The sequence below is a fragment of the Salmo trutta genome, chromosome 3, assembly GCF_901001165.1.
Source record: "Salmo trutta chromosome 3, fSalTru1.1, whole genome shotgun sequence".
Classification (NCBI taxonomy): Eukaryota; Metazoa; Chordata; class Actinopteri; order Salmoniformes; family Salmonidae; genus Salmo; species Salmo trutta.
The window spans coordinates 45,606,573-45,678,661 of NC_042959.1; the positions used below are offsets into that span (position 1 = coordinate 45,606,573).

General features: G+C 41.2%; 1 protein-coding gene across 1 annotated transcript; it reads right to left on the bottom strand.

The window, feature by feature from the left end:
- Nucleotides 1-22,167: 22,167 nt before the first annotated feature.
- LOC115176135 (sal-like protein 3) lies at nucleotides 22,168-39,829 on the bottom strand. Its single transcript, XM_029735971.1, has 4 exons — nucleotides 38,117-39,829; nucleotides 24,494-27,622; nucleotides 23,985-24,328; nucleotides 22,168-23,824 (listed from the first exon to the last, which is right to left on the bottom strand). The coding sequence occupies exons 1-4, from the start codon at nucleotides 38,196-38,198 to the stop codon at nucleotides 23,384-23,386; spliced, it is 3,996 nt and encodes a 1,331-aa protein (XP_029591831.1). The 5' UTR covers nucleotides 38,199-39,829; the 3' UTR covers nucleotides 22,168-23,383.
- Nucleotides 39,830-72,089: the final 32,260 nt, after the last annotated feature.

The following is a 72,089-nucleotide window of genomic DNA, read 5'->3' on the forward strand; positions in this document are numbered from 1 at the left end:
GCAAGAATCAAAACATCAAAGCGTATGAGAACCCCAAAAAGTTATTTTGTTTAGAGAAGTAATAAAAATGTAAGTCTACATTGAATGGGTGCAGTAGGTGATGGCTTTCTTACTGCAGCCAAGAGTCACACGCATCTGTACGTGACGTCAGTGTGTCCTGTACTGGAAAGGGCTCTGTAGCCATTACACATTTTGTGTCTAAGAATATAACTTCTATAACCATAATACCAAATGTTTCATCCAGGGCCAGCTCTAGCCTTTTAAGGGCTCTAAGCGAGATTTGGTTGGGGAGCCCCCCACCCCACCCTCTTGACAATTCTACACTTTTTGCAATGGGGTGTGGAGAAAATGTTGCAGTTTTAAAGGAAGTTTTCTGCAATTCTACCCATTTTACCATGGGGCGGAGAGAAAACGTAGCAATTGTATAACAAATGTCATGAAATTCCAATTATTTTTCCATGGGGCAGAGAAATGTTTTGCCGTTTCATTTCTATACATTTTGTAATGACTTATGCCATGTTAATGTGATATCTGAGTGAGAATGACTACTGCCTGGTCAGGATTCGGCCAAGATTACTACAAGTTTAAATTGGTAGTTAGTCTAGCCATCTATCTAAAAATTGTTAGCTGACATGGCTAATTTAGTGACTGTCAGTGACTGACATAACTAGAGAGAAACTGCTGATTTTGAAATTGCACCTGTACTAGCTATGTGGTTTGAGGAGTTAGAGGGTCAACTCTGAGTTCAACTCGGGAAGACCAGCAACGCGAAAGTGGTTCACATTTTATTCAGTTACATTTATATGGTAAATAATCCTTCAGAACTAACCTGCATCCGGGCAGGCTAACTCAGGACTAACTCCATTTATCCTAAATGAAGTGTCTGAGCCGTGAGTTGAGGACCAATTATATCAGATATCCTCCCTCTCGCAAAGATTGCGTTATCATCCCCTTCATTTGAAGAAGACAAAAAGTTTTTTTGGTGTAAAAAAAAAAGTCATGTTAAAATACCTATCACATTACACATTTAGACAGAATGCGTTTGAAACGTCACTCACAGTAAAACTTGTGTATGACTAAAAACAATTATTTTATAGTAGTGGGATAAAAGTTCCTTGTGCACACCACAGACGGCATTAACGATAAGTAATGAAATAAAGATGTCCTATTTCACACCATAGAAATGCTGAATTTTCTAAATAACCTTCCTTTCATTTTGATTTCGGCACAAATTAAAATGTGGCACTTTCTCGCACATGGATTGATGTTTCAGCATTGTCTCAATGAAGACTTCAACGTTCCTCTAGCCACGTGCGACATGAACGCGCAGTTACAAGCCTGCTAAAGTCAGCGGCAGGTGGATGAGAAATATCCACCATAGTAGTACTGATGAAGATGTAATGAGATGTAATGTGAAGCTAACAGAAGCTGGCTAGACTCAGAAAACCCTGAGTAGATCCATCTTAAATTGTAGTATACCACTCTCAATAGTAAGTTGAGACCCCGTCTAAGTTCTTAAAAAAAAACGTCTGGGAGCCCTAAGCGACCGCTTATGTTGCTAAAACCTGGAACCGGCCCTGGTTTCATCAGATCCTTTCAAGTATTCTTTTTCAATTGAAGTCCATATGTTCCTTGTAGATTACAGTAACAGAGAAACTCACTTGATGGAAAAAGGCAGAGAGAAAAGTGCTGCATAATGTGAAACTGATTTTTGTTTATTGCAGATTACCAAACCACAGTAAATTAACACATGTTAAGACCCATCTCTGTTACCCATCAAGCTGCTGTATAGCCGCTATGTTATATGTAGGTGGTAAGCTCATATATCTAATTATACAATAGCCAAAGATTTTTTGTTAATGGAATGGAAGGAGTATAATTGAAAATGCCAACATAATTATTGCGGCAGGTAGCCTAGATGTTAGTGTTGGGCCAGTAATCGAAAGGTTGCTAGATCGAATCCCTGAGCCCTGAGCTGACAAGGTAAAAATCTGTCGTTCTGCCCCTGAACAAGGGAGTTAACCCACTGTTCCTAGGCCGTCATTGTAAATAAGAATTTGTTCTTAACTGACTTGCCTAGTTAAATAAAATAAAATACATCTCAAAAAAAAAATTGCTTGGCTGGCGCTTGCTTCGGAAAATTGCACTTGTAGGAAGGGTTCCCAGCAGGGTACCAATGCATTTTTTAAATGTTAAACTACACACGCACACCAGAGTAGAGACAGAAAAGCACATGAGAGAGTAAAGCCTGCTTTGTTTATGATAGACCCCATAGGTAAAATATATTCCAGTAGGCTACAATGTCAAGTTTATGGGTGGTAATTCTTAAAATAAACTAAATTAAAATGTAATCTTAATGTGCTTTTACAACACAATTGATGTAACTTAATACAATGTTACATCAGTTATTACTGTGTAGTTACATAGGTTTAATGTCAATTTAAACAAAAGTGATAGCCTATTAAGTTTTATTTAGCCTCAAGAAAAATATCAAACACACGTGGAAAAGGGTTAAGAAATAGCGAGGACATGAAATACAACCTGGGCCATCCTTGAGTCCCTTTTACAAAGTAAGTAGAGCAGCATAGACATAGTAAGCCAGGTCAAGTAGTTACATGGCAGCACGGCTAACAATGTTTGTCACAACTTCGCTGTTTCCAGCCCGAGCCCAAATGAGAGAAGTCAGAGAAATATGGAATTACCATGAGTTATTTATGACACTGAAACCTAAGAGCTTTCTTTATGAAATCATCTCGGATTGATGGGGTATTATTTTTCATTGCGGTGCGTCTGATATCATTTCAAATGGGTTAACATCAAAGTCAATTGTGTAATGTATGAGTAGTTTTGCACACATTCAATCAAAATACAGATTTGTATCTTGCGTCACACTGATTGACTTGAGCGGATTGTTGTGTAACAGATACAGAGGCTGTCATGGTCATTATGGATTTCTCTATTTAAGCAACAAGATCTGAAAAAAGTTAAAACTGACGTCACTGCCAGAGGAAATGTGATGGACTATGAACGTTGGCTCAAATTTTAAATGGAAAAATTGTACTTGAAGGAGAATACTTTCACATTACGCTTGAATATTGTACTTTCTCAAAGCACAATGCATGGACATATCAATATTGTCAAAATACCATATTTGTTAGAGCTTTCATTTCTAAGGTGGGACGAGAGAGACTCCATGAGAGGGAACACTGTTTATTATTAGACTTTTTGTCAAGAAAAAAATCTTATGAAAAAATAAGACTTGTACTTTATTTTTTTTTAAAGGCAATAAGCACACTTCTCCCCTCCATCCCTTTCCCATTATAATGCTAGTCTTGCTATTGCAGCAGGTATACACCCTATAATCAGTGTGGAAAGCCTACACCAAGCACAGAGACATACAGGGGGATGCAATCAATGGCACTCCATAGTTAATGAACTTTCTGACCTTTAGGAAAATGTACACTGCTTAACCAGATTCGGTGTATTTAATAATTCAGTTGGAGGGAGAGAAGCAACACTGCACTCAATACAGTGAAGAATGTTCGTCTTGCTAAAGACGTACATGGTTGACATTTTATTGCTTTAACCAGACCTTTTTTTTTTTATCATTACGGACCCATCCGCTTTAGTGCATTTTAATAAAAGAAGACAAAGTGGACCTCAAGCATTTGCTTAGCATTAGACTAATGGGAAAATCTATGTAGAAAATTAAAACCCCAATGAGGGTCCAGCACATAAGAGAGCATTTCGGATTTTTAGTATGCGAGCCGTGACAAGCTCCCAGAATCTCCATGTATGAGATTTACATTTACATTTACATTTAAGTCATTTAGCAGACGCTCTTATCCAGAGCGACTTACAAATTGGTGCATTCACCTATAATATCCAGTAGAACAACCACTTTACAATAGTGCATCTAAATCTTTACTACCATTACTACACTTAAACAACAGTCAGAAACATGCGGTGGTGCACCGCGCTTGATCTGCCATTGAGATCTTCTGAATGAGAGATCATCGAATGCATTATTGATGAGCTTCAGTTTTGAGTTTCATCTCTAGAGGAAATTATAAGGTGTAATGAAATGGCCTGCTGTGATCACGGGGCAGCAGGTAGCCTAGTGGTTAGATCGTTTGGCCAGTAACCGAAAGGTTGCTAGATTGAATCCCTGAGCTGACAAGGTAAAAATATGTCGTCCTGCTCCTGAACAAGGCAGTTAACCCACTGTTCCTAGGCCGTCATTGTAAATAAGAATTTGTTCTTAACGGACTTGCCTTGTTAAATAAAATAAAAATAATGGATGGCTGTGTGCTGGCTCACACACAGGCTGCTATTGTGGCAAACTGTTGCTGCTCGTACGTTCACTGTATAACGGAATGTCTTTAGTTAGACGGTTGTGGTAAGATCAGTACTCAATTTGCAGGCCTCCACCACTAGCCCTGCTCTGGCCAAATTCTTCTGTCATTTCAGAAACCTCCACCTGTTGCATGTGGGTAGCAGGTAAACCTACTCTTCAGTTTGTGGTTTCCACTGAAGCAGAAGACGGTTAAAAGGAGCCGTGCTGTTTTCCCCTGGTGGCGCCAATGTCATGTTACCCTAAGATTATGATGGAGAAAATGAAAACGGAAAAGATCATTATCAGCAAGGTAGTCAGTTGTATTACTAAAGCAACTGGGCAAATAGATCTAAAGTGTTTTGCTATGTCAGACACAGTGTATTTGACTGTACCCTAACAAATTGAATCTTTTGTTTTTCTTTACCACACAGTACACCCCATACATACATTATGAAGCAAATGAATGAATTTCCTCAAATTGCCAAGAAAATATTTCAGAATTGAAATAGCACATTATGCCATTGGTTTGTTATTGCTCAGAGCTTACATGTTTCTTGGCTTGCACATGTGATCAATATCTGGAGGCAATTTTAAGCGTGATCAGTTTGGATAGATTATTGCCTGAAAGGGGGCTTCTGCATTGATTCCCTCATGTCAATCACTGACAGTGACTCTCAAATTTCTAGACATCAGCAAGTAATGCGCAATCATTCTGCCAGTGCATTTAGAGCACTGTGGATTTAAACATAACAGATAAACAATAGGAAAATACAAAGCCATGTCAGGTTGGGGCAACACAATGGTGGTACATGTGGTGTTATCCCAATACATTGTAAAATGCTTTAAGACCCAGTGAAAAACACTATATAAATGCAATTCCTTCTTAATTCAGTCATCTGAAGAACTCAGTCTTATATTATGTCTTTATAACCTCAGCACAGGTCAATAACACCCTTCCTCTTAAAAATAAATACAAAAAAGAGAAAAAAGAAAAAAAGAGGGGGAAAAAAGGGAAACATGAAGTGGTGTTTGTATTGGCCTCCCTACCCACTCCCCTGCCATGTGCCAAAAGTTGGCTACTTCCTGAGTCACGGGAGAGATTATTTGCACAAATGAAAATATGTTTAAATAATGGAAATTGGGATCAACGAGTCATTCTGCTTGAATGATTCCTGTTTTTAATCCCTAAAAACTAAGCACATGGAAAGTACTGGAAAGCATTACAATGGTTGGCTGTGAGAAATCCAATTTGTTCATTAGAGGTGAAATCAATGTGGCGTTTCATGTGGAGATACTACTGTGATAGTCAAATTGTGGTGAGGCTATATGCCAATATCATAGTCTAAAGCATTCATTATCAAACCAGTGCATAGGAATAACAAAGACAAGTTAAAAAGGATTTGGATACAAAATATGGAATACATAGCTGGAATTTGATATTACAAAGAACCAGTAGATTTCCCACACATACTGTAAGGACTCATAGATCAACAACAAAAAATGTGCTTATAGCCATCAAGACATGCAATTACTGGGAACTCTATAGTCCAATACAAACAACATGGCTAAACTGGCCGATTAAAAACTGAGATGAATCGATATGTATCATTCTCTAACTCGATTGTAAAACTCAATTTTCCCATAATGGCCCCTGCTAATGAGGAAGCTCCAGCAGGTCATGTGACTAGAGTGGGCCCTAATCATTGGAGTGTTACAGTAAGTCATGACAGTTTATTGGCGTAAAATTCCATAATGGCACCAATCAATAGCCACGAGGAGGCTTTCACGCCAACTCCCCGATTTGACATATTTGAATAACTACCACAGAGGGAGAATGAGGGGCGGTATTGAGGCTCATCGTCGGTGAGAAAAGAGACGATAGCATCTGATGTGATTTTCATGCTATACCTGCCTGTAGATAGGGCAAAAACAGCTTGAAGTTGACAAATTATGGACCGACATGGGTCATGTATAGGTGAAAGACCTGGACTGTAATCATGAAAAAAAATAAGAACAGTGCCTCCTTTTAGTGTCAAATCCAGGTGACCTCTTGAGCCACTTGTACTTATACACCAAGGAGTTGTCAGTTTCATCATCACGAGATGAAAAAACAATGATGGAATGGAGATTTAATTTCTTCATGTACAGTACATATTTTGCATAGTACCGTTTTTCTAAAGTTTGGGAAGCCCATATCACCTTGATGCCCAATGGAGGTGGACCATAGACAGAAAGGTTGGGGGAATAACTGATTCAATTAAGGTCCTCAACCCCCTCTGATGCCCCCTAACCCCCTCCCTGAGAACCATGAGATCTGTGCGTAGGGAATAATGTAGGGCTGGAGGGAGCCGGGGTGGGAGATAAAAGGCCACATCAGAATGATGATCTCTATTGATCGGCAACCTTGGCCCCACAGAGGAGGTCCAGCATTCGTCACGTCGAAGCTGAACCCAATAGCTAATCCACGCTGCCTCTGATGGATGAAGCCTGCTCTCCAAGTTTGTTTAATTGATGACATGTTCCTTTTGAGGTGGACCACCGCTATGTTCTACTCATTCATTGATTTTCCAAAACACTTTTTCCCCCTCTTTTCTGTCCTTTTTTTCATGACTGAACTGCACAAGATAAACTCCCCACTTTGACAAGCCCCCACACCAAGTGGTGTATCCTTCAAGAGGCTCACGACCAGCCAGTTAGATCATTGAGCACCACTGATGAATGTACCTCTTTGTTAGTGTGGAGGCCTGCTTGGTGTTTCGACTTAAGTATTATAAGAACTGATTAAAAGGAAAACGTTTTTTTTCCTCTTCTCATATCGCTATCCCCGAAACACGAATAACTGAGTCACTGACGGTGGGGCACAAGGCTGAGTTGAGATTAATCTGAAGAGTAAACTCGCACGCATGCACATGTCACATGTTGCCCTCCCTTATATTTTTCCTTTGGCTTGCAGTGATCTTTAAGTTATTTAGTGCCTTATTTTATACTTTTACATGATTGTCTATGTTGCTGTGTTTCTCCCTCTTGTATTTCCTAATTGATTTATTGTAGACTTATCTCCTTTGGCTGGTCTCCTTGGCCATCTTAACTACCCTCCAGCAGCATGGATTATCTCTGGGACTGAACGTATGGCTAGTGTTAGCCAGACAGTGTTGGGGAGTAGTGAACTAAATGTAGTTCAACTAGTAATTTAACTACATTTTGCAGTAGCTTAGTGGTAGTTGAACTAAATTAATATCTTGATAGTGTTTTCAGTAGTTAATACAGTAAGTCAACTATATTTTCTTAAGGGTAGCTTTAGTGTAGCTTAACTTCTTCCAGTGTGAAGTAATTGGTAGCTTGGAAAACTATATTTTCACAGTAGCTTCCCCAACACTGTAACCAGAATTGCTTACAGCTGCACTGTGGTGGGACAGGCTTCCTGTTTAGATTAAGACACCGTGGAACCGGGCACGAGATATGGCTCGTAAAATGTCCCTCTATCCAGGGATGAGAAATGCGTTTCCCCCCCCAAATTATCCCAACTGTTACACCGAGAAGATTAAATGACTGCACGTTTTTTAGTAAACTGTCGTTTTTTCGTCCTTATGCTAGCTAGCAGTACCCACAGCAGCCATTATGGAATGACACGTCGCGTTGAACATCAAAGGAGCTGAATGGCTGATACCTCCATTCCAAAAGGGCTGCTGTGGCTTATGCTATCTAGCACAAGGACAAAAAAAGGTACAATCCCGAGCCATATCTCGCACCGGCTCCACTGTGTCTTAATCTAAACAGGAAGTCTGTCCGACCCCAGTGCAGCTGTAAGCCAGCATAGGGTCGGAATCTAGTATGTCTAGGTTGGTGTGAATGTGTGTGTGAATGGTGTGAACCAAAGATTGTTTAATTAAAAACCCTTGAAACCTGTATAACCTTTACTATGTGATGGCCTGGGATCGCAGAATCAGTTTTTGACACACACACGTATGTACGTACGTACACACACACATACACAGTCCATGTGGAGTATCAGTTTCAGATGGGGAATACCTCACCACAGTGATTGGCAATAACATGAACTGTTTTATTTACGTAAAAATTCCATAAGTAATTTGTTCCATTTTAATTCCAAGTATATTTCCCTTTTGAAATTAGGTCATTTACAAACGCATGTTTGAAAAGTGTTTTTCACCAATTATTTGCTGATACATTTTCAAGTTCTCAAGCCTTTGAGGCCTCTTGTACTCTAGCTGCAGTTGAATACTGTTGATTTGTCCACCACAAACTCATCTTATGAAGGTAAAGTAAATGAGAAAACTTTGTGAAAAAACACCATCACATTATGCTACATACAGTAAATGTGCACACTCTGTGGAGAGAATCTAACACTTGTGTGATGAAGTAATCCTTACCTGAACACATCCTTAACCACTGTGTAAGTAGACAATGGTATATGTTCAAATACCTAAACATTCAAGTGGGAGCAGGTATCAAACAAAACAGTGAATTGTGTTGTGAAACTCCAGCGCAGTTGTCCATCAACTGTTTGGACAGAGAACCCAATATGAGCAGCTAATGTATTGGACCTGTTCAAGAGGCTAAAGTGTAACCATGCCTAAGAGGTTCTTAACAATCCACACAGGAAAGAATTTGAATTGGTAAATCACACAATCCTATACCAGGGGATCTGGAGTGCGTAACTTTGTCATCTCGAGGGCCGCTGTGAAAACTAACATTTACTGAAGCAGCCAAGCGACCAATCAAGCGGAAGCCTTTGGCCTTCTGAGGGAAATTCCAGCCTGAGGGGGAGATTCAGAGTTTCCAGAATATTATTCAATGGTATTGTCAGAGAAGGCTAACTATCTGGGCAACAATGCCAACCAGAGAGAGGGGGTAGTCTCTGTTTCTGTTAAAACAGGTGATGCAGGCTGATTCAGGCAAAACTCAAACTAAAGCAGGAAGTACCAGTCACTCGCTCAATACAGAAGTGGTCAGATGAAGCGGATGCTATGCTATAGGACTGTTTTGCTGGCACAGAAAAGGAATATGTTCTGGGATTCATCCAATGGCATTAGTAGTGTACCAACTCAGTTATCGGCTTCATTAAGTGCATCGACGACGTCGTCCCCACAGTGACATATCGTACATATCCCAACCAGAAGCCATGGATTACAAGCAACATCCGTACCGAGCTAAAGGCTAGAGCTGCCGCTTTCAAGGAGCGGGACACTAATCCTGACTCTTATAAGAAATCCTGCTATGCCGTCAGACGAACTATCAAACAGGCAAAGTGTCAATACAGGATTAAGATTGAATCCTATTACACCGACTCTGATGTTTGTCGAATGTGGCAGGGCTTTCAAACCAGGCCGCGAGCTGCCCATTGACACGAGCTTACCAGACAGGTAATTGTCTTTTTATGCTCGCTTTGAGGCAAGTAACACTGAAGCATGCATGAGAGCACCAGCTGTTCAGGATGACTGTGTGATCACGCTCTCCATAACCGATGTGAGAAAGACCTTTAAATATGTCGACATTCACAAGGCTGTGTTGCCAGATGGATTACAAGGACGTGTACTCAGAAGGCACAGACCAACTGTCAAGTGTCTTCACTGATATTGTCAAACTCTCCCTGACCGAGTCCGTAATACCTACATGTTTCAAGCAGACCACAATAGTCATGTTCCCAAGAAAGCAAAGGTAACCTGCCTAAATGACTACCGCCCCATAGAACTCACGTCGGTAATCATGAAGTGCTTTAAAAGGCTGGTCATGGCTCACATCAACACCATCATCCCGGAAACCCTAGACCCACTCCAATTTGCATACCACCCTAACAGATCCACACAGATGACGCAATCTCAATCACACTCCACACTAACCTTTCCCACCTGGACAAAAGGAAAACCGTTCATTGACTACAGCTCAGCATTCAACACCATAGTGCCCACAAAGCTCATCACGAAGCTATGGACCCTAGGATTAAACACCTCCCTCTGCAACTGGATTCTGGACTTCCTGACTTGCCGCCCCTAGGTGGTAAGGGTTGGCAACAACACATCTGCAATGCAGATCCTCAACACGGGGGTCCCTCAGGGGTGCGTGCTTAGTCCCTTCCTGTACTCCCAGTTCACCTACCACCGCATGGCCAATTACGACTCCAACAAGTTTGCTGACGACACAACAGTGGTAGGCCAATTCACCGACAATGATGAGACAGCCTATAGGGAGGAGGTATGAGGCCTGACAGTGTGGTGCCAGGAAATCAACCTCTCCCTCAACGTGAGCAAGACAAAGGAGCTGATTGTGGAGTACAGGAAAAGGAGGGCTGAACACGCCCCCATTCACATCGACTGGGCTGTAGTGGAGCGGGTCGAGAATTTCAAGTTCCTTGGTGCCCACATCACCAAAAAACTATCATGGTCTAAACTAGAGGTCGACCGATTATGATTTTTCCGCCCCGGTACCGATTATTGGAGGCCCAAAAATAGCCGCTACCGATTAATCGGCCGATTTATTATTTTAAAAAATTAATACTGACAATTATAACAGTACTGAATGAACAATTATTTTAACTTAATATAATACATCAATAAAATCAATTTAGCCTCAAATAAATAATGAAACATGTTCAATTTGGTTTAAATAATGCAAAAACAAAGTGTTGGAGAAGAAAGTAAAAGTGCAATATGTGCCATGTAAAAAAGCTAACGTTTAAGTTCCTTGCTCAGAACATGAGAACATATGAAAGCTGGTGGTTCCTTTTAACATGAGTCTTCAATATTCCCAGGTAAGAAGTTTTAGGTTGTAGTTATTATAGGACTATTTCTCTCTATACGATCTGTATTTCATATACCTTTGACTATTGGATGTTCTTATAGGCACTTTAGTATTGCCAGTGTAACAGTATAGCTTCTGTCCCTCTCCTCGCTCCTACCTGGCCTCGAACCAGGAACACATCGACAACAGCCACCCTCGAAGCAGCGTTACCCATGTAGAGCAAGGGGAAAAACTACTTCAAGTCTCAGAGCGAGTGACGTTTGAAACGCTATTAGCGCGCACCCGGCTAACTAGCTAGCCATTTCACATCGGTTACACCAGCCTAATCTTCGGAGTTGACAGCCTTGAAGTCATAAACAGTGCAATGCATTGTGAAGGGCTGCTGGCAAACACACGAAAGTGCTGTTTGAATGAACGCTTACGAGCCTGCTGCTGCCTACCACCGCTCAGTCAGACTGCTCTATCAAATCATAGACTTAATTATAACATAACACACAGAAATACGAGTCTTAGGTCATTAATATGATCGAATCTGGAAATGATCATCTCGAAAACAAAACGTTTTTCCTGTCAGTGAAATACGGAACCGCCTTCAATGTTATGTCATAATTACGTAAAATTCAGGCAAATTAGTTCACAACGAGCCAGGCGGCCCAAACTGTTGCATATACCCTGACTGCGTGCAATGAATGCAAAATGACACAATTTCACCTGGTTAATATTGCCTGCTAACCTGGATTTAATTTAGCTAAATATGCAGGTTTAAAAATATATACTTCTGTGTATTGATTTTAAGAAAGGCATTGATGTTTATGGTTAGGTACAGTCGTGCAACGATTGTGCTTTTTTCGCAAATGCGCTTTTGTTAAATCATCCCCCGTTTGGCGAAGTCGGCTGTCTTTGTTAGGAAGAAATAGTCTTCACAGTTCGCAACGAGCCAGGCGGCCCAAACTGCTGCATATACCCTGACTCTGTTTGCAAGAGAAGTGACACATTTTCCCTAGTTAAAAGAAATTCATGCTAGCAGGCAATATTAACTAAATATGCAGGTTTAAAAACATATACTTGTGTATTGATTTTAAGAAAGGCATTGATGTTTATTGTTGGAGCAACGTGTACCTAAGCGATTATATGCAACGCAGGACAGGCTAGATAAACTAGTAATATCATCAACCATGTGTAGTTAACTAGTGATTATGATTGATTGATTGTTTTTTATAGGATAAGTTTAATGCTAGCTAGCAACTTACCTTGGCTTCTTACTGCATTCGCGTAACAGGCAGGCTCCTCGTGGAGTGCAATGTAAAGCAGGTGGTTAGAGCGTTGGACTAGTTAACCCGAAGGTTGCAAGATTGAATCCCCAAGCTGACAAGGTAAAAATCTGTCGTTCTGCCCCTGAACAAGGCAGTTAACCCACCGTTCCTAGGCCGTCATTGAAAATAAGAACGTGTTCTTAACTGACTTGCCTAGTTAAATAAAGGTCGGTGTCCAAAAATACAGATTTCCGATTGTTATGAAAACTTGAAATCGGCCCTAATTAATCGGCCATTCCGATTAATCGGTCGACCTCTAGTCCAAACACACCAAGAATGTCGTGAAGAGGGCACGACAACACCTTTTCCACCTCAGGAGACTGAAAAGATTTGGCATGGGTCCTTAGATCCTCAAAGTTCTACAGCTGCACCATCGAGAGCATCCTGACCAGTTGCATCACCACCTAGTATGGCAACTGCTCGGCATTTGACCGTAAGGTGCTACAGAGGGTAGTGTGTATGGCGCAGAATATCACTGGGGCCAAGCTTCCTGCCATCCCAAAAATTGTCAAACACACCAGTCACCAAAGTCATAGAATGTTCTTTTTGCTACCGCACGGCAAGCGGTGCCAGAGCGACAAGTCTATGTCCAAAAGGTTCCTTAACAACTTTTACCCCCAAGCCATAAGACTGCTGAACAATTAATCAAATGGCCACCCGGCTAATTTAAATTGACTTTTCAAAAAAAGTATTACACTGATGCTACTTGCTGTTTATTATCTATGCATCGTCACTTTACCCCTACCTGCAAGTACAAATTACCTAGACTAACCTGTTCCCCCGCACATTGACTAAGTACTGGTACCCCCTGTATATATCCCCGTTATTGTTACTTATTGTTACTTTTTTATTTTTTACTTTAGTTTATTTAGTAAATATTTTCTTAAAACGGAATTGTTGGTTAATAAGGGCTTGTAAGTAAGCATTTCACGGTAAGGTCAACACCTGTTGTATTCGGCGTAACATTTACATTTATTTGATGATCGAGGTCTGACTGCAGGTCACATAAAAATGGTGTATTGTTCTAGCTCTAGAGGCATACTCTGAGGTTTTCCATAGGGACTGTCATATGATTTAGGATTACCCTATGGACCATTCCATGTCTTTGCAGTTGTTAAAGCTGTGTAACATGTTTAGTGTTACGAAACCAACTTTAACTAGCCTACTAATATTGTTCCACTCGTTAAGTCTAGGGGTCCTAGGCCTAGTTAACTGGTCTGTAACCTGATTTAAGACGTGCATCTATGTGAGAAATCAACGTATGCACCTACAGTGAGGAAAAAAAGAATTTGATCCCCTGCTGATTTTGTACGTTTGCCCACTGACAAAGAAATGATCAGTCTATAATTTTAATGGTAGGTTTATTTGAACAGTGAGAGACAGAATAACAACAAAAAAATCCAGAAAAACGCATGTCAAAAATGTTATAAATTGATTTGCATTTTAATGAGGGAAATAAGTATTTGACCCCTCTGCAATACATGACTTAGTATTTGGTGGCAAAACCCTTGTTGGCAATCACAGAGGTCAGACGTTTCTTGTAGTTGGCCACCAGGTTTGCACACATCTCAGGAGGGATTTTGTTCCTCTCTTCTTTGCAGATCTTCTCCAACTCATTAAGGTTTCGAGGCTGACGTTTGGCAACTCGAACCTTCAGCTCCCTCCACAGATTTTCTATGGGATTAAGGTCTGGAGACTGGCTAGGCCACTCCAGGACCTTAATGTGCTTCTTCTTGAGACACTCCTTTGTTGCCTTGGCCGTGTGCTTTGGGTCATTGTCATGCTGGAATACCCATCCACGACCCATTTTCAATGCCCTGGCTGAGGGAAGGAGGTTCTCACCCAAGATTTGACGGTATATGGCCCCGTCCATTGTCCCTTTGATGCGGTGAAGTTGTCCTGTCCCCTTAGCAGAAAAACACCCCCAATGCATAATGTTTCCACCTCCATGTTTGACAGTGGGGATGGTGTTCTTTGGGTCATAGGCAGCATTCCTCCTCCTCCAAACATGGCAAGATGAGTTGATGCCAAAGAGCTCCATTTTGCTCTCATCTGACCACAACACTTTCACCCAGTTGTCCTCTGAATCATTCAGATGTTCATTGGCAAACTTCAGACAGGCATGTATATTTGCTTTCTTGAGCAGGGGGACCTTGCGGGCACTGCAGGATTTCGGTCCTGCTCCGGTCCCGGTGTTACCAATTGTTTTCTTGGTGACTATGATCCCAGCTGCCATGAGATCATTGACAAGATCCTCCCGTGTCGTTCTGGGCTGATTCCTCACCATTCTCATGATCATTGCAACTCCACGATGTGAGATCTTGCATGGAGCCCCAGGCTGAGGGAGATTGACAGTTTACATTTACATTTACATTTTAGTCATTTAGCAGACGCTCTTATCCAGAGCAACTTACAGTAGTGATTGCATACATTTCATAAAATTTTTCCCTGTACTGGTCCCCCGTGGGAATCGAACCCACAACCCTGGCGTTGCAAACACCATGCTCTACCAACTGAGCCACACGGGACACAGTTCTTTTGTGTTTCTTCCATTTTGCGAATAATCGCACCAACTGTTGTCAGCTTCTCACCAAGCTGCTTGGCGATGGTCTTGTAGCCCATTCCAGCCTTGTGTAGGTCTACAATCTTGTCCCTGACATCCTTGGAGAGCTCTTTGGTCTTGGCCATGGTGGAGAGTTTGGAATCTTATTGATTGATTGATTGCTTCTGTGGACAGGTGTCTTTTATACAGGTAACAAGGTGAGATTAGGAGCACTCCCTTTAAGAGTGTGCTCCTAATCTCAGCTCGTTAACTGTTTAAAAGACACCTGGGAGACAGAAATCTTTCTGATTGAGAGGAGGTCAAATACTTATTTCCCTCATTAAAATGCTAATCAATTTATAACATTTTTGACATGCGTTTTTCTGGATTTTTTTGTTGTTATTCTGTCTCTCACTTTTCAAATAAACCTACCATTAAAATTATAGACTGATCATTTCTTTGTCAGTGGGCAAACGTACAAAATCAGCAGGGGATCAAATACTTTTTTCCCACACTGTAGGTGTTGAATGTACCCAGGGAGACGGCAACCTTACTTTGGTCCAGGGCCAGCTCTGTCTCTCCTTTTGTACATAAGTGTACAAAAGGTACAAAAGGAAAAAATACCGAAGGCATGCCCAAACTAAAGACTCAAAAACAAAACGAAATGGCTCTTGGCCACCAAACAAAACCAGCTGCCTCACGGCTTGCATGCTGACGATCACCTTACCCCTAAGAGTCTAAGCCCTGTCTAAGTCAGGGGAGGCGGGGGTGGGGGGTGGGGTTCAACTAAACTATATTGAATTTTTTAAGAAGGTCATACCAAGGATAATTTTTCTATTTGATTTAGAATTTTAAGACCTCTTGCAGTATCAAAAAAATGTATTAAATAAATGTGTGTGTGTGTGTGTGTGTGTGTGTGTGTGTGTGTGTGTGTGTGTGTGTGTGTGTGTGTGTGTGTGTGTGTGTGTGTGTGTGTGTGTGTGTGTGTAAAAAAAATCTGCTATTAACCCATCCAAACACATTGAATAACAGATTCACTAAATGGAACAGATCCCCCCCCCCCGCCAAAAAAAATAATCTAAAGGAAGTTTGTTTTGAAGTGTCTGTCCTATATCAGAGAGATATAACAAAGATCAGGAAACATTTGTTTGTTTTATTTGACGTGCATTTATCTCCTTATTTGTGTCACTTAACAGTCTCCATAGATACTTCCATACATTTTTTTGACTGGTACCGGGAGACCTTCAGATGAGTCTTGTGAGGCCTGTGGGCATTCTAGAGAAAAACCGATATGTACGTGTTCGTGAGAGTCTCACCTTTACACAGAGGGGTCATATTAGTGTGTAGCCGAAATTGTTCAGACGTGACAGACAGAAGTTGGCAGAATGGCTGTACCGAGTCCCAAGACGCTTATCTCATCGTGTTCATGAGAGTCATCTTTCCATAAAGGGCCATAATAGTTTGTAGGCCAAACCGTTCAGAAGCTACAGATGATTTTGTGACAAGACCGATTTTCGGGCTGTCTCATGTTCAGACCTTAGGGGGTTAATTGGCAGCACCTGATGTGCTTATCAACCAAGCTCAACATCTGGACCAGGTTGCTGCTGCCCCCTGGGGGAATGGAGTGTGGAAGTGTATCCTAGATAATGTGTTTGTTTATGCTCTAAAACTAACTTTGCCCCCATATCATAACAGCAGTAAAATCAATAAAAAAACAGGCATACTATGAGGGCAAATGTGTTCCTGACTAGGATTTGGCATCAACAGAGTGCACCAACCACAAAAGGAAGGGAAATTGTGCAACAAAAAAAACATACTTTTTTTCGATTTAAAGCACCTATCGAAGATCCAAGGGCCCTGAGAATAGGATTGGATTACTGTCGGGCAGATTTACTCGCTATGCTCTCGACCACTGCATCATCGTAGGGCCCCCTGCCTCTGGATCAATGGGGATATTTACTGCGCCTGTTTCAGGGAGACTTTCACAGTAGGCAGGGCATTAAACAAACACAAGACAGGCCCCGTCCCAATGACAGGACGCTCTGTCTGTCTAATTGTCTGTCTGTCTGACTGTCTGCCTGCCTACACTGTGTCACGCCCAAAATGCCACGCACATTCACTTAAACGGGTATTAGACTAGCAGGCCGGAGATGGGAGGGCACTAAGCTATTATTTCAACAAGAGACAAAAGACAGTCTGAAAGAATTAGAGAGCGTTTCACTAATAATGTAGGCGCATTTCACTCATAGCCGCGGACTGATATAGCCGTGTGTAGCGCTGGGCGGCTACGGTTTCACTCCAGTTTGTTCAGGTTTTGGTAAAACTGCAGATTGTTTGAGGAGACCTTGTCCTAAAGTGTGATGAACGGAGTGACAATAGTGCCATTCTGACACGTTTGCCTAAACGGTTATACAAACAGTTATACAGTAACAATTCTCTTATGTTTGTTATCATCCATAGTAGCTGGTAAACATTTGGCACAACCAAGTGAAAATTCCCTCACCCATAATGTCAAGTTTATTAAACACTCACTGGTAATATATCTCAGTCTATGTCATTGCAAAGTAAATCATGTTATGATATTGGGTTTATGGAAGTATCAAATGTATACTGAATTGCTAGTCGTGTGTTTTCAACCTCTGCCCTGAATCCCCACATAACCTCCTGCTCTTCAGGCTGGTGCACCATAATTGAAATCACTTGAGGTAAAATGGCCGTCCTTCACAAAGTGCTTTTATGAAGGTTAAAGCGGCAATCAGCAGTTCAAACAATAACTGCGCCATTACCCCACCACTGTTTTGGTCAAAAGCTGAGGGATGGGGCTGGAGAAATGTAACCACTCTCAAATTCCTTGACCTCTCTCTGGCTGGATGCAAGGGCTGACCATCCATGATATCAAAATGATAGTTTAACTATATTTTGAGGCTATACAGTGTTTGTTTACATTTACGTTGTTTACAGACACTGGACTAAAACAAGCTTATATGTTGGGTTCTGATCTCATCAGACATGTCTAAGTTATATTCTTGAAGAATCAATGGGTGTACATATAATTAATTAGTAAAACAAATGCATGTACCAATCGCAGATTGCCCGTTTAAGCTACAGCCTATTGAATTATATTATAAAATGCCATACAAATGCTACTACCCAAGATTTGTGCAAAAGTCTATATATTTTTATGTCCTGTCAGGAAAATTAAGAATTTTCACTTGGTAATTGCCAGCACATGAGCTCAAGAACGTGTGGAATGCTGTACTGAAAAATTTGCCAAAAAATTATCTGACAGTGGTGACACAAAATGCAGTTGAGAAATACTTTGCGGCATACATTTCCACATCAGCACCAAAGTGCACCTCAGGGAAAACTCAACTGACAGTCACAAACAGTTATGTAATACCCCTGTACAACAAATAAATAGACCATGTGTCGATCAAAGTTGAGAAGAAATCCTATTACGTGTAATAATTATTGTCATGTTGAATGTGGTTAAACTCCTTGTTAACGGGGGGGCTCTGGGTAAGCATGCTTTCAGCTCCTATACTGTCACTCATCGCTAGAGAAAATGATTACATCCAGTCGCCAAAGGCTGATGTGCTGATTTGTGAACTTGTTTTACAATAGGTGTTCTATTGTGCCCTGTCCTCACATATTACTTGTCGTATGATTATATGATTAATTTTTCTGCCCTGAGGCCCTCTGATTGGATCAAGTCATTATCAAGTCTGCAGCCCCGTAGTCATAGCCATCAGCTGCTTACAGAGAGGACGCTTGTAAGAGGGAGGGAACAATTACGGCCAAGACATTAACTTCATTTTCATGGACACTGTGGTGTATACATGAGGGACAATAAAAAAAGCTGAAATCAGATCATCGTATTTGTCGTTTGGAGCTAGTTCAGCGGTTTTATTTTGGTCAAATGCATCATTTATTTTCATGTAACTGAAAGATGTTCTTTTATAAACCGCAATGGAAAATGTGTTTAAAATAGTGTTAACAATTCACCTAATATTGTATTAAGGAATTAAAATCAAAGGCTGCATTAGCGTTCGTCATATCTGCATGTCCTATTGGCAGAGAAACATTTGTTCCTCTTGAAATAAGTGCAAATGAAATTTGCTGTTTACAGGTTTAATTAAATATTTTTTATCTAAATGCTCTGTCTGCAAGTGCATGATAATGTTGGGTTTAATTGTATCTCAAATTAGAAAAACATGATGATAAAGTGTTCATGACTGCGCATGAAGAAAATAACATCCAACCTTGCCTACAACACAGACATAACTGGATAGGAGGGCTATTTAAAATGAGTTGACGACAAAAGTATCTCAACAAAGGAGATTCAATCTCACACCAGCACAGGCAATGTTCATTCTCACCAGATGGCCTTTCTGTGTGAACATCAGCAGTGTGTGTGTGTGCGTGTGTTTGTGTGCGTTCGTGTGTCTGTGCCTGCATGCGGCCCATGTGTGAGGTTTTGTGTGACACTCCAGGGGGCGATGCTGGGCGGCCGATCACCAGGGCTCGCTTTCTCTGTCACACACACACACACACACACACACACACACACACACACACACACACACACACACACACACACACACACACACACACACACACACACACACACACACACACACAATGTGAAGACCCTACCTACTCCAATCACATACCACACAGACATCATTCTCACACATACACACCACAGCAATATGAAGGAATGCATCTTGAATGTGATCAAGTAGAGAACTTGTCTCTACACTGCTGGTAATAGAGGAACATCAGCTTCACATGCAGAATCTTTCCCTCTGGTACAGAGGTTTTTCATATCTGCCGTCGATCATGTGACCTGTCATTGCTGTCATGTCACACTAACAAAGGTATATTCTCTGTGACGCAGTGTAATATGTCTGACAAATACTCGTTTGGGGCCATGTCATCGCGAAAGGGGCGTGTATCAGTGTCCCACTCCAGCTACATCTGCTAAGGAAGCAGACAATATGCTGATTGCCAACAGAACTTACTCAAACAAATCGAATAATTTCCAATGGAAATTATTCAACAACAAAAAATCCTTTATTTAAAACAAGTGTAATATGGAAAAATTGTATATTATTATGACCATATATGCGTACCAGAAATCATTTACTATTACACACTGCAGTACTTTGAAACTTAAAAGTACCTTTATTTGCAAAGAACACTATCATGTCTTGTTTCAATAGTACAGCAAGAACAAGGCAACCCCATAATCTAAAGCTATACTAAGTGGGTCATAAACCAATATAATTTAAAAAATGTGTTTGTACACACAACTGGCTGCACTAAAAGCTCTGAAGGATATTTTCCAACAGTGTTAGAAATAAAGTGGATCGGATTTGTAAATATTAACCTTTCTGTTACATATCATCGGCATGGAACACTGTAGATGTAAAACTCCATTGTACTCACACAACCAAAATTCATTTTTCCATTTCCATGCAGTGAGCAGTAGGACAAGCAGTACTTACTGTTCCTCAGGTCTGAATAACTTCTCTCTTCTAACTGTTCCGATAGTCACACACACAGGCACGCACACACACATTTTATAATAATCTAGTCACTAATCAGTGTGTGTTTTATGCATACACACATTCACATGTGCACACACACACTCTGTGATTTGTGACTAAATAATCATACATATGTTGCCAATGTTATCAAGTGATATAAACAAACTTTTACGTCACCAATCTATTATGTTAAGATGAGATCATATCTGTGCAGTGTAAGTGTCCTTTTTTCAGATACAAGACATCCTAGTCAAGGGAAGCTGGGGGACAGATGCTTGCTAATTATATTCTTTCATTAGATTTTTATTTTTTTTACTCTTCAAGGGAAAAAGAAATGTTCGCAAATTGAACATGTTCCCTCTCAGCCTCTATCAGGATTTATATATGTTTTATTCACCATCAATGTCTGGGAATCCAGCTCTTAACTGCTCTTCATCCCCAGAAGGACACAACTATTTATTTTATGTTACCAAAATAAAGGGGCCATTTCAAAGGGACCATCAGGAAAATGCTTTTACATAAAACAGAAGTCTTTTTTTTAACATCACCTCAAAGCAGAAGTTCTGTATTTTTACTGGGCCTACTGATTTCACAACCGACACCTTGGGGATGACAGCCTACATTAAGGGAAGAACACCTTTGATACTTGTAATGATGTTGGAAAAGCTACATTAACTACACACTACCCTTACATACATATTTTGCCTATGTTATTACAATTCAATAATGTGTCTTTTTGTTTCTCAAAAGTCAATGTCAGCAGTATAAAGGAAAGAAATCATAGCTGCTGAGGAACATTTTTTAAACACAAAAAAATTATTACAGGAACTAAACTTGGAAGCATTTACTATGATGGCTACTGTGGTTGTTTTGATATGTTAATGATCATGCTGTGATCAAATAGAGATGAAATATATGCCTGTTTTGTAGATAGGGTTCTGTTGGATACACTCTTATAAAAAAAGGTGTTATCTTTAACCTAAGGGTTATTTGACTGTCCCGTTAGGGGAACCCTTTGAATAATCCTTTTTGGTTCCAGGTACCAAATAACCCCCTAAATTTTATTATTAACCATAGCTCAACATTTAAAATAGGGAAATATTTAGAATGAGGATTAGTGAAATTGACTATGCAAAAAACTAATCACAGGAACTTAACTTACTGCCAACATCAGGCAGTGAATAGTTGTGCCTGCTTTAATGAGAGTAAAGGATCCCAAATGGGACATTTCAACATGTGTTGTGCAAAGGAGTGGTGTGATTTGTCCATCTATAAATTTGATGGACAAATGCTACACGTGTATTACTTTTAACATTTTAGGAACTTTTTCTACATCTTTTGAGTTTTCTAAAAACATTCAGCACCAAACTGTAAATATCAATTGTTGAACTTGAGGTCTTGGGTTTCTCTCGAACCCCATGTGGCATTAAATGTCCAAACAGCAATTAGTACATTACTAATTGCTTATTTTTAATGTTATTTCAAATATGTCTTTCTAAGTAAATATACAGTAGAATGAGAAAGAGGTATATAAAAAAGGATAGTCTATTTGACACTTTTTTTCTTTTTTTTTTTACTTCATCTAATCTCATCACAACCTTCTAACCCCTTTTGAAAGAAACCAGGAATCCAGCCTGAAAATAAATAAATAATAACAACAGCAAATGTAGAGAAGGAGACCAGTCAAACACGTGACCTGTTCTCTCTTTTTTTTATTGGAGAAGGATTTGATTGAGTGGATGAGGTTGTACTCAGATGAGTAGCATAAGAGGCCGTACCAGAGGGCCAATTCTGCAAATAGTAGGAGTGGTACGCTGAAAACAATTAAAACCATTTGTGATAGACAACTCAGTCAAAGGTTAACGATAAGTCACAGACAAAACGTCTCGTTTAAAAAGTGCATTCACAAACATGACAAATACTCTCAAAGGATGTCTATTTTCATGTGATACAAAATATGCATACCTGTTATAGAGTTGTCTGTATTTCCATACACGTATTTCTTTCAAATGACTTTTTTTTTTAAAAAGGTTAAAAGCAGGTTTGTGATAATAGCAGCTTCAGATATCTCAGCTTCTTCCCAGTGCACCAAACATGTTACACATAGTCTTGGCTGGATATCCAAATAAAACTTCACAATGTGTCTCTGTTGTACAACTGAAATGACATGTTGTCTTTATTAAAAGAGATATTTATAAATGAAGTCTGCAGTTTAGAAAAAAAAGGATCAATAAAATGCTGGGGCCATTAAATATATTTTCTTATACCCGCTTTTTTTGTCAATATCATAAATACTAAAGACACAGGACAATATTATAAGACAATGCTGGGAGACTAAATGTAAAGATTAAAATAGTTGAAACATTTTTTCAAGTTTTCTACTTCATGAGAAAAAATTGTAGGCGAGCACAGTAACACCATAAATCCAATTTACTTCAGTCCCTTGCTCTTTGTGAGCAAACATAAACATTAGCCAAACAGCAGCTAGTCAGTCTATGCACATATAAGAGCTCGCTCAGCTTCATTTTAGTCCTTGCCCATCACAATTGAGTCAAGATATTACTTTTCAAAAATAATCCTTAAAAGCAGTCAAACATACTGATAGAAACCAATAAGTACCATGCAAATCTTGCAAGACGACATATTCTCAAACAAGAGACAAAGTATTCTTCGTACGAGCGAAATATCAATGAGGGGTGAATGGGCGAAAGGCAAAGACCTCTAACCAATACTAAATATTATATTTCAAAAACCAAACCAAGAAAAACGTAATCTGTACATAATATAGTACATAAGAGTTCAAACTGGATTAGCAGTTTCTTTCCTTTTCGTAAGACTCTTGTCTTTCCTTAAAGTCTTTTCCTTAATAATAATAAAGTCCTTAATTGATCCCAATCTCTTTATTTTCCTCCATAAATCGAGCGAAGGGGCGTCTAGCCCCAACCTCCAGAACTGTCTTATCCAGCCCAGTCATGGGAGGGCTGCTACTGGCATTCACCCGGTCCATACGGTCCATACCTCCTGACATGGCCCCTAGCGAGGTCATACCTCCTCCACCCAGGCTGACAGGCAACTGGGGGATGCCTCCGTTCTGGATGACGGAGATCTCGTTGTTCTTCATGGCCAGGCCGTTGGTGATGGCGGCAGCATACTGGTTCCAGAAGCCAGGGTCTACGTTCATGGCCCTCGCCGCCAGGTCCTTCTGAAACATCTCGCTAAACTTCATGGCGTCCCCGCCCAGCAAGGCCATGGGGTTCTCCACGGAGAGACGGCGTCCACGACGGGCTGGCGCATTGTTCCACATGTGGGTGCCCATGTGCACCTGCATTCAGTCAACAGGAAACACAGGAACAGACATTATTATTCAAGAGCCTCTGGTCTTTTTTCATATTCTTTATATAACTTTCTTTTTGTAGCAGACAAATGTACCCTTTTTCTTATACTTTAAATGCATATTATTATTATTATATTCTCTCTCATACCTTCAGGTTGCCTTTAGTGGTGAAGGCCCTTCCACAGATCGAGCAGCCAAATGGTTTTTCTCCTGTGTGTGTGCGCTCATGGATCTGCAGGGCACTAGCTGAGGAGAAGTTCTTCCCACAGTTGTGGCAGTTGTGCTGCTTGGGGGTGCGACGGGGAGTTGGCGGGGCCAGCATGGGGGTGATACTGGGGCTCATGTTGGTCTGGGGTGCAGAAGCGGGCACTTGGATGCCCACAGGCATGTAAGGACCATCATTCAGGGACATGGGCTTGCTGTGCCTGTGCCCATTCATCTCCATTTTGATCATGTTGGATGCTGTGTTTAGCAAGCTAGAGTTGCTCAGACCTAGAGAGAGAAAACAAAAAGAGGATATGTTTAGTTGGGAGAACAGAGACATGTGTTATTCAAATGACACATGTGGAACACCATGTTTTTAGACATTTCAGGTATCATTCAATTAAATTGCGATTTGTAAATGAACTATATCAAAGTCAGGATCATTGAATATACCTCTATCTCTGCTCAGGAACATCATGTTGAAGTGGTTCTCCTCCTTGATGAAGTGCCTGCTAGGCTGGGTTATGCTAGCAGTCAGGTCCAATGCCCCATTACCTTCAGACACAGGTGCCGGGGAATCTGACTTCTCAGATTTCACTGTAGCCATCCCGTTGTTCTCCTGCCCCTCTGCTGCAGTGCTGCTGTTATGGTTGAGTGTGGCTGGGGACTTGGATCGATGACTCTCAGGGTGACTATGAGCAGGGGAGATGGGCTGCATGGACCCTGAGGACTCAGATAGTGCTGGGCTTCCCACACTCTGGCCTTCCAGGTCCCCCGAGGCATACAGCGAGTCATTGTTGAAGAAGTCGTTCTCCCCTCCAAACCCACCACCGTTCTGCATGGGCTTCAGCCCGAACGAGCGGCTCATATTGACAGAGGAGTCGATCATCTTCATCTGGTTTTCCAGAGCAGCGATGCTGGAGATGACAGAGGTAGGTGGGGAGCGACCAGGGGACATTCCTGAATATGGATGGAGAGGTTTGGATGGGTCCATCATCTCTTCTCCTTCTTTCAGCTCTGCTTCGTCCTCCATAGCTGCCTCCATCTCATCTAGTAGCTCATCATCATAGTTGCTCATGGCGTCTAAGCTCTTCTCGTCAAAGGAGAGGTCGGTGTCCATCTCCTGGAGAGACTCAGGCAGCGGGGTGTTGGGGATCTGGCCTCCCATGTGCATGCGGATGTGCTGCTGCAGGACCACAGCGTTCGTGAACTTCTTCTGGCAGATGGGGCAGGAGTGTTGGACCCGGAGAGGGGGCTTGGAACGATGGACCCCAAAGTGCGTTTTCAGATTGCCCTTGGTGGTGAACGCTCGGCCGCAGACCTTACATTTGAAAGGCCTTTCTCCCGTGTGAATGCGGTAGTGCATCTTAAGGGCACTCTGGCAGCTGAGCACACGGTGACAGATGACACACTGGTTGGGGTCGGTCATCTTCTTGTCGATGTTCTCCACCAGCTGCTGCAGCTTTGAGGTCTCGGACGTTTGCATAGAGTCCAGAAGGCCGCCGAACGGAAACTTGGCCTTGAACTGATCAGAGATCATGGGGAGGATTGGATGGGAGACAGAGGGGGCAATGATGGGTTCAGTACAGCTGCTAGTGGATGTGGTCGCGGTGACTGTGGTGGCGAGGACCACTTGAGTAACGGTGGGGGTCTTGTTCTCACCAGGCCTGGAAGTGGGGAGGTTTGGGGGTAGGTGGATGCCCTCTGGTTTCAGAATGGGAGGCATGTCGCCCCCTAAGTTGGGCTGCGGAGACCGTGAGGTGGTGATCATGCCTGCTTCTGTGAAGAGGTTAGGTGACAGTGAGGCACATTCGCTGGAGGGTGGGGAGGGCCTCTGGGGTGATCTGCTAAGGGGAGTGATGCTCGGGGAATCACCGTAGCCTCCCATCATGCTGGGGAGAGTTGGGGGGAACTGGAGCCCGGCTGAGGTGGGGACTGTGGGGAGAACAGGTTTGCTGTCCAGCCAGGTGGTCACCGGCTTCTCTGGGGGGAAGGACATACCATACGGAATGCCTGAGCTGGTCGGCACGTTATCCAGGTATTCTGGCACGGGATAAGGGTTCATCTGGACATGCGGGTACTTCTCCTTGTGCCTCTGGAAGTGGACCTTCAGATTGCCCTTGGTGGAGAACCGGTTTCCGCAGATGTTGCACTTGAAGGGCCGTTCGCCGGTGTGAGAGCGCAGGTGGATCTGCAGGGCACTGTCACTGCCAAACACCTTGGCACAGAACCTACACTTATGCTTGAAAAAGGGGTCCTCGGAGCTGGGCTTGGTGTCGAAGACGGACACGTTGGGGGGCTTTCCCTTGCGGTGCCTCATCATTGCGGAGAGTGGGTCAAGTGCATTGGCAGTGGCAGCTATACTGGCTAGCGGGTTTGGGAAGATGACACTGCTAGATGAACTGTGAGGTATCAGTGGTAGATTGGAGGGACTGGTGCTCAGGAGGCTGTTGTGGCCTAGTGAAGGGGGGCTGCTGGAATTCCTTGGCAGAGCTGTAATGCTGCTGCTCATGCCTCCTCCAGCAGCGGATCCAGCTCCGCTGCTGCTGTGTGTGATTGAAGTCATGCAGGAAGGCAGTAGAGATGACAGCACATTACCACTGGATGGAGGGAAAGAGGAGTTTGCTGAGGTGGTGTTGGGCATCGAAAAATTTGACTGCTGATTACTACTTTGCTGGGCATGGGAGAAGAGGGGCCCATCTATAGCAGAGGTGAGGGAGGAGGAGGAGGAGCTCAGGCTGTTTAGCGGTGAGGGCAACCTGATGGGCAACTGGTGGACAGGGGGAGTGATGAAGTTGTGTAACTGCTGGAGTTGGTTGGAGGATGACGGCCCCTGGGAGCCAGCAACTGTGTTGTGGTGGTGGTGGTGGTGGTTCTGGGCCAGCTGGGCGACGGAGGGCTGCCTTTGCATCAACGCCACCTGACTGCGGATCTGTTCGATCAGTTGGAGTTGGTGGATCTGTTGCTGTTGCAGCGCCATCAGCTGGTCCAGGATCATGGGGATGGCCAAGGGGGAGACCCCGCTGCCGGCCACCGCGGCACAAACACTCTGGGAGAACTGAGCCACTGCCACGCTGGTGCTGTGTAGTGTCTCCAGAGTGACGTTGGTGCTCGGCATGCTGTAGCTCTTCACAGAGGATGGGGCAGGATCGCTAAGCTGAGGTAGAGCACCATCTGGCTCTGGGGAGGCGTCACTCACTTCGAGGTCCACCAGTTTCTCAAGAGACAGCTCCATGGGCTCGTCCTCCTTGTCCAGGACACTGCCCCCCTCCAGGGCTAACTCTGCGCCCTCATCGTCCTCACCGGGGCTGTGGCTGCTGCCCTCTCCAGCGTCCTCACTGTCTGCCTGGTCACTATGGCAGCTTGGTGAGGGCGATGGCTCTGCAGGATACTCCTGGGAGGGTTCTGTTTCGTTTTCATTTACTATGAGCACCAGGGGGTTCTTGATGCAGCTCGTCAAGTGTTCGCAGAAATCGGACCACTTGAAGAACTCGGCGCAACACTTCTCACACACGTGGGTCTCCTCGCTCCCACTACGGCTCTCATTCCCACTGTCTGAGTCATCCAGCACTTCTCCTGTGGCTGAGGATAGAAGGGGGAGGGAGAAAGTCAGAGTGATGGGAGGGAGACAAAAAAGGAGAATTAATGAATAAATAATCAATAGAATTTCAACACATATTCTGCAGAGCAGTTCTGCAAAGATTTAACCTTTAATACATTTTTTTTATTTCTTTAACGTGACCAAAATCAATATTATTTTCTTTTCTTTTACTCTGAACAAATTGCCCTAGTTCACCAATTCTCAAGACCCAGTTTTGCACATTCGAGCCCTCTCAATAGAGCCCAGCTAATAATTTTCTTTGTGCAATCCATCAAATTATGAGGGCCTATCAATTGTGGATACTGCCGCTTAATGAAATTCCATAGAAGCTATTGATTTCCAATATTTCATACAATTCACAGCTGCCTCGTCTGTTGGGTACAAATCAGGTCTTTGATGGGCCCATTAGGATTCTCCTATGCTATCAAGCCTCGTCATTTCCACCTGAATTTCAAATGCCTGAGCCTCTTAATTTAGCATTGCTAAGGTCATGCATAAGCCCTGCATCTAAAGTGAATAAATAAATGCAACCTTCAGCAACTGCTTGTGACTAGCTGCAATGCAATGTGGAGGCCTAGTGTATTCTACTTTGAGAGACATTTATAGAATATGTTTCAAATTAAAATGGTTGAGAATTGTTGTTGCTATTGTTGTTTATTTCTCACAGAATGTACTGGGAAATTTTACCCATAATGTAAATGAGGATGCGAGCCCAAAATATTTTAATTACCGAAAATTGTGCCCTTATGACATCTTTTGAAATGAGAAACATTCTCTTTTGAAAGAAGAAACATGCAGCTTTTGTTACTCAGTTAGGTTTGTTCATCTTTCTTCCACTCTCTCCCTTTTTGAAATGAGACTCAACAAATTACATGCTAGTGCCATGGCAGCAGTCTCTGATTAGTTACACATGTTTAATCACAGTTGTAAGGAGCCACTTCCTCTTCCGCATACTGCTGCCAAGTGCCAAGAAAGCAAGTATGTTCACCCGATCATGGTCCTAATTCACACCTGATCAAACCATGAATACATGCCGCCTTATCTGTTTATTTTATCTCATGTTCAAGTGGATGCATGGCTGTGTGTGTGTGTGTGTGGGGGGGGGGGGGGGGGGGGGGCAGTGTCTTAATTATTCCCATAGTGGGAGCTTGCTACTCTCCTACATGGAAAACTGCCATGACTGCTTTACTTCAGAGACCCCAGCCACTATGACTTGACACCCATAGACACGTAATTAGAACAGCAAGGAAATGTACAGAGGTTTTCTTGCTCCTTCTACTCGGAAACATAATTTGCTTGTTTTGAAGTGCTTAACATGTGTATAAAAAAAAATCACAAGGAGAGAAATAGTGGGTGTGGATGTGAGTGAAACCTTTGAAAACATAAAATGGTCAAATGTAATGACATGGACCACCTTTTAGGTTGCTATGGTTCAGTGGTTTCTTTCAACCTGAAAATGCATTTCAAGACTATTTATTTTCAATTAGTATATTATCACAATCAGTGAATTATGTAATTTAATGTGTGTGTGTGTATATATGTATATGTAAGTGAAAATAATAATACAACTTTAAATATTAGCATCAAATTTAACTAAGATAGTTAATTGTATGATAATTTGCTAAAGAAAATAAATCAAACAGATCCACTTCAAATACTTTTTCACCCAGTAACAGGGAGTGAAGATATTAAAGTAATATTCCCACACTAACCCTAACCTTAGTTAAAGAGTGTTTTAAAACATAATTCAAAATGCCATCCCAGGGAGTCATGTTAATATTGTGTGTGTGTGTGTGTGTGTGTGTGCGTGAGAGAGAGATAATAGGTTATTTTAGGTGCTTATGTATGAGCATGTTTGCTTGTGAGGGCAAAGGAACAAACACAGGTGAAATGAAAATCAAAGCAAAACCATACATGGCACTTCTCCAGGGAATCACTCAGCCACAAGTCAACAAATGGGAGGACATACTAGGACACATGCGGTGTTGATGCTTGCAGTTAAGGGTTACATTTGGACTAGTATGGGGTCTGGTTCAGGTGGCATTTTTTTTTTTTCAATTTTTTTTCCCAAATGTCAGAACATACATATGACTGTCTTCCACCCCCCCCAAAAAATGTGTCCTCCTTTTTACTATTTAGACAAAAGTTGTGGCCATGGCCAAAATAGGCTGTTGATGAGGGTGTACTATACAGGTGTTACTGGGTCACACACACCAACAACATGAATATAAACTACGTACCTTTTCATTTCCATAAATTATCCCTCTTTTCTCTCCAAATCAATCCAAACGTTTTACATTTTACAGTCTACAGTGGTACGTTCAACATGCAGAAAACATAGGTTCTCTCAATGTTGCTCTATGCTTCAGTTCATTTCGAAGGGCACAACATCGCCGACCTGTATCACGGCCTTCGTGACGCCTACGTGTCAGTTTAATGAGTCATTAGTGAAATAATTCAGCACTCTTCCTGTAATTTCTGGCCAACGGGATGACTACACTACACCATCAGGGTCCGGTGTCTTTAACTTAATTAATAATCAACAGAAAGGCTTTTGGAAAGGCTATTAGCTCGTCCCCAGGAACACGCTGGGGGCAGAGTGACGCCAGTGGCAGGCATTATTTGATTTCTTCCTGTATGGTGTGACACAATGGCATAAATTAAGATATAGAAAATTAAGTTAACGATATGACAACAAACATAACGTGCAGTGGAAGCCAGGCATGAAAGAATTGCGCAAAGTTCATACAGTATTTTTCTGAAATTGTGCCTTTAGTGGTCTACATACATTATTTTTAGTAGTATAGGCTACACAGCTTCCATTTGCACAAATGTACCTACGTATACATTATGTGAAATAGTTATTAACTTCACACGACACCAATACAAAACTATGAAAAGAGCAAGTTATTGGAAATAGCAATGCCACGTGATTGAAGGCCGAAATCCCCTTAGCCGATCAACGGACACACAGGCTCATTTCCATAATTTAGGGTGAAAGGTCAGTGTTCTCAATGAGTAGCCATTGTTATAAACCGATTTTAGTTATTAGTATTTATTATAGCAGTTATTAATGTCAGTCTCTCATTTCATTCATACAATTTGCTTTGTAAGCGAGTGCCTTTGTTGGCCTATGCCCAAACACACAACATAAACGTTGATGAATAGTGATTTGAGTATTTTAATATCTGTTATCTAGATCTAAGAATTTCGGTGATTTTTTTTTGCATGTTCAAGATGAATACAAACTAATCTATTGAGAATTATCCTTATAGTGAGATTACTGTAAGTGATTGAATTTGAAGGGAAATTATTTGAGGATGTGGATATCACATACTGTACATTTCATTGCATTCCAACAGCGTTAAGTTGTAGCCCCAATTCTGGCCATGTCCTTCTGTTCAGAACAATTATATGAACAAGAATTAGAAATTGAGGTGTCACTACTTTTCAACAATCCCTTTCTTTGCCACAATGTGTTGGTCTACATAGATTTGTCATAGAAACATATCACCACATTCATTTATTTATTTATTTTACTTTGTGAACTGATTGAAATCATATGTGTATCATCCATATCCCTATTGCTAAAATAAAAGCAAATGACAGTAGTATAATGCCAATATTCAATATATATATTTATTTTGGTTTAGTAGGCCTACAGTCTGGAATGTACAGTTTGTTACATAGGAATATCATTTCATGACTAACATTGTGAAGGGTATCGCTGTCTTACTGAGGTAACTAGAGACTTCTTTCTGGGAAGATAAGCATTTGATTTTGGGGTTGATTTTCTCATTCCGTTACAAATATGTGGTAAATGAAACATTATTTTTAGAGATACAAATGAACTGTACTTTTCTAGAGGAAGTATAATACACAAGACGTAGGTTGTTCTTTAGGCTCTATGCGGCTGAGGCTAGATCTTGTTTAGTGTGTGTGTGTGTGTGTGTGGGGGGGTGTATTGATTTTCTTATAGCATGAGAAAGGAAGGCATTAGAAAATCCAATGCGGTTTTCATTTCTTTAAGAGTTCCTTTACTCAAATGCAAATATGAAGCTCAACACAATCAATAGGGGGATTGTGAGACTTTGAATCATTGTATCCACTATCTTGCTCAGCAATCTTCGGCATGCTAACTGAAACTGCTAATCTGATCGCTAATATCAAACGAGGTATTCATGCTCTCTACTGATTCTGTGAAAGCCACTGAGCAATGTATTCAGCAAATTATTGAGCAATTACAAACTCTCCGTTCTTAAAGGTCCAATGCAGCCGTTTTTATCTTAATATCAAATCTTTTCTGGGTAACAATTAAGTACCTTACTGTGATTGTTTTCAATTAAAATTGTCAAAAATAAACTAAAATAGATTAATAGCAAAGAGCAATTTTCCAAGCAAGAATTGTTCTAGGACTCTGTGAGTGGCCTGAGTGGGGAGGGGAAAACTGAAAACGAACTGTTATTGGCAGAGAGGTTAGGAACTCTCTTTCTTATTGGTCTTAATCTCCAAATCTCCATCCCACCAAAACAGCCTGAAAGTTCAGGTGGTCTTTTCAAAACAGCTCTTACACTAAAATAGCATTATCATAATTTTCAAAATGTCACAGTATTATTCCAACCTGATAGTGTGGAAATATAAATAAAATCATGGTTTTGACTGCACTGGGCCTTTAACAATTTCCAGATTCACGAACAGCGGGGAAAACGCACATGCCACCCCTTCACCTCAAACACACACCCACCCACACAGATGTGTGAGGTACAGTCATACATGCAAACACCCGCACGCACGCACACACACTTGCAATTCATATAAACTCCATAATCATGCAAAATAAATAAAAAGCACCTAAAAGCTTTGAAAATATTTGTTTATTATACAAGTCACAAAAGCTTTTTACTCAGGAAATTACATTATCTAATTTAAATGCTTCTCCTTCGCCTAAACAAACACTGTTTCTTATGATATCACATGCTTGATGACATGATAGCATCGCCTGAACCCTCTACCAAGCACTTCCACTTAGGTCCGAGTTTAGCCTTAATCTCACATCCCCGGACTCGCCAACTCCTCTTCCCCTTTAAAAAGCATTTTTCTCAAACCATTTAGGAGAGCTTAGGATCTTTAAAAGAGAGATGAATCCCTATAGGTCCAGCCCAAGCTGTGAGAGAGGGGGGTGAGGAGGAGGGCAAATAAGGATGCCTGCTGGTTTTAAGAATGTTGGAATTCCTGTACGAATTACTTTTTTCCATTGCATTATTTTGCATTATTTTTCTCATGATCTCCCCCCCATTTCCCTGTGTTACTTTTACATTCCGTCTACCCTTTTTATTTTATACTACAACTGTCCCGTCAAAGTGGCTAGGGAGCAAAATGCCAGCCCTCCATAACACACACAGCTGTGACTATCCCTGCTGCCTCCTTCCAAGACAGAGCCGGTGGTGATGATGTATGTACCGGTATGCCACATCTCAAACAGCTCCTCTCTCGGATATTCCCACCAGCACCGTCACACACATCCCCATCCGCACCTGCAGAGCAGTCCCCCACCAAGCAGAGCTCTCTATTTCACAGGCCTGGCCCTCACGCAGAGTGGTACAGTAATATCCTATCCTCTCTAACAGAGGGGCCTTTGTCACTGCATGCAGATGTGGCCCTAGCCCAAACATTAACGATTTGTTTGTGTAAGCGTATGCAATACATTATTCAATGACGGCGCTCTCTCTGGATGATTGTTTGTCACATGAAGTTGGTGAGTTCCTCTTCATCAAGGGGAATTATATTTATTGTGTGTTTTTTAAGTGCTAGGGGTTGTAATTAAAAGACAGTCATATTGGGGTTCCATCTTCTTGGAAACATATTTGGCATGGCAGTGTGGGTGGTCCAGAAGCTTCCACCGAAATGGTGAGAGAGGATTAAAACAAAAGCCAAACAAAGCCTCACTGAAGGGGAAGTGGGGATACAGCCCATGTTGTCACTGCTATCAGGATGTTCCCTCGCTATATATCATCTTTCCTTTATCCCTTTCTTAATTCCATCCATCCACTTCAATATGTTTTCCCTCTCTCGTTTCGCTCGTTCATTTGCAAATGTTTAAGTGTTAGCAGACACCCTAACACTGCGTCACTTAGAGAGGTTTGACATTATGAATGGTTGGAGAGGATTCACTTTAAATAGTTGTATTTTTAGTTAAATTGTGTGTGTGTGTGTGTGTGTGTGTGTGTGTGTGTGTGTGTGTGTGTGTGTGTGTGTGTGTGTGTGTGTGTGTGTGTGTGTGTGTGTGTGTGTGTGCTCCCTCACCCCTGGGGAAAGAGCTCTAAAGGGACTAGATGCAGAGGTAACAGCATTGAGATGAAAGCCTGTCACTGTTAACACTGTCTAGGACAGGGGTAAGCTGCGCTGCCAAGGTCAATGGGACAGATGTTCTAATTGCATTATGAGCTTGACATCGAGCCGCAGCCCCCTGGCAGGGCGAGGTGGGCAAAGGTTAAGTCAGCCAGCTCTATCAAAGCACTTCTAACCAGCCAACTTCAGGGCAAGTGGCTGGGAGGCCTGGGGGGTGAGAGTGGGGGGAGTGGGGGGGAGGCCAGGCCAGACCAGGCCAGACAGAGGCTTGTTGGCACTGCATGCGATTCTACCTTTTCAGGGCCACCACACAATAGGGCCCTAAAGTGTTACATTGGACAACCATGTAAACTCCCCACAAAAGCCCTAAGCACAAAAAAGGTCAAATCAAGGTGGGATTTAAATATCTGATAAATCCCAATTAGACGCAGGCGAGAGCAACAGCATCATATCTGAATTGCAGAACCAGGAACCCAAAAAGACGTTACATAAAAATAGAAGACTGGATTCATCCAATAACCTTTAGAAAAACATCTACTATGGTGTTTTTTTTTATTCTATGAATACTTGATGCTATAGGTATAGCATCTCGTTGCAGTAGGCCTATGTCCACTTGCTGTGTTGTGACAGAGGTTACACACAATCAGCCAGGTCAGCGACTAACAGAATGGATGTTAAGTCCTAACAGTGTACTGAAAGAGGATTGGACCCTCTGAATTCCTTTTGTACAAAATACACAATTTTTCCTTCAGGCACGGTAAGCAATAGTGTTGTCTGTAGCTGTACAGCGGCAATACGTGAACTGATCACAGTCACATCATAAGTTTTGTCTGACATAAAGTGGTATCGCTACTTTAGGTCGTATCGTTGGAAATACTGCATTGTAGGGTATCTTATCGAATGGTCTATCACTGCCTTTTGTCCGAAGCTTGAGAAGACTTCTCTCAGTGAAGCACAGTCCGTCCTGACAACAAGCAAGTCAGTGCGTTCTTCCAACATTAGAAAGGATCATCCATAGCAATCGACATCAACTTCAAATGTTAAGCAGTATGGCGTCGGTAGTTCTCACACAGCAATCATGTATGGCGTGTGGTCTGTGTGTCTACATGTGTGTAAGTGTGTACGTGTGTGTGTGCATCTCTACATACACATGTCTATGAGCGAGTGTAGCCGTGTCTGCAGCCAGGTCACCCATGATACAAGTCAGTATTGAAATCTGCCGTTTGAGAAACATGGATGAAGGTCTAATTCTGACGTGAGACTCTGAGCTGGTAGCAGCTTGATCCACAGACTATGTTCATCGTCATCTCTTTTCAAAAGTAAAGACTTATAAGACAGAAGGAGAGAGGCATTCCACTCAAATCTATTTGCCCTAAGAGGAAAACATCCAAACCAACATAACTGAAGAGGGCTTTCTCATTGACACAGCTGTTTGATATGAGAGGATATGTGACTTCTTCTTGAACAGGCCCATGACAGTAGTCTCTTAAGTATGCGTCACATCGAGTACTTCTTTTCTCTTCCTATTGAATTTGTTGGAAAATACTGATTTCCTTCCTTCCTCCTACTCACATAAACCTCCCTTATAGTTAACGAGGATCATCTTCAAATGATTTTTTTCCTTTATAAGGTTATTATTACCCTCTAAAACACAATAGATGACATATGACAATCAGAACCACGCTGTTCTCAGCATATATGCCTGTAATCAATAGATGCCATTTTACTATTTTACTATCCCTGGTTCTTGACATATACAAGAGAATGTATTACTAACCTGATATACAGATTATACTTTAATGCTGGCTTTACTCTTGCAATTCATTGCTATAATAAACCAACAAGTGAGGCAAGTGTGATGTATTGTCCAATCAGCTTAGCTAGCTACATTACATTTTGTGACACTGACTGCCCTATTCATGTGTAACACATGGCATGGTATGATAAGACAATGCATAAATAAATGAATCACAACCCATGAGCTCAGCATTGTGACTCGATCACCCTAAAATGTTCATATGGAAATAAGACTGTCATTTGTCCCTAGGGATGACATCACACTTTTTCTATTTTACAGGATCAGTACAATGGATGCTGTATGTGCTGGTCAGCGATGGTTCAAGATAATGACAGTTATTTGTCGAGAATACCACGTAAGCTGTATGGATAGTCAATAAGGAATGCTGACTAACACATTACACTCTTCCTCGATCTAATAGAAAGAGGGAAAATAATATGTTGGTAATTTCAGAATGCTGTTAAAATGACTAGAAAATGCCTTTGGATTGCGTTAGAAATTTTGGACGTCACCCATGGGCACAGTGGACAAACACTATTTCAGCACAAGAACAAAAAGAAAGAGGTATTATAAATTATAAAATGAATAAGACCTATTGCATTAAACTTAAATAATTTATATTATTTTTAAGTTATATAGGAACTTTTGCAAGCTTCAGATACTTAAATTGTTTTACAAATAATTATGTAGCTAGATCACGATTCCTGAAATGTAAAATAAATAACAAAACAAACAAAGTAAAATATTGAATGAATCTTTACTGAATAACGAATCATAGACAATTACCCATTTATGAATTTACATGTGCATTAGACTACATTATAGACAAATCACGGGAGCCTGACGTAAAACGCTATCGAAGATTTGTATTCGATTTAAAAGGTTTGTTCAACATTAATATACGGAGGAACATTTTTTATTTTGATTTAAAAAATGTCCGGATAGGTTCTAAAAACAAACTGACATGCATTTTCGTTGTGTGTGCTTTGGGTGAAGATTTCACTTTAGTTTTCTAATTAAAAGCTTTTACACTCTTCAAGCGCATGCAGCACAGATTACTAGAAAAGTGACCCCTTTCACACGGCTAACCCTGTCAACTGATCGTGTAGACATTGGGAACTATAGGAAACAAACCAAGTGTGATACATTTATGTGAGGGAGTAAACAAAAACATTTCCATGACAAAACATGCTATTCACTTAAGCTATCGCAGAATATGCAACCCGCTCCTTTGAATGCCAGGATAGGCATCGACACTGGAAAATAACCTACCGTCTGCCAACATAAAGGAATAAAAAAGACTATGTATTGTCCTCTTTTATGACGAAAATGTTATACAATGTATTGATGTAAATACTTTCTCAAATTCCGAAGGCATAAATATGACGTAGAGCGTGGTATGTTCAACATAATTACATTGCTTGCTATTTTAAATGTTTACATCTTGTGTGTGTGTGTGTGTGTGCCACTGTGTGTGTCTGTGTGTATGTCTCAGAGAGAGAGAGAGAGAGAGAGAGAGAGAGAGAGAGAGAGAGAGAGAGACATAGATCCTCACAAACTGATGAGGTTGCATTTAAAGAAAACACATTTTTGATTAATATAATATTTGAACGCATATTAAAATAGTTTCAAACTGTATAGTTTCTTGATACGAAAACTATCGGAGTTTCTTATGAACCATACTCTGAAACTGATAGCTCACTAGCACTCGTATAACGCAGGAGGAAATGTATTTGCATGTAAAAACTAAGACACGTATAAAATTGTGTTGTGGGTGTTATCGAATTAACACTGTTAAATGCCAACTTGAGGCCATTGCATTTGCTTGTGTTATGTTGCTTTGTTAGCTAAAATCACAACCAACAACGGTAGGCTATTAAAAGTGTCTTCAAAAGTGTTTTTGATAGTAGCTTAATGTGCTCTGAATAAAGATTTAAATGTCACCAAATGACTATCTTGTAGTTAAACAGGTAGGCTAGTTATTGGATTAAGTAAATAAAGAGTTCCCAACCCTTTTTGGAGGTTGCGTTGGGTTTCACAACATGATGAAACCGGTGGAAGCGATAAGGAGAGCTATAAGCATAAGCAAAGCAAACCATAAGCAAAGTTTCGCAGGGACCACGACATATAGGTGTACGAACACATTCTATTTTAAGTCAAATGACCGAAATTATAAAGTTTTTAAAAACATTGCCTTTTCAACACAAATTATGTCCCGGTCAAGAGCATGAACAGATGCCTGCTTGCATTCGGAGAAAACAATACATTTGTTAGACTTTTACATGCGTATAAAAAGATTGTCCCACCCGCGCATAGACGCATGACTTACCATTTTCGGACACCACCCCGGCTATTGTGGGATCCTCGTCCGACTTGAGATGCTGTGGCTTCGCTTGCTTGCGACGGGACATGCTGCTGATACGCTGCGAGATGTTTCTGCTTTTTGCAGATACATCAGCAGCGACCGAATGAAAAAAAATGTTCACAAATAGTCTGGTTGCAAAAATTACGCGAATTAGCTGGTGTTGCTGTTGCGTGGATTGCGCATGTCGGTATATAATTATGATAGTGAATAATGCATTGCGATTAATGGTACTGTGTGAGGGGGATTGGCTGAAGTCCAGCGGACACACACTGGATATGGTAATGAGGGACAGACTAAGCAATTAGCTGCTTCACTCTCAGACTATCTGTCTCTCTTCTCTAGCTATCCACCTCCTCCAACAACACACAAAATCTCGCTTGTTACGCCCAGCATTCAGGGGGGTCTACGTCGCGGAAGGTCAGCTTTTCTCCTTTTCTACGGAGCTTTGTTTCACTACTACTGGAGATTCATTGATGCAATTCTTTTCTTGCGTGTATCCCATACTCCAGCCATGCTTTTAACTAGTATGTTCCACTTGGGTTGTGAACTTGTGATCATTTAGATAACGGAATTCGAACAGCTTGCCTCAATGCTCATACTTTCCATACATATTTTCTTCCATCTTATTTAGGCTAGATAACTTTTGGCCCACGACTGAGTACGTCCCCTGAATGTGGCTGTGTGCATCTGAAAGTGTTTTTAATGTCCCTGAAGTGGTTCAGTCTTTTTTATCTTCATATAATTGACAGCATCTTCATAAAAAAAAAAACTCCTTGCCGATGGACATCAGTCGCGGAAACCCGCTAGAAGCGGATGGGACGGATAAAGTTTTTGAGGATGGTTGTGAGTTGTTCCCAGTCCGCCTTGATGATGCAATTCCGTTGTAAAGGGGAATTGTAAAAGTTCGGTTTGATTGCCAGTGGATAAGCAAGGAACATACTCGTTCGAATTGCCACTCAAAGTTTGTTGTGCGTCTCCTCAGAATCGGCGCGCCCTGTCGGAGTTATGAAGTATGAAATAGTTCCTTGTCTCTATACGCACCTAATCGTTTGTATAATGAGCGTTTATAAAAAGAAAAAAGAAAATACACCTCAACTGGCGCTGGGTGGCTAGATGTGCTCTTCCCCCTCGTGGTGCTTTGCTCCCGGCTGCGCGTTTGTCTCGAGCTGCTCTCCAAAGTCCCCTCTCTCTTCCGCCAGTTGCTCGCCAAAGACCCCGGTCCTTTCCAAAGAGATTTAGATTTTTTTTTCTGATCGATCTACGTTCTCATATGTCGGACATGAAAGTCGTTTTCGACTTCACTTGACGGTCCGTAACAGGAGCACTGCTCGGGAGGTTTGATGTAGCCGTTGTTGCCCTCGCCTTTAGCTCCGTGTGTGGGGACTGCGCTGTGTGTGAGAGAGTTAAACCTTGGGCTAGGTTCAGCCCATTGCGTTGAGCGACCGCTAGGATGTACCACACCGTTACAGTTCAAGTCATAAGCTTCACACTAGCCTATGGATTCCACGAAGGAGCGATTTGATATCATATAGACATATGTTTCCAAATATGAACCATCGGAATCATCGGTTTGTCTAAGGTGTAGTAAATAAAATGGATCTAAAAATGGTTCTGACTTTATGCATATCTGATTAGATTTCGTTTCCCTGTAGCTTTTAACATGAATTTATTGCGAACGATTTGCTCTATATTTTATCATATAGGCCTAGTGTTTTATTTTAATAAAATGTACATAATGTGGAAGAAAACATTGGAAACAAAAATGTTGACACCAAGAGTTAATTTGTATTTCATTGTATATTTGACTCTGGTGATGCTGTGCTGGAGGCCTACTTCCTTTTGATACAGTATTAATTAAAAGATATATATCCACAAAAAGCATTTATTTGCAGCAGTCTACAATTACATGTTTGGTGTGTAACGTGTTTTAGTTCAGTTTCAGTTCAAGATAGGCTGTAACAAACAACCAATGTATTTTCATCTGTGAAATAATATTGCCTGTTTTTTTCTCTCTTCCTCGGTGTTCTCCTGTATTAAATAAACATGCCCTGGCTACATTTTTCTTGCAAATTGTGATTTTCATTGTAGCCTAGTAGCCTACTTTGCAAGGGTGGGACTTGGGGCGATGGGGAGGGGTTCATTCGGAGGAAGGGCTGTATGAGTGACAAACACCTGTGTTGCCATATTTTGTCAATCTCTGTATGGTTTACGTCCAACATTTTTCAATTCGATTTTGAAAATTCAAATTGTTTTAATCACATAGAAAACAGTAAATAATAATTAATTTAGTTATTTTTCATATCATAGTAGACTATCAGTTTGTTTCTCTTCCCTAATGCAGAAACGAACACGAATTAACATTTCCCCGTCGTGCATTGATGCCATTCTAACACCTGAATATGTCCTTACTGTGAAATTCTATATAGCCCTTTAAATATACCCCCCCCCAAAAAAAACAATTACATCAATAAAGTGCAGTTTTCCTATCGTCCCTAAATCAAACAGCTGCCTATAAGCCAAATGCAAATTATCTGATCATGTAGGTTAATATCTTAACATATGTCAGTTAACCTAAGAATTAAGATTATAAGTGACATTCTTAGTTTATCGTTTAATTTCCTGTAGTGCACCTTGTTAGGGGATCCTCTGGGTTTGCTTTCAAGATAGGCCTACCGCTGAGTGTTTTTCATTGCATTGGACTGGGTCTTTTCCCCTATGTCTAACATGTAGCGAGATACATTTCCATTGACAACAAGGTCATCCAATGAGCAAATTTGTAAGAAATTCCATCATCCCCTTAGAAGTTATGTCCAAAAGGATGTTATTATCTGGTATTAATAGAGGCAGCCCTGGGAAGACAAAATCAGCTATTGATAATTGCAAGGAGTATACCGCAGCTACTGTATCGATCGGCGTGTCCTCCATTCCCCTGGTATAGAGAGATAAGAAGACAGACTCTTTAGAGCAATATCATTTATTTTGACCTATCTGCTTGCTACAGACTTATGATGAATAGCTAGAGTGGCTAAAGTCCTTTATCACAAAAGTTGCTCCTTGATATAATATCGATTCTTTATAACTAGCTTGCCACACAAAAATCAAACTGTCCACTTGGCCATCATCATCAATATCATCACAAAGGCAGAGGAATGAAGATCCCCTGTGCCTTCTAAAAGGAGCTCTCACAATCTCCTCTCTAATCTTTACTTCGCTGATGATGAAAGGAAAAGAAAAGAGACAAAATGCTATTTAATCCTGTACACACACACCTTGTGTGTAAGGAAGACACAATTCGATCAGTAGTATTGTGGACTGGAGAGGCTTATGTTGAAATTGTTAATTCATTTTACGTGCGTTTTTGATTGATGTATCCTGTTGGCGCGCGCGTCTCATCTCCCGTCTCCAAAAACGTCAATCTCCAAAGATGACAACACTGTTCTAGTTCAAACCTACCGTAACCTTCTGTCAGTTTCACCTGCGTGAGACTAGCACTGTGGGAGGCACTTGCCAAGTGACTTGGTCCACCGATTCATCACGTTAAAATAACTAATACTCTGGGCCTCCCGCCCAATCCTTCACTCCAAAACGCCATTCCTGCTACCATTCTTATGGACGCAGTTATGGCCAGTTATGGCGTTTTCTTTAGAGATTGAGTTGGATATTTATTAAAGGGAGCATCAGGGTTGATAAATGTGTAGCTTAGTTTGCATTGGATTAAACATATGGAGATTTAATCAATAACGCGAATAGCCTACCAAACGCATGCATAAAATATAAGTATAACTATTTTGTAAACCTAATATGGGAAATCAAACTATTAGCATAATGATGACTGTATTAGGCCAACAATAAAATGTTTGTTGCATATAAGCTATTAACGGTGCACTCTGTCTGTATCCGCTCCTTGAGGGCGAGTGCACTGGTAAAAGGGAGGGAGAGAACGAGGGAAACAAGAAACACGTAATCACCCAAATAACCGTTTTAGTCCTTTCCCCCTGGATTTGTGTCTTAAGGTAAGAACAGGGCACTTCTACTGCTGGTACTGTATTGTTAACATAAAATGTACCGGCTGAGTTTTATTCCATACTCTTTCCAAACACCCTGCGCTGAACAGATAGCCTACAGTATATACTTCAAAGGATACTCGGGAGGCCACGAGACTGTTACAATGGGACTTGAAGGTAAAGTGTTGCTTTACAGTCGTAGTTGTAAAGGGGAGGTAGCCTATTGCATGCATAGTGATGAATAAGAAAAATAAAGTAATCTTCGTCATTTATCCTATATAGAGGTGTGTTAACAGAAACGTGTTTGTATAGGGAGGTCATTTATCTGTTGGAGGTAATACATCATAATTAATCACGGTATTTTGAGGCAAATATCCGAAGTAGTCAATGTTTCTTTATTTCTGTGAATGACACCATGCGTAGTCGTTCATGTCTCTTGAGCATATTTGCTAAAGCACAGAAAGATTTCCCATTGCTGCGACTTGTGTTATTGTGACTTCTAATCTGATAGGAATCGTTTTACAAGACACCTCCAGCACCAATGCGCATAGTTTTGTCTGGGGCTAAACATTTCATCTTAGGCCACAGCTGTGAAGTAAGTTGTCTTGCTGGTCTTTGTTTCTGATATGTAGATGAAATAGATTACAATATCCAATACATAGATTACAGTGGTCCTTTTTATTAAATGCTTTTGTATTTGTTCTTTGCCATCCTCTTTTGTGGATGTATTATATTACAGACCCATACCAGTTCATGTCATTGTACTCCAAATGTATTTGTTTATGTTTAAATCTGTGGTTAATGTTTCATTTTGAGGACACCACACCACAACACCAGCTCTCACAGGCTCACATCAGAATTAGACGTTCATCCCCAAACGTGAAATTTCGAAGTTGTTCTAAAAGTCAAATTTCGAAGTGTTTAAGGTTAAGTTCAGGAATTACCTCAAAGGTTAGGCATTAACTCCGAATGGTTAATTAAAGTTTGGGATAGGGCTTAAAACTAAAATATCAAAAACAACTTTCTAATCAGAGTCAGATGCTTAGTCATCTGCCATCCCCATCCACAAAGCCCTAGCAAAACCGAAACCTACTTGAAGGTAACAGCACTCACTGATGCCCCTAGTGGCAGGCTTCCACGTCCTCTCCTGACATGGATGGAAGTCGAATACTGACTTGTATCATGGGTGACCTGGCTGTGCATGCAAGGTACACAGACACACACAAGCATATATATATACAGACTGCTCACATTTGTTGTTACCCCTTCCACAAAAAACAAAGGATGCACAATTTTCTCTGAAATAAATTGAAACTGACAAAAGTAATTGCCATCCACCATTGTGTATTTAACAGAAATCAGACTTTGCTTTAGATTTTTTTTATTCAACATATTGTAAATAATAAAACAAAATGAAAATTGCATGGACAAAAATGATGGGACCCTTAACCTAATATTTTGTTGCACAACCCTTAGATGCAATCACACATTTTCTGTAGCTCTCAATGAGACTTCTACACCTGTTAACAGTGTCGTGTCTTTGGCATCATTAAAACTGAAGACATCTTTATCAAATAACTCTCTGTAATTATAATTACGCGATTAAACTGATTAATCGTGTAACTGTAATTAACTAGGAAGTCGGGGCACCAAGGAACATTTTCAGATTACAAAGTTATCATTTTCCTAATATAACTTTCAGATATCATAATATCTGATCCATGAGTCCTCTGATTAATGATGTATTCGTTTACCTCGTCAGTCTCATTCCAAACGTTGTAAATTGTTAGTTATCTGCACGAACCCAGTCTTCACTATGAGTCATTCATACATCAATTGTCTTAAAATCATTTATTTACTAACTAAGTAATTCACAGAAATGCATAAAACAGTAGATATGGTTACAAGGAAATGATAGGAGAATGTGCCCTAGTGGGCTAAACCGGCATGGCGGCTTGTTAGACAAAAGGGTTGATAATTATAACAATTTAAATGCTAATCCTTTGCACATGATCGCTCACTCATTCGAGAACAATTGCAATCAATATATATATTTACGCTCAGTGTGTCGTCGGGATCTTTGTTGAAAAGTTCGTTCTGTTGGAGAGTTTGTCCTCGAATTCTCTCTCTCTCTCTCTCTCGGTTAGAATGGATATTTCAAAGTGACATTCATTAACCTGTTAGGGCTAGGGGGCAGTATTTACACGGCTGGATAAAAAACGTACCCGATTTAATCTGGTTACTACTCCTGCCCAGTAACTAGAATATGCATATAATTATTGGCTTTGGATAGAAAACACCCTAAAGTTTCTAAAACTGTTTGAATGGTGTCTATCGTTTTTTTACGAGAAAAATGGCATAAAAATTGATTTTAAACAGCGGTTGACATGCTTCGAAGTACGGTAATGGAATATTTAGAATTTTTTTGTCACGAAATGCGCCGTGCTCGTAACCCTTATTTACCCTTTCGGATAGTGTCTTGAACGCACAAACAAAACGCCGCTAGTTGGATATAACAATGGATTATTTGGGACCAAACCAACATTTGTTATTGAAGTAGAAGTCCTGGGAGTGTATTCTGACGAAGACAGCAAAGGTAATAACATTTTTCTTATAGTAAATCTGACTTTGGTGAATGCTAAACTTGCTCGTCCCACCTACTCAACAGCCAGTGGAATCCCGTGGCGCGATATTCAAATACCTTAGAAATGCTATTACTTCAATTTCTCAAACATATGACTATTTTACACCATTTTAAAGACAAGACTCTCGTTAATCTAACCACACTGTCCGATTTCAAAAAGGCTTTACAACGAAAGCAAAACATTAGATTATGTCAGCAGAGTACCCAGCCAGAAATAATCAGACACCCATTTTTCAAGCTAGCATATAATGTCACAAAAACCAAAACCACAGCTAAATGCAGCACTAACCTTTGATGATCTTCATCAGATGACACTCCTAGGACATTATGTTATACAATACATGCATGTTTTGTTCAATCAAGTTCATATTTATATTAAAAAAACAGCTTTTTACATTAGCATGTGACGTTCAGAACTAGCATACCCACCGCAAACTTCCGGTGAATTTACTACATTTCTCACGATAAACGTTCACCAAAAACATAACAATTATTTTAAGAATTATAGATACAGAACTCCTTTATGCAATCGCGGTGTCCGATTTTAAAATAGCTTTTCGGCAAAAGCACATTTTGCAATATTCTGAGTAGATAGCTCGCCATCACGGGCTAGCTATTTTGACACCCACCAAGTTTGGCACTCACCAAACTCAGATTTACTATAAGAAAAATTGGATTACCTTTGCTGTTCTTCGTCAGAATGCACTCCCAGGACTTCTACTTCATCCACAGTTGTTTTGGTTCAAAATAATCCATAGTTATCCTGTTGAGGCCAGGGGGCAGGATCTTATCCCGGTATTGGGATTCATTGTCATGTGACCATGGCGGGGAATTCAAAACTGCAAGAGTAATCATTTCAAATAATCAAATAATCAACTATTTTCCTCCATTTGAAAGATATATCTCCTAAATCTAACCACGCTGTCCGATTTTCAGAGGCTTTACGGAGAATGCATAAAGTTAGGTTATGTGAGGAGAGTACATTGACAATAGCTGCGTGTAATGTTTAGCCAATTCAAAGAAGGGCATCAACAGACAGAAAACTAGCTAGAATTATGCACTTACCTTTGACAATCTGCATCAGATGACACTCATAGGACATTATGTTAGACAATACATGCATTTTTAGTTCCATCAAGTTCATATTTATATCCAAAAACAGCATTTACAGTCACGGTGAAATTCAGAATTTTTTTCGGCTCGAATGCTCCCAGTGAATCCAGCATTACAAATCACGGAATTACTATTCGAAAACATTGGTAAATTATAATATTGTCATTCAAAGAATAATATATTGTCATCTCGTAATTGCTACCGAATGGCCAGATCTCAAAATAACTTTACTGGGAAATCACATTTTGCTATAAACTGGGTACTATGCTAACAACATAAGCTAAGCTATAAGCTAAGCTAAGCTATGCCGTTAGCATTAGCATCATCTAATATCGATAATAACATTCTAAATATCCCCTTACCTTTGATTATCTCCATCAGAAGGCGCTGCCAGCGATCCCAGGTCCAGAACAAATGTGGTTTCTTTTGATAAAGTTCATAATTTATGTCCAAATAGTTAGCGTTCAGTAGGCTCCCACAAAATGAGGTGGGCAGTGTAAAGTCACGCCGAAAAGCTAAAAAAAACCTAGTAAATAATCTATTTATGTTTGTTCAAACATGTCAAACGTTGTTTAGCATTAATCTTTTGGTCCATTTTTAACGTGAAACATCAGTAAACATCAGTAATATTTTCACACAACCTATCAAGTGTCTAGAATAAACGATTATGACAAAGACACTCTTCTCAGATTCATGCGCAGGCGCAAAAAATGAAGTGATGACGTGTCAATTTGTAAGCATTCTAATTCGGTCTGTATTCATGACAGATGCTTCCAACAACTTTTTAAAGATCGTTGACATCTAGTGGAAGCAGTAGGAGTTGCGAACTGAATCCTTTCTCACTGTGGTATCTTTAAAACAATGACACTAAATAGTACAGTCACAAAATTCTCATTTTTTTAAATCTATTTTTCACAGGTTTTTGCCTGCAATATGAGTTTTGTTATACTTACAGACACCATTCAAACTGTTTTAGAAAATTCAGAGTGTTTTCTATCCGAATGTGTTAATAATATGCATATCCTAGCTTCTGAGTTGGTGTAGGAGGCAGTTAAAAATGGGCACATATTTTTTTCAAAATTCTCAATACTGCCCCCGTGGCCCGTAGAGGTTATGTTCAAATATCCTCTGTTTTGTTCTTGCGTTCAAGACACTATCCGAACGGTGACGCGCGGATGCGTATCGTGACAAAAAAATTCTAAATATTCCATTACCGTACTTCGAAGCATGTCAAACGCTGTTTAAAATATTTTTTTATGCGATTTTTCTCGTAAAAAAGCGATAATATTCCGACCGGGAAACCCTGTTTTCGTTCAAAGACTCAAAATCTAAAATGGACTCTTCACATGCACGCGCGCACCGGTCTCATTGTTCTCAGATCGACCACTATCCAAATGCGCTACTGTTTTTCAGCCAGAGACTGCAAAGTCATCATTCAACGTTCTGGCGCCTTCTGAGAGCCTATGGGAGCCTTACGAAGTGTCACGTTACAGCAGAGATCCTTTGTTTTCAATAAAGAGAGTGTAGAAGGCCAAGAAATGGTCAGAGAGGGCACTTCCTGTACAGAATCTTCTCAGGTTTTTGCCTGCCATATGAGTTCTGTTATACTCACAGACACCATTCAAACAGTTTTATAAACTTTAGAGTGTTTTCTATCCAAATCAAATAATTATATGCATATTCTAGTTTCTGGGCAGTAGTAATAACCAGATTAAATCGGGTACGTTTTTTATCCGGATGTGAAAATACTGCCCCCTACCCTAGAGAGGTTAATATCAAAGACTTGTTCTTATTCTGTCGGTATCAATAGTCTAAGAGTTTAACCACGTGGTATGGTTAAAGTTCAGAAAGAGGAGTGCATTGTCAAACCTTGGCCCTCTCGTTATCGAGGTAAGCTGGTCTGGTGATAGAAACCCTGGGTGGGGGTTATATTCGGAATAACAGAAAAAGGCTGTCTCATGACGCCAGGTCCCGTCTGTTCATGGGGGCGTGCCGATGACTTGGTGAAACTTCAAAACAGAAATACAATTCTCTCACATTAACATCTTACAAGCATCCCAACATATTCCAAATAGCTTTATCCTTATTAATTCATTTTATACAACCATTAGATGTAAGTCTCACAACTGAGGCTATTATATAAACAGCGCCATGGTAATGTGGCCGTATTGTCTCTCATGAGCTTCACAAAATTGTACCAAACGGACCAGTTCGTAGCTGGATTCTTCACCGATCTTTTATACCTTCTCCAGAACATAAATGTTGTTCGGTTCTCCAGTCCTGTGAGGTGGAAGAACTCCTTGGTTCTTTCTATGAAACCCACTCTGTCTCCATACTGTGGCCATGAGGCAGGACATTCTCTTTAGAAATTTATGACCGCTCTCACAGAGCCTGGGTATGGGAGACAGAGGTAGGGGGATGGTGCATAGAAAACCCAAAGAGGGCAACGTCATGACAACAGGTAGTTTGGCCCACTCTTCCTGAGCAAACTGCTCCAGCTGTCTCAGGTTTGATGGGTGCCTTCTCCAGACTGCAAGTTTCAGCTCTTTCCATAGATGTTCGATAGGATTCAGATCAGGACTCATAGAAGGCCACTTCAGAATAGTCCAATATTTAGTTCTTATCCATTCTTGGGTGCTTTTAGCTGTGTGTTTGGGGTCATTATCCTTTTGGAGGACCCATGACCTGCGACTCAGACAGAGCTTTCTGACACTGGGCAGTACGTTTCGCTCCAGAATGCCTTGATAGTCTTGAGATTTCATTGTGCCCTGCACAGATTCATGGCACCCTGTGGCAGGGGCAGCAAAGCAGCCCCTAAACATAACCGAGCCTTCTCCATGTTACACTGTAGGTATGGTGTTCTTTTCTTTGAAAGCTTAATTTTTTCATCTGTGAACATAGAGCTGATGTGACTTGCCAAAAAGCTCCAGTTTTGAGTCATCTGTCCAAAGGACATTCTCCCAGAAGGATTGTGGCTTGTCAATATGCATTAAAGCAAATTCCAGTCTGGCTTTTTTTGTTTTTCTTTCAAAAGAGGAGTCCTACTGGGTCTTCTTCCACGGAGCCAACTTTCGCTCAAAAAGCGATGGATGGTGCGATCAGAAACTGACGTGCCTTCACCTTGGAGTTCAGCTTGTATCTCTTTGGCAGTTATCCTTGGTTCTTTTTCTACCATTCACACTATCCTTCTGTTCAATCTGGGGAAGATGTTCCTCTTGCGGCAATGCCCAGGGAGGTTGGCTACAGTTCCATGGACCTTAAACTTCTTAATAATGTTTGCAACTGTTGTCACAGGAACATCAAGCTGCTTGGAGATGGTCTTGTAGCCTTTACCATGCTTGTCTATTTTCTTTCTGATCTCCTCAGACAAATCTCTCCTTTGCTTTCTCTGGTCCATGGTAAGTGTGGTGCACACAATGATACCAAACAGCACAGTGACTACTTTTCTCTATCTAAATAGGCTGAATGACTAATTACAAGATTGGAGACGTGTGATACTAGTTAAATGAACAAATTAGTGTGAAATATCACTATAATCCAGTTATTTATTATCTTTTCTAAGAGGCATCAACAAATGTGTCCAGGCCATTTTAGAATGTCTTTGTAGAATAATCAATAATACATCTCTTTTCACAGCTTCTTTGCTTTATTCTATGATATACCAAAAGGCATGCAAGTATACATGATAAAATAGCTTTTAATTTCATCACTTTTCAGGAGGAATTAAGCATTATTTCAATGAGCTGTAGCAAATTTGAGCACATCTGTATATATACATTACCAGTCAAAAGTTTGGACACACCAACTCATTCAAGGGTTTTTCTTTATTTTGACTATTTTCTACATTGTAGAAGAAAAGTGAAGACATCAAAACTATTAAATAACACATATGGAGTTTTAAACAAATCAAAATATATTATTCAAAGTAGCCACCCTTTGCCTTGATGACAGCTTTGCACACTCTTGGCATTCTCTCAACCAGCTTCACCTGGAATGATTTTCCAACAGTCTTGAAGGAGTTCCCACATATACTGAGCACTTATTGGCTGCATTTCATTCACTCTGCGGTCCAACTCATCCCAAATCATCTCAATTGGGTTGAGGTCGGGTGATTGTGGAGGCCAGGTCAGCTGATGCAGCACTCCATCACTCCACTTGTTGGTCAAATAGCCCTTACACAGCCTGGAGGTGTGTTGGGTCATTGTCCTGTTGAAAAACAAATGATAGTCCCACTAAGCGCAAACCAGATGGGATGGCGTATCACTGCAGAATGTTGTGGTAGCCATGCTGGTTAAGTGTGCCTTGAATTCTAAATAAATCACAGACAGTGTCACCAGCAGAACACCATCACACCACCTCCATGCTTCACGGTGGGAACCACACATGCAGAGATGATCCGTTCACCTACTCTGCGTCTCACAAAGACACTGCGGTTGGAAACAAAAATAAAAAATGTGGACTCATCAGACCAAAGGACAGATTTCCACCGGTCTAATGTCCATTGCTTGTGTTTCTTGGCCCAAGCAAGTCTCTTCTTCTTATTGGTGTCCTTTACATGGAACCCAAACCAGCTGCGCGCTTGCGCCATTGTGCATAAATGTATTTTGTCCCCCCACACCAAACGCGATCACGACACACAGGTTAAAATATCAAAACAAACTCTGAACCAATTACATTAATTTGGGGACAGGTTGAAAAGAATGAAACATTTATGGCAATTTTGCTAGCTCGCTTGCACTTGCTAGCTAATTTGTCCTGGGATATAAACATTGAGTTATTTTACCTGACATGCACAAGGTCCTCTACTGCGAAAATTAATCCACACATAAAATGGTCAACCGAATCGTTTGTAGTCATCTCTCCTCCTTCCAGGCTTTTTCTTCTTTGAACTTATATGGCGACTGGCATCTAAACTTTCATAGTATTACCACAACGACCGACAGCTCAGTTCATCTTTCAATCACCCACGTGGGTATAACCAATGAGGACATGGCACGTGGGTATAACCAATGAGGACATGGCACGTGGGTATCTGCTTCTATAAACCAATGAGGAGATAGGAGAGGCAGGACTTGCTGCGCCATCTTTGTCACAAATAGAACTGACTTTTATTTTAGCCCTTGGCAAAGCAGACATTCGTTGGCGCGTACGAGCAGTGTGGGTACAATAATAGAATAATATAGATTTCTAAATTTATTTTGCAACGCAAGTGCACGCGACGCAAGCGGTGTAGTCAGGGAATTAGTAGTGGTTTCTTTGCAGCATTTTGACCATGAAGGTCTGATTCGCGCAGTTTTATCTGAACAGTTGATGTGTCTTTTACTTGAACTCTGAAGCATTTATTTGGGCTGCAGTTTCTGAGGCTGGCAACTATAAACTTATCCTCTGCAGCAGAGGTAACTTCCTGTGGTGGTCCTCATGAAAGCCAGTTTCATCGTAGTGCTTGATGGTTTTTGCAACTGCACTTGAAGAAACTTTCAAAGTTCTTGAAATGTTCCAGATTGACTGACCTTCATGTCTTAAAGTAATGATGGACTGTTGTTTGTTTGATTGCGCCGAAGAACATTGTTGACGTTTTACATTCTCCCAACCAATTGTGCTATTTCTTTTTTTTGTTGTGAAACTTATTTTTTTAACTTATAGTGTACATAATGTTGCTGGTACCGTCTCTTATGACTGAAAATAACTTCTGGACATTAGAAAAGCGATTACTCACCGCGGACTGGAAGAAACATTTTCCTTTAACGTGTCCGACGAGAAGTATGTCCTGCTTTCACTGGAACGGGCCCAGATCCACACCTTTTGCGTGAAGAAAAGACGCCGGAAAAGGGGCCTCAGATCGGGCAGCCTTCTGAGAATCTGGAGGCGAGTGAGTAAACTCCCACTGCCATCCGTTCTTCTTGCTAACGTGCAATCATTGGAAAATAAAATTGATGACCTACGTTTAAGATTATCCTACCAACGGGACATTAAAAACTGTAACATCTTATGGGATTTTTCATGCACCGGCAGAACAGAGACACTACCTCTAGTAAGATGAGGGGTGGGGGTGTGTGTCTATTTGTCGATAACAGCTGGTGCGCAATGTCTAATATTAAAGAAGTCGAGAGGTATGGCTTGCCTGAGGTAAAGTACCTGATGATAAGCTGTGGACCACACTATCTACCAAGAGTTCTCATCTGTATTATTTGTAGTCATTTATTTACCACCACAGAACAAAGCTGGCACTTAGACCGCTCTCAACCAACTCTATAAGGCCATAAGCAAAGAAGAAAATGCTCACCCAGAAGCAGTGCTCCTAGTGGCTGGGGAATTTAATGCAGGCAAACGTAAATCAGTTTTGCAACATTTTTACCCGCATGTCACATATGCAACCAGGGGAAAAAAATCTTAGACCACATTTACTCCACACACGGAGATGCATATAAAGATCTCCCTGTAAGGGCTGTCGTCGTAATAAAACCAAGGTGCAGCGGAGGATGTGTATTCATTTTGAATATTTAATAAAATGAACCACTATAAACAAAACACTAAACAGCAACGACAGCAAACAGTCCTGTCTGGTCAAAAATGAACGAAACAGAAAACAATCACCCACAAACCCCAAAGGAAAAAAACAGGCTACTTATGTGTGACTCCCAATCAGCAACAACAAACTACAGCTGTGCATGATTGGAAGCCACACGGCCAAAATCAACGAAACAAACCAACCTAGAAAAAAGAACATAGAACGCCCACCCAATGTAACACCCTGGCCTAACCAAAATAACGAACAAAAAAAACCTTTCTATGGCCAGGGCGTTACACTCCCCCGCCCTCCATTTGGCAAATCTGACCATAATTCTATCCTCCCGATTCCTGCTTACAAGCAAAAACTGAAGCAGGAAGTACCAGTGACTCGCTCAATACGGAAGTGGTCAGATGATGCGAATGCTACACTACAGGACTATTTTGCTAGCACAGACTGGAATATGTTCCGGGATTCATCCAATGGCATTGAGGAGTACACCACCTCAGTCATCGGCTTCATCAATAAGTGCATCGATGATGTTGTCCCCACAGTGACTGTACGTACATATCCCAACCAGAATCCATGGATTTCAGGCAACATTCGCATCAAGCTATAGGCTAGAGCTGCCACTTCCAAGGAGCGGGAGACTAATCCGGACGCTTATAATAAATCCCGCTATGCCCTCGAACCATCAAACAAGCAAAATACAGGATTAAGATTGAATCTGACACTCGTTGGATGTCGCAGGGCTTGAAAACTATTACCGTCTACAAAGGGAAACCCAGACCCGTGCTGCCCAGTGACGCGAGCCTACCAGATGAGCTAAATGCCTTATGCTCACTTCGAGGAAAGCAACACTGAAGCATGTACAAGAGCACCAGCTGTTCTGGATGACTGTGATAACGCTCTCGGTAGCCGATGTGAACAAAACCTTTAAACAGGTCAACATTCACAAAGCCGCTGGGCCAGACAGATTACCAGGACATGTACTCAAAGCATGCGTGGACCAACTTTCAAGTGTCTTCACTGACATTTTCAACTTCTCCCTGACCGAGTCTGTAATACCTACATGTTTCAAGCAGACCACCATAGTCCCTGTGCCCAAGGAAGCGAAGGTAACCTGCCTAAATGATTACCGCCCCGTGGCACTCACGTCGTAGGCCATGAAGTGCTTTGAAAGGCTGGTCATGGCTCACATCAACAGCATCCTGCCGGACACCCTAGACCCACTCCAATTCGCGTACTGCCCCAACAGATCCACAGATGACGCAATGTCAATCACACTCCTCACTGCCCTTTCACCTGGACAAAAGGAACACCTATGTGAGAATGCTGTTCATTGACTACAGCTCAGCGTTCAACACCATAGTGCCCTCAAGGCTTATCACTAAGCTAAGAACTCTGGGACTAAACACCTCCCTCTGCAACTAGATCCTGGACTTCCTGACCGGCCGCCCCCAGGTGGTAAGAGTAGGCACCAACACGTCTGCCACGCTGATCCTTAACACTAGGGCCCCTCAGGGGTGTGTACTAAGTCCCCTCCTGTATTCCCTGTTCACCCATGACTGCATGGCCAAACACGGCTGCAACACCATCATTAAGTTTGCTGACGACACAACAGTGGTAGGCCTGATCACCGTCAACGATGAGACGGCCTATAGGGAGGAGAACTGAGAACTGGCAGTGTGGTGCCAGGACAATAACCTCTCCCTCAATGTGAGCAAGACAAAGGAGCTGATCGTGGACTACAGGAAAAGGCGAGCCGAACAGGCCCCCATTAACATCGATGTGGCTGTAGTGGAGCAGGTTGAGAGTTTCAAGTTCCTTGGTGTCCTTATCACCAACAAACTATCATGGTCCAAACATACCAAGACAGTCGTGAAGAGGGCACGACAAAACCTTTTCCCCCTCAGGAGACTGAAAAGATTTGGCATAGGTCCCCAGATCCTCAAAAGGGTCTACAGCTGCACCATCGAGAGCATCCTGATCGGTTGCATCACCGCCTGGTATGGCAACTGCTCGGCATCTGACCATAAGCCGCTACAGAGGGTAGTGCGAACAGCCCAGTACATCACTGGGGCCAAGCTTCCTGCCATCCAAGACCTATATAATAGGCGACCTCAGAGGAAAGCCCATAAAACTGTCATAGACTCCAGTCACCAAGTCATAGACTGTTTTCTCTGCTACCGCACAGCAAGCGATACCGGAGCGCCAGGTCTAGGACCCAAAGGCTCCTCAACAGCTTCTACCCCCAAGCCATAAGACTGCTGAAGAATTCATCAAATTGACACCGGACAATTTACATTGAGCCCCCCCCCCTCCCTTTTGTACACTGCTGCTACTCACTGTTTGTTTGTTATCTATGCATAGTCACTTCGCCCCCACCTACATGTACAGATTACCTCAACTAGCTTGTACCCCCGCACACTGACTCGGTACCGGTGCCCCCTGTATATAGCCTCGTTATTGTTATTCTTATTGTGTTACTTTTTGTTATTACTTTTTATTTTAGCCTACTTGGTAAATATTTTCTTAACTCTTCTTGAACTGCACTATTGGTTAAGTGCTTGTAAGTAAGTATTTCACGGTAAAGTCTACGCTTGTTGTATTCGGCGCATGTGACAAATGAAGTTTGATTTGATTTGTTTCCCTTTGCTTTTTCGAGCTGTTTTTTCCATAATATGGTCTTGGTCTTTTACCAAATAGGGCTGTCTTCTGTATCCCACCGCTACCTTGTCACAACACAACTGATTGGCTCAAACGCATTAAGAAGGAAAGGATTTCCAGAAATTACACCTGCTAATTTATATGCATTCCAGGTGGCTACCTCATGAAGCTGTTTGAGAGAATGCCAAGAGTATGCAAAGCTGTCATCAAGGCAAAGGGTGGCTACTTTGAAGAATCTCAAATATAAAATATATTTTGATTTGTTTAACACGTTTTTGGTTACTACATGATTCCATATGTTAATTCATAGTTTTGATGTCTTCACTATTATTCTGAAAAGTAGAAAATTGTAAAAATATAGAAAATCCCTGGAATGAGTAGGTGTGTCCAAACTTTTGACTGGTACTGTGTGTGTGTGTATATATATCTCACACACACACACACCCGTTGCCAGATGCTTGCAATAGTGTGAAACTGCAGCCCGCAGTTTGGGGCGTTCCTGTGTCCTTCACCCCCTCCCCCCAGCATCCCATTGGTTCCGGCATGAACTCCCTCGAGCACAACATCTTCATGCTTGTATGACACTTATGAATGTGCACAACAGACGGGGCTGAAGGACATTGTGTACCGGTCGCCCCCGCCGCCCTCTAGCACAGCAATGACACCGTGTGCTAGCTTGCTAGGTATTTGACTATTTATATGAACAATACTGTCTGATTTACGTATCAGATGTTATAGCATAATCAGTATTAAGTGATTTGACCCAAAACTGCATGGTGATCATGACATGTTTACCCTGTTTCAAATTAGGCGAGATTAACTAGAGATGAGTCAAATTTGATCTGACTGGCCCGACAAGCCTAATTAAAATGAATTGAATTGACCAATTTAATCTGCTACTGTAATTACATTTGTAGCTTGGGTGTAATTGGACTTTGAGTTGGCACGGTAGACACAGTGAAATGTTCATCGTTTCCAAGAAAGAACATGTCAAATTGGTGTGAAAGGCAACCTGACGCATTGACAGGACCCCTGTGTTACCAGCTCAGCACACAAACAAAACATATTTGGTGGATCTGTCAGTGTCAGAATATTGTGGCACGTGTTGGGAAACGAGATGAAGCGCCCTGAAGACAGAGTGATGAATGAGATGGCAATATATAGATATATTTTCTGGGGGGGGAGGTCAAAAGAGGATGGCAGAGAAGATTCAGGGATGATCAGAGTTACTGACACAGAGGTAGAAAGAAGAGCAGTTTTTAGAAGGAAAGTGGAAAGAGGAGGGTCTAGTGTGAAAAGGTTATACCGGACACTTGACTGTGTTCTTCCTGTGGTGTGTAATGTCACGTGATGCAATGTGTCAGTTTCATCATAGTGTGATTCTGATCCTTGTCCCATGGGTCAGTGCTATGGCAGATTATACTCAGACCAGGGTTGGGATCTATTCCATTTAATTTCCAGTCAATTCAAAAGTCCACAGAAATTCCAATTCTCTTCAATGAGGAACATTTCGAATTTGCATTTGGTTTACTTTCTGAATTGACTGGACTTTAAATGGAATTGACCACAACACTGACTCGGATTATACTTTTGACTGAGAAAGTTGAACTCATCCAATTGAAATGTGAGTAATCAAGGTTTCCTAAGTCAGTTCTAAACTTTAATAAATCCTCCTCTAAAATGATGGGCCGTACTTGACTCTCTTAGACCAACTTTAATCTCAAATCCTCAAGGATGAACTAATACAGAGCCTATACCATACTTTAATCTCTCACACTCCAGGACATTTCACCATCCTAGTGAATGCTGCTCCCTGCTACTGTAGTCTGGATCACTTAGGCCCTGGTTCAATCATTGCACTAACATACTATATCCTGTATATTTTCACCACATTTAGAGAAGTGTCATAGTTATGTTTTTATCTTTTTACAATGTGCTTAGAAACCATGTCAAATTCTGGCAATACTACAGAAAATCAGATTGAAAGATATAGTACAAGATGTCAGAAATAGTTTTCTTGATTCTTTCTAAAAAGTGTGGTCTGGGATGTCAGTGACGAGTGACTGAATATGAAATAATGCTGTGAGTTTCACAGGCAAGAAATCAGGAGCATCTCTTTTAAGATAAAGCAGTTTGTGTATGTGAGAAAGTGTGTATGTGAGAGCGTGTGTGGGGCCAGCTACGATCTGTGCTCGTGATGTAAAGAGATAACCGTGTATCAACGCACATGCAGACACACACACACACCAGAATAAGTTATTTGAAAATAGGCACTTTTATACAGTGTGAAAAGTGGGGTGATGTTGCGTTGACAGCCTGGGGAGATACTGTAGGTATGAATAAAATTGGTCTGGTTACCCCAGATCCACGTAGAATTTGACGTTCATCCAGGTCCCCAGAACATCGGGAGATGACGTGAATAATGGCCACTAGGGGCAAAACATATATAAAAACACTCTGGCAAGCAGCGAGCATACATTGCTAGGTTCTCGTTTTTAGTTTTCTTGTTGTAAAACCTATTCCAAACCTTAGCCCTTAACTTACAGGTCACAAGCAGAGGTTTCCCTGTTTATCAAAACATTTCTTTATACAAAAGCTAAATACATCATAAAATGATCTGCAATAATATAATGGTCAAGGTAGATTTTGTATACTTGACATAACACCCAGAGGCACAGCTAGCTGTCAACATGCTCCTTTGTAGTGCTTGGAAATGATGGTTCACAGTTATCAGATTTTATTGCACAATCTGCTCACCTGCTCGATATTGTACTGTTGAGAAAAAAATCGGAACTCTATTTCACGTTTTACTTTTGATCCAGCTATTCCAGTCAGGAATTTCAAAGTAGATTTTCAATTTTCACTAGTGCTGTACTGAGACATTCGTGGTCAGTCAGATTTATGTAAATTCACCAGGGGAGATCTTGATCATGGATGTTCTTGGTTAGCTTAACCACACTTGGGCTAGCTAATGTTTATTAGCTAGCTCAACTTGTGTCCACAGTACAATTGTCAGAAAGGGACTAGCTAGCTATATATGGTCAAATTTGAGCAGAAATTGCTGAATTATTTTCACGTGGTAATCAGCCACGTTTTGGTTAGCTAGTTAGCTTGCTGGCTGCAGCCAGTGTAGCTAGCTAGCAAGATAGCATAAATATTGTTTCCCAAGAAGTAAACTAAGTTTATTAGCTAGGTAACTAGCTAGATAACATTCATTGTACACTGAAAAAATATATAAATCCAACATGCAACAATTTCAAGGATTTTACAAAGTTACAGTTCATATATGGAAATAAGTCAATTAAAATACATTAAGCCTGAATCTATGGATTTCACGTGACTGTTAATACAGATATGCAGCTGTTGATCACAGAAACCTTAAAAAAATGTAGGGGAGGGTTTCAGAAAACCAGTCAGTATCTGGTGTAACCACCATTTGCCTCATGTAGCGCGACACATTTACTTCGCATAGAGTTGATCAGGTTGTTTATTGTGGCTTGTGGAATGTTGTCCCCACTCATCTTGAATGGCTGTGCGAAGTTGCTGGATATTGGTGGGAACTGGAACATGCTGTTGTACATGTCGATCCAGAGCATTCCAAACAGGCTCTATGGGTGACATGTCCGGTGAGAATGCAGGCCAAGGAAGAACTGGGACTTTTTCAGCTTCCAGGAATTGTGTACAGATCCTTGTGACATGGGGCAGGTCATGATCATGCTGAAACATGAGGTGATGGCAGTGGATGAATAGCACGACAATGGGCCTCAGGATCTCATCACAGTATCTCTATGCATTCAAATTGCCATCGATAAAATGCAATTGTGTTAATTGTCCATTGCTTATGCCTGCCCATACCATCACCCCACCACTACCATGGGCACTCTGTTCACAACGTTGACATCAGTAAACCGCTCGCCCACACGACGCATGTCTGCCATCTGCCCGGTGAAGTTGAAACTGGGATTCATCTGTGAAGAGCACACTTCTCCAGCGTGCCAGTGGTCAGCCAAAGGTGAGCATTTGCCCACTGAAGTCAGTTACGACGCCAAACTGCAGTCAGTTCAAGACCCTGGTGAGGACGACGAGCATGCATATGAGCTCTACTGAGACGGTGTTTGACAGTTTGTCCAGTAATTATTCAGCTGTGCAAACCCACAGTTTCATCAGCTGTCTGGGTGGCTGGTCTCAGAAGATCCCGAAGGTGAAGAAGCTGGATGTGGAGGTCCTGGGCTGGCGTGATTACACGGTCTGCGGTTGTGAGGCCAGTTGGACGTGCTGCCAAATTCTCTAAAACAATTTTGGAGGTGGCTTATGTTAGAGAAATTAACATTCAATGACCTGGCAACAGCTCTGGTGGACATGTCTGCAGTCAGCATGACAATTGCATGCTCCCTCAAAACTTGAGACATCTGTTGCATTGTGTTGTGTGACAAAACTGCACATTTTAGAGGGGCCTTTTATTGTCGCCAGCACAAGGGGCACCTGTGTAATGATCATGCTGTTTAATCAGGTTCGATTATCTTGGCAAAGGAGAAATGCTCACAAATAAATCAAATCAAACCTAATCAAATGTTATTTGTCACATTCGCTGAATACAACAGGTGTAGATCTTACAGTGAAATGCTTACTTACAAGCCCTTAACCAACAATGCAGTTTTAAGAAAAATATGTGTCAAGTAAAAAATAGATAAGTATGAAATAAAAGTAACAAATAATTAAAGAGCAGCAGTAAAATAACAATAGCGAGAGTATATACAAGAGGTACCGGTACAGAGTCAATGTGCGGTGGCACCGGTTAGTCGAGGTAATATGTACATGTAGGTAGAGTCAAAGTGGCTATGCAAATAATAAACAGAGAATAGCAGCAGAGTAAAAAGGGGGGGGGCTATGTAAATAGTCTGGGTAGCCATTTGATTAGCTGTTCAGGAGTAGAAGGAGGTAGAAGCTGTTGAGAAGCTTTTTGGTCCTAGACTTTGTGCTCTGGTACCGCTTGCCGTGCGGTCGCAGAGAGAACAGTCTATGGCTAGGGTGGCTGGAGTCTTTGACAATTTTTATGGCCTTCTTCTGATTCCGCCTGGTATAGATGTTCTGGATGGCAGGAAGCTTGGCCCCAGTGATGTACTGGGCCGTACGCACTACCCTCTGTAATGCCTTGCAGTCGGAGGCTGAGCAGTTGCCATACCAGGCAGTGATGCAACCAGTCAGGATGCTCTCGATGGTGCAGCTGTATAACTTTTTGAGGATCTGAGGACCCATGCCAAATATCCTGAAGGGGAATAGATTTAGGTTTTGCCATGTCCTCTTCATGACTGTCTTGGTGTGCTTGGACCATGATAGTTTGTTGGTGATGTGGACACCAAGGAACTTGAAGCTCTCCACCTACTCCACTACAGCCCCGTCTATGAGAATGGGGGCGTGCTCGGTCCTCCTTTTCCTGTAGTCCACAATCAAATTTGTGCATGAAAGTTGAGAGAAATAAACTTTTCATACATATGGAACATTTCTGGGATCTTTTATTTCAACTCATGAAACATGCGACCAATACTTTACATGTTACGTTTATATTTTAATTCAGTGTACATGTATCAAGTCTTATCAATTAAAATACACTGTCTGGCTATAGCTAGCTAACTAGCTAGATCATATCTCATTATTTGCATTTGATTAATTATTATTGACGTGTATGTTATTTCCCAGATATAGAAGTGTCTTCTCACATCATCTCAGTATCGCTTGTTTCATTTCTGATACAGAAAAAGACTCATAAAAGCCTTGTTTCTATCTTGTGTTCCTTGCAGTAAGCCATAGTTATTTTATTTTTGCCCTCAAATTATGTAATCCTTGCATTCTATGGCCAGAAAATGACATCTTCACCAAAAAGTAGTCATAGACAAATGTTGTTGAGGCTTATTTAATGAAGCCTAAATGAGCCTTATTATTTAGTGTTATGTTTTTTGTAGAGACCTTTGCCTGTCTCCTTTAAGCATTCAGAAATAATGTTTAAACTTAACCATCGAGTTGTTTCTGTTTTAACCCTATCCCAAACCTTTCCCCTTAACTTAACCAGTCAGAATTAATACCTAAACTTAACCACGTCAAAACTCGACATTTGTCCCAGAACGCCGGGAGATGAAGTCAGACCGTGAGATCTTAGGTGTGTGTGTGCGCAAGTGGGTGCTTGCATATGTGTGTACACATCTGTGCGTGTGTGCATGCTTACGTGTGTATGGAGTATATGTATGTGGTAGAGGTGGCCGTTAGATATATCCAGTGTTGAAGGAACATAGCCAGTGTGGAGGAGAGGTTGTACAGGAGCTAGTTCCGAGGCCTTGGTCTGGTCAGCTGTGGCTCTAATGCCATTTCCAAGAACAATGAGCAGAAAAGGGCTAAAAGCCTCAATGATGACACTTAATCGCATTGGAATTCCTTGCCAGGCCTGACCTTGGAAAGATATTAACCACTCGACAGGTGACACCGGGTGCATATGTGCTTATGTGTGTCTCCCTGAATTTTCGTCTGTGTGTGTTTTTCTGTGTGTCCTTGTGTGCATGCACAGACATCTAAAGTAGTTTTTGTGAGTTCAGTCTTTAATATGTAAGTGTATTTTAGAAAAAAAATTGACGAGGACATTAGGAATCATTTTACAATTGCTTGTTTAATAAACGATGAATTGATCGATATTAAGAGATATGAAATAACAAAGAGGGACTTATGGAAAATCTCAGTTGATGTTTTCTACACCAACATTCAGTATAGTGACAATTCCCTGTTCATAATTGTAACGTAAGTTCATATACTGTACAGTGAGTGATGCTAAACGTACCCAACTTAAATCTGAGAAGTGTAGCATAAGAGAGGCACGTTAGCATAGGAGATGTACTTATGGTGGTCGAATATAGTGAGGCTGAGAGACTGTCTGTGTTGGACAGGAGGCAGACCATTGGGGGCAGGGATCTGGGGTCTCTAGACTAGTGATATGTGTGCCACATTGTCTGTTCAATAGAGGCCTTTGAATTTTTAAACAGCATCAGTTACCTCAAACTGTCATTGTTTGGTCACCATTGGCCTTGCTTAATCCTGGTAAGTGCATATCTGACAGTGTAGGGAGGGATGGATAGTGTTCAGGTGACTTAACTAGCCATGTGTTTTTATTAGAAATGAACATCGCAACATTCAGTCATTGTTTATAGAGGGTATGGGTTAACAACGTGTATGTGTTTACACACGCTTGTGTGTGTGCGTGTGTGCGTGCATGTGTATGTGTGTGTGTGTGTGGTGTTTGAGAAAGAGTGCGAAAGAGAGCGATTGCCCACACAGATTCTTTAAACACGAGTAGTTAGATCTTGTTGTAATGAATGCACCAATCTGCTAAGGTGGAAAATGTGTGTTCCTGCGAGCTCTCCTCCAATGACTGTTTCCTTTCAATCCACATTACCTTATCTGGCATCAGCCATATTTTATTGAACTCCCTTGGTCTCTACCACGGAGGTGGGTTTCAATACAAACAAGTAGGGTCTATTGAAAGGCTCGGCAGCCCTTGGGTGCCCTAAAAGCAGAAGCAAAAAGTAACTGAAGCTGATACTACTCAATGTGAACAAATGGGTTGTCTGGAAGCTGGTGAATAGAGAAAAAAACTGTGTTGCTTACCAAAGCCCATGGGACCAATCCACATAAATCATAGAACACTGCACTCATCTTAGATGGAGGATTTACATTTTTTTTTTTTTTTTTTTTACATTTAACCATTATTTAACTAGGCAAGTCTTCTTATTTACAATGATGGCCTACCGGGGAACAGTTGGTTAACTGTCTTGTTCAGGGGCAGAACGACACAATTTATCAAGATTATCGAGAATAATATAATACAAAAAAGAAAGCGAGCTGTATTCAGAACTTTCACAGAGAGAACAAAACTGTCTCTATTCAAAAGCGTTTCCCCCCCCTTACAAGTACATTTTTGTGTCTGAAATTCACATATGCAGATTGCAATACCACAAAAACGAGCTGCAGACAGGACTGTGGAAAGGCAGAGCAGAGCATTACTGTGATAAAGTGACAGCATCAATTAGAACAACATGGTGTATAGGAATCAAAAGGCTTATTAAAAAAGCCCAGGTCACTGTAGCTGCGGCTGGAAACAGCTTTGTGTAAGTGTTCTTGACTTGTTGAATTCAGGTCTGGGTTTGCCAGGTCCCGTCTGCTACCTCTCTCTCTACTCTCTCTCTCTCTCTCTCGCTCCCTGGAGAGTGTAATCCAGTATCACTTCTTACACTTGGCTGTGCAATCCTCGTCTTTCAAATCTATAGTAACGTTACCTAAAACGTTAACTCCTCACAGAAGCATACAGCGTTTGCCTTTTTAGTTTTTTGATGTTTTCCAAGTCTCGTATTTCACAGGGCACTTCTCAATGTCGTGAGGTATTTTGAAAATCGTAACACTGACATGGAGACGTATAAATCACATATAGCATCTGAGGTGTTTCAGAGACACGGTTACTCATGCAGTGTATGTGTCGGTGTGTTAATGTTCCATGTTTCTATCTGTCTGCCTTGTGTTTTGGAGGCCTGCCAGATTGAAGAGGAAGAGTACCTATTTTGCTGGGAGGTAATTGCTACATAGAAGCCTTTGATTGCCAGGATCTTTCACTGGGAACAGCCCCGGCTCCCCTTTCCACCTACACCCACCAACAACCTGATTACAAATCAACTTATTGATTTGATGAGTGCAAGATGTTTGCTAATAACTGCTCTCATACCATCTGTTAATCTTTGTTGTGATTAAAGAGGTAATCCCAATACCCATTATTCCCAATGACACGGCCAGGATCTTTCTCTTACGCAAGGGAGAGCAGCTCCAAGGATATCGGTGATCTCCGACTGCGATTGAGAAATCGGCTCCCACCTCCCACACAACAAACGTGATACAAAAAATAATTACAACCCACACTAAAAGTCCATTACCTCTTATAATCACACATTTTTTTAAAAATATGATAATAAATCACAGGGCAGATCAATAGCCGGAAGAACAACTGCTATGCACTGATAACGTATCAATCAATATTTAGTATTTCGATTTTAATTAATACCCGACCAGCGTCTAGAGGCCTGTTAAGAGAGAAAATATTATCTCTAAACCGAGAGACAATAAATAAATAGATGAAAAGAATAGATCCCTGTTAGCATGCTCAAGTTGTTCCTCATATCTGTCATCGATTAGTTAGTTGTTTAGCTGTGATTAAGGTGCTAGGAAATTATTTAAAAGAGGGGTAGTGTGTGTGTGTGTGTGTGTGTGTGTGGTGGGAGGGGACAAGCAATGTCAGCATCTACAGATGGCCATGTCTCCAGAGCATGCTGGGTATTGAGGCGGGAAAAGCATCACTAAGCACCTGCAGCCAGGATACAAAAACATCCCTGAACACACACACACACACACACACACACACACACACACACACACACACACACACACACACACACACACACACACACATATTCTAAAACATCCTTATTATTGATAGGATTACTATAATCCAATGCACACATGTAAAACCTGTCATTTGTATTAACACATTAACTTAAAGCATCCAGTAAGATCATGGATCACACTGTATTTCAGTTCTTGAGTCTTGTCATTCACATAATTAACGTACCTCATATACTGCTGAGCCATTCAATTGAGTTCATTATAGATCAACTGAACAAAGCTATACTTAATTTACAGTATATTCCACAGTCTAAATCACACAGACCTAAGGCTTAGCATTAATTGAAGTTCATTTCCTGAACTATTTTGCACTGTACAGTAAAAACCACAATTAATTTGCCATCGCATGACTCTACAGAAACACTTAACGAAGTAGTTTCAGAGCATTTAGTCATTACATCCTGAGTATGTTGCACGCACACTTTAAAGAAGGGGTGTACGTGGTAATCTTTCCTTGGTTTTAACTGGTAAATCACTGCTTAAACAGGACTGCCAACTGTTTTCAATTGGATGGCCACCACAGATATTTGCAATAATTTTTCTTGATAAAGAGATTCAAATAGATACAACCGAACAGCTCAGTGCTGTACAATATGTATGGTTGCCACAGGCTGAATATGCAGTGCATTCAGAAAGTATTCAGAACCCTTCCCTTTTTCTACATTTTGTTACGGTAGTCTTTTTCTAAAATGGATTAAATAAAGAAAATCATCATTAATCTACAGACAATGCACTATAACGACAAAGAGAAAACAGGTTTTTATATACAGTTCAAGTCGGAAGTTTACATACACTTAGGCCATTAAACGAGTCATTAAAACTCGTTTTTCAACCACCCCAAAAATTTCTTGTTAACAAACTATAGTTTTGGCAAGTCGGTTAGGACATGTACTTTGTGCATGACACAAGTAATTTTTCCAAAAATTGTTTACAGATAGATTATTTCCCATATAATTCACTTTATCACAATTCCAGTGGGTCAGAAGTTGATTGTGCCTTTTAAACAGTTTGGAAAAATCCAGAAAATAATGTCTGGGCTTTAGAAGCTTTTGATAGGCTAATTGGCATCATTTGAGTCAATTGGAAGTGTACCTGTGGATGTATTTCCAGGCCTACCTTCAAACTCAGTGCCTCTTTGCTTGAAATCATGGGAAAATCAAAATAAATCAGCCAAGACTTCAGAAAAAAATTGTAGACCTCCACAAGTCTGGTTCATCCTTGGGAGCAATTTCCAAATGCCTGAAGGTACCACGTTCATCTGTACAAACAATAGTATGCAAGTATAAACACCATGGGACCACGCAGCCGTTATACCGCTCAGGAAGGAGACGCGTTCTGTCTCGAGATGAACGTACTTTGGTGCGAAAAGTGCAAATCAAACCCGAACAACAGCAAAGGACCTTGTGAAGATGCTGGAGGAAACAGGTACAAAACTATCTATATCCACAGTAAAACTAGTCCTATATCGACTTAAATTGAAAGGGTGCTCAGCAAGGAAGAAGCCACTGCCCCAAAACCGCCATAAAAAAGCCAGACTACGGTTTGCAACTGCACATGGGGACAAAGATTGTACTTATGGGAGAAATGTCCTCTTTGAATGAAACAAAAATAGATCTGTTTGGCCATAATGACCATCGTTATATTTGGAGGAAAAAGGGGGAGGCTTGCAAGCTGAAGAACACCATCTCAACCGTGAAGCATGGGGGTGGCAGCATCATGTTGTGGGGGTGCTTTGCTGCAGGAGGGACTTGTGCACTTAACAAAATAGATGGCAAATTATGTGGATATATTGAAGCAACATTTCAAGACATCAGTCAGGAAGGTAAAGCTTGGTTGCAAATGGGTCTTCCAAATGGACAATGACCCCAAGCATACTTCCAAAGTTGTGGCACAATGGCTTAAGGACAACAAAGTTAATGTTTTGGAGTGGCCATCACAAAGCCTTGACCTCAATCCCATAGTAAATTTGTGGGCAGAACTGAAAAAGCTTGTGTGAGGGAGGAGGCCTATAAACCTAACTCAGTTACACCAGCTCCGTCAGGAGGAATGGGCCAAAATTCACCCAACTTATTGTGGGAAGCTTGTGGAAGGCTACCTGAAACGTTTGACCCAAGTTATTAAGGAAATGCTACCAAATACTAATTCAGTGTATGTAAACTTCTGACCCACTGGGAATGTGATGAAAGAAATAAAAGCTGAAATAAATCATTCTCTCTACTATTTTTCTGACATTTCACATTCTTAAAATAAAGTGGTGATCCTAACTGATCTAAGACAGGGAATTATTACTAGGATTAAATGTCAGGAATTGTGAAAAACTGAGTTTAAATGTATTTGGCTGAGGTGTATGTAAACTTCCGACTTCAACTGTATAAAAAAACAGAAACCTTATTTACATACATTACCATTCAAAGGTTTGGGGTCACTTAGAAATGTCCTTGTTTTTGAAAGGAAATGACATTTTTGTCCATTTAAAGTAACAATCAGAAATACAGTGTAGACATTGTTAATGTTGGAAATGACTATTGATTGAAATTATTTTTAATGGAATATCTACATTTTATTTAACCTTTATTTAACCAGGTAGGCAAGTTGAGAACAAGTTCTCATTTACAATTGCGACCTGGCCAAGATAAAGCAAAGCAGTTCGACACATACAACAACACAGAGTTACACAAGGAGTAAAACAAACATACAGTCAATAATACAGTAGAAAAATAAGTCTATACAATGTGAGCAAATGAGGTGAGTTAAGGGAGGTAAAGGCCATGGTGGCGAAGTAAATACAATATAGCAAGTAAAACACTGGAATGGTAGATACATAGGCGTAAAGAGGCCCATTATCAGCAACCATCACTCCGGTGTTCCAATGGCACGTTGTGTTAGCTAATCCAAGTTTATCATTTTTTAAAAGGCTAATTGATCATTAGAAAACCCTTTTGCGATTATTTTAGCACAGCTGAAAACTGTTGTCTGATTATAGAAGCAATAAAACTGACCATCTTTACACTAGTTGAGTATCTGGAGCATCAGCATTTGTGGGTTTGATTACAGGCTCAAAATGGCCAGAAACAAAGAACTTTCTTCTGAAATTCATCAGTCTATTCTTTTTATGAGAAATGAAGGCTATTCCATGCGAGAAATTGCCAAGAAACTGAAGATCTCGTACAACGCTGGGTACTACTCCCTTCACAGAACAGTGCAAACTGGCTCTAAGCAGAATAGAAAGAGGAGTGGGAGGCCCCGGTGCACAACTGAGCAAGAGGACAAGTACATTAGAGTGTCTAGTTTGAGAAACAAACACGTCACAAGTCATCATCTGGCAGCTTCATTAAATAGTATCCACAAAACACCAGTCTCAACGTCAACAGTGAAGAGGCAACTCCAGGATGCTGGCCTTCTAGGCAGAGTTCATCTGTCCGGTGTTTGTGTTCTTTTGCCCATCTTAATCTTTTCTTTTTATTGGCCAGTCTGAGATATGGCTTTTTCTTTGCAACTCTGCCTAGAAGGCCAGCATCCCGGAGTCGCCTCTTCACTGTTGACGTTGAGACTGGTGTTTTACAGCATGCTTCTGTCTATTGGAGCTGGTCAGTATGTCTAGGTAAACAGGTCAAACGTGGCTTTAAAAAATATGTATTGCGTAGTAAAACTGCATAAACCTAATGTCAAGTTGAAGTGTACTGTTAGCTAGCTAACACTAGCTGGCTGGCTCGCTAGCTAACGTTATGTGTATGCTCTCCACTTTCTGGAGGACCGAGTTTTGAAATCAGTGGAATTTGAGTATGATAGCTAAGGAGATGGAGAAAACACCAGTCTGGATTACATCATCAAACTAAGGGCAACCATGCATGGCATCAGACAGGAGGCGTGTCCAACCATGATGTTTACTGGTAAGACAGTCTAGCTAGCTACATTTTAAGATATTACACGTTAGTGTTTTCATTTCAAGTGTGCTGTTAGCTAGATAACATTATGTGTATGATCTTATTATTCATATCTGATACATTTGCTTGACTACTTATAGCCATAGAACCTGGTTGGTAAGCTACCTGCAAATTCATGCAGGGTAGTAACTACATGAGTTGTGATTATGGTCCATTGTTTAGCTAGCTAGCTATATGTCTTAACAAAAAACTCCATTCTAATTTTTATAAAGTATTTTCATTTCAAGTTAGGGTGCTGTTAGCTAGCTGGCTTGCTAACTAACGTTATGTCATGCGTTGGGATTCATTGTTTACCAAGCTGTCTTACGTTTAGATGCAGCGCATCCCAAACATGCTCAATGGGTGACATGTCTGGTGAGTATGGAGGCCATGGATGAACTGGGACGTTTTCAACTTCCAGGAATTGTGTACAGATCCTTGCAACATTGCATTGCCATGCTGAAACATGAGGCGGATGAATGGGCCTCAGGATTTCGTCACAGTATCTCTGTGCATTCCAATTGCCATAGATAAAATGCAATTGCTTATTCCTGCCCATACCATAACCCCACCGCCACCATGGGGAACTCTGGTCACAACCTTGACATCATCAAAACGCTTGCCCACACAACACCATACATTTGGTATGCGGTTGGACGTACAGACAAATTCTCTAAAACAACGTTGGAGGCACTTATGGTGGAGAATTGAACAGTAAATTCTCTAGCAACAGCTCTGGTGGGCATTCCTGCAGTCAACATTCCAATTGTACGCTCCTTAAAACTTGAGACATCTGTGGCATTGTGTTGTGTGACAAAACTACACATTTTATAGTGGCCTTATATTGTCCCCAGCTCATGGTGCACCTGTGTAGTGATCATGATGTTTAGTTAGCTTCTTGATTTCATAACTGTCAGGTGGATGGATTATCTTGGCAGGGGAGAAATGCTCACAAACAGGATATAAACACATTTGTGCATACAATTTGAAGGAAATAAGCTTCATGTCCATATGAACATTTTCTTTGGATCTTTTATTGTAGCTCATGAAATATGGGGCCAACACTTTATATGTTGCGTTTAAATTTTTGTTAAGTAAATATTTTACTTTTTTATTGTATAGCAGCAATTCATATTTTACACTAAATGAAATGTAAATCAGTGTCACGTCCTGACCAGTAATAAGGGTTATTTGTTATTGTAGTTTGGTCAGGACGTGGCAGGGGGTATTTGTTTTATGTGGTTCAGGGTGGTTGTGTGTTTAGTGGTGTGTTTGATTTATTATTCCGGGTTTTGGGCACTGGTCTATGTTAATGTGTTTCAATGTTTAGTCTAGTTCTTTGTATTTCTATGTTTAGTTAATTGGGGATTGGACTCTCAATTGGAGGCAGGTGTTTTCTAGTTGCCTCTGATTGAGGGTCCTATATATAGGTATGTGTTTGTTTTAATGTTTTGTGGGAGATTGTGCTGGGTATAGCTTTGTTGCCTTACCGGCCTGTTATTAGTCGTTGTGTTTTTTTTGTGTATGTGTTGTTTTGGTTCACCTTCTTGTCCATTTAATAAAGAAGATGAGTGCACATTTCCCCGCTGCGTCTTGGTCCGGTTTAACCTACGACAATCAGTGCGCACATTTAAAAAAAATAATAATATTTCATCAAAATTTTACCAGGTAGGCTAGTTGAGAACAAGTTCTCATTTACAACTGCCACCTGGCCAAGATAAAGCAAAGCAGTGCGACACAAAAAAACAACAAACATACAGTCAATAATACAATAGAAAAAGTCTATATACAATGTGTGCAAATGAGGTAGGATAAGGGAGGTAAGGCAATAAATAGGCCATAGTGGCGAAATAATTACAAATATAGCAATTAAAAACTGGAGTGATAGATGTGCAGAAGATGAGTGTGCAAGTAGAGATACTGGGGTGCAAAGGCACAAAATAAATAACAGTATGGGGATGGGCTATTTACAGATGAGCTATGTGCAGTGATCTGTGAGCTGCTCTGACAGCTGGTGCTTAAAGCTAGTGAGGGAGATATGAGTCTTCAGTTTCAGTGATTTTTGCAGTTCGTTCCAGTCATTGGCAGCAGAGAACTGGATGGAAAGGCGGCCGAAGGAGAAATTGGCTTTGGGGGTGACCAGTGAAATATACCTTCTGGAGCGCGTGCTGGTGACCAGTGAGCTGAGATAAGGTGGGGCTTTACCTAGCAAAGACTTATAGGTGACCTGGAGCCAATGGGTTTGGCGACGAATATGAAGCGAGGGCCAGCCAACGAGAGCATACAGGTCGCAGTGGTTGGAACTATATGGGGCTTTGGTGACAAAACGGATGGCACTGTGATAGACTGCATCTAATTAACTGAGTAGAGTGTTGGAGGCTATTTTGTAAATGACATCGCCAAAGTCAAGGATCAGCAGGATAGTCAGTTTTACGAGGGTATGTTTGGCAGCATGAGTGAAGGATAGGAAGCCGATTCAAGATTTAATTTTGGATTGGAGTTGCTTAATGTGAGTCTGGAAGGAGAGTTTACAGTCTAACCAGACACCTAGGTATTTGTAGTTGTCCACATATTCTAAGTCAGAACCGTCCAGAATAGTGATGCTGGACGGGCGGGCAGGTGTGGGCAGAGATTGGTTGAAGAGCATGCATTTAGTTTCACTTGCATTTAAGAGCAGTTGAAGGCCACGGAAAGAGAGTTGTATGGCATTGAAGCTCCTCTGGAGGTTAGTTAACACAGTGTCCAAAGAAGGGCCAGAAGTACATAGAATGGTGTCATCTGCGTATAGGTGGATCAGAGAATCACCAGCAGCAAGAGCGACATCATTGATGTATACAGAGAAAAGAGTCGGCCCGAGGATTGAACCCTGTGGCACCCCCATAGAGACTGCCAGAGGTTCGGACAACAGGCCCTCTGATTTGACACACTGAACTCTGTCTGAGAAGTAGTTGGTGAACCAGGTGAGGCAGTCAATTGAGAAGCCAAGGCTGTTGAGTCTGCCGATGAGAATGTGGTGATTGACAGAGTCGAAAGCCTTGGCCAGGTCGATGAATACAGCTGCACAGTATTGTCTCTTATCGATGGCGGTTATGATATCATTTAGGACCGTGAGTGTGGCTGAGGAGCACCCATGACCAGCTCGGAAACCAGATTGCATAGCGGAGAAGGTACGGTGGGATTCTGAATGGTCGGTGATCTGTTTGTTAACTTGGCTTTCGATGACCTTAGAAAGGCAGGGTAGGATAGATATAGGTCTGTTGCAGTTTGGGTCTAGAGTGTCTCCCCCTTTGAAGAGGGGGATGACTGTGGCAGCTTTCCAATCTTTGGGGATTTTGGCGGATAATTTTAGAAAGAGGGTCCAGATTGTCTAGCCTAGCTGATTTGTAGGGGTCCAGATTTTGCATTTCTTTCAGAACATCAGCTATCTGGATTTGGGTGAAGGAGAAGCGGGGAGGCTTGGGCAAGTTGCTGTGGGGGCGTAGGGCTGTTGACCGGGGTAGGGGTAGCCAGGTGGAAGCATGGCCAGCTGTAGAAAAATGCTTGTTGAAATTCTCAATTGTATGCACAAAAGCGGACCAATATTTAACTT

Coding starts and splice junctions, on each gene's coding strand:
- LOC115176135 (XM_029735971.1), bottom strand. CDS start 38,198: ATGTCCCGTCGCAAGCAAGCGAAGCCACAGCATCTCAAGTCGGACGAG. Junction 27,623..38,116: donor CGGGGTGGTGTCCGAAAATG/GTAAGTCATGCG, acceptor TTCTATCCTCAG/CCACAGGAGAAGTGCTGGAT. Junction 24,329..24,493: donor GTTCCTGAGCAGAGATAGAG/GTATATTCAATG, acceptor TTCTCTCTCTAG/GTCTGAGCAACTCTAGCTTG.